The 72,089-nt window shown below is 44.8% G+C and overlaps 1 protein-coding gene across 3 annotated transcripts; it reads left to right on the plus strand.

Moving 5' to 3' along the window:
• Window positions 1-8,066: 8,066 nt before the first annotated feature.
• On the plus strand, window positions 8,067-55,830 carry runx3 (RUNX family transcription factor 3). 3 transcript variants are annotated; one of them, XM_015970379.3, is made up of 8 exons: window positions 8,067-8,357; window positions 8,681-8,779; window positions 30,900-31,141; window positions 31,703-31,859; window positions 32,997-33,101; window positions 43,809-43,955; window positions 49,619-49,693; window positions 53,163-55,830. In XM_015970379.3, the coding sequence occupies exons 2-8, from the start codon at window positions 8,725-8,727 to the stop codon at window positions 53,642-53,644; spliced, it is 1,263 nt and encodes a 420-aa protein (XP_015825865.1). In that variant the 5' UTR covers window positions 8,067-8,357; window positions 8,681-8,724; the 3' UTR covers window positions 53,645-55,830. The 3 variants fall into 3 exon arrangements, with proteins under 3 accessions (XP_015825865.1, XP_015825866.1, XP_015825867.1); XM_015970380.3 differs by having other exon boundaries at window positions 8,068-8,357; window positions 53,166-55,830; XM_015970381.3 differs by lacking the exons at window positions 8,067-8,357; window positions 8,681-8,779 and having other exon boundaries at window positions 29,940-31,141.
• Window positions 55,831-72,089: the final 16,259 nt, after the last annotated feature.

The raw sequence follows: 72,089 nt of genomic DNA on the forward strand, positions 1-72,089 counted from the left end.
TCTCTCTCTCTCTCTCTCTGAGACTTGTCTGATCATTTTCTCCTCTCTCCGACTACAGGAAATGGGTTTTTGATAAACATATTGATAAAATCCATGACATAAATAAATCTATATCTATCTATCTATCTATCTATCTATCTATCTATCTATCTATCTATCTATCTATCTATCTATCTCTATATATAGATACATATCTATAAATAGACGTACAGCTATATATAGATGTATATACACATTGCTTTATACAGCTATAATACTGTATTTATTTAGTGAACAAATTAGAAAATCAGAAATTTAAGCATTTAAAGAGATTGTTAGCTTCATGTGTTGGCACGTGACCCTGGGGTGTTTAAACCTTCAATTCCACACAGGCTTATTTTCAGTCACAGGCTTCAGATTGTGTCAAGCTCAAGTTTTCAAACTTAAATCAAATATTTCAAAACAAAATGTACAATTTGTTTAAATATTTTTTGTCAATTTATTCAATTTTGTTTCATTCAGTTAAGGTAAATGCAAAACAGAAAAGAGAAATCTTGTCCTTTTTTGCTTTTTCTTGATTTCACTTCCGTATTTTAGCATTATATAACCAATTTGTCATAAGCTGAACGAGAAGGACCCGTGATGACACCAAACACAGTAAAGCACCTTTAAAAGTCTTTATTAGACGTGGCGTTCCCCGAGGAGGGCCAGGCTGGAGACAGTCGGAGAGAAGGCGTGGGTCAAAAACCAGAATGAGGCAAAGCAGGTTAATGGAGCAGGCTAGAGAAGAGGTCAAAGGCAGGTGAGGATCGTGATGAGAGGCAGAGTCCTAGGCAGGGGTCAGGCGTGAAAACGAGGTCCGGAGGCAGTGATCAGGTAAGGTGAAAGGCTGGGAGATCTACTGGCAAAGAGCGCTCAATAATCTGGCAGGGAACTGGTGGCTGGCTGGTGGAACCAGGTGTGCAGGGTGAGGTGATTGCGTGGAGTAGGTGAAGGATATAAGGGTGCTGATGACAGGGTGCAAGTGAGGTGCAGGCTGAGGGCTAGATAGAGGAGGCAGCAGAGACAGATGAGGGTGTGAGCCTGGGAGTCATGACACAATCCTCTGGGACCACCGCTGAGACCACCGGGGGCAGCAGTAGCTCAACAGTTTGAGCGGGTTGTCCAGTAATCGGAAGGTCGCAGGTTCGATTCCGGCTCTGGACAGAGAATTCTGCTGTTGTGTCCTTGGGCAAGACACTTAACCCACCTTGGCTGCTGGTGGTGGTTGGAGGGACCGGTGGCGCCTGTGCTCGGCAGCCTCGCCTCTGTCAGCGCGCCCCAGGGCAGCTGTGGCTACATCGTAGCGCATCACCATCAGTGTGTGAATGTGTGTGTGAATGGGTGAATGTTACACTGTAGTGTAAAGCGCTTTGGAGTCCTTACTCTGAGAGGCGCTATACAAGTGCGGGTCATTTATCATTGATCATTTATCACAATTCTGTCAATTTCACATCTATCCTAATAAAAGAACAACTAAAACGTTTTTGCTTCCGCCCTTTTTTTCACTGTGGATGCTCACTGTATTCTATTTTCTTTTACCATGTATAAACAAGTTGCATGATTAAAGGGCTTATTGAGTGCAGCGACTAAAACACATGCCCACACGCACTCAGGCGCTCTGTAAACCACTGTGCATCTGCTCAAAGGGAACATCCTGCCTGAAGCAGACTTGCATGCTTGCAAGCTCGTCTGTCACATCCAAACCCCGTGTCTGAACCACAGGAAATACGTACGCTCACAAACAGACGCAAAACACAAGCGCGCATCGCACACACTCATCGGTAATAAAACGTAAGAGGAGCGTTTAAACGTGCAGAGTGGAACCCTGCTGCTGTACGGAAAATATACGTTCTCAGAATGATGCCTGAGTGGGACTGAGGAAAGTGTGTCACAAACGCAGATGCAGCTGGTGCAGCTCTGCAGGGTTAGGGTTCCACCTGTGGAAGCTGCAGAGATGGTGAGGAGAGCCGTCGGATTAGTGGCAGCGTTGGTCTGCTCTAATTTGGCGTGGCTGGGATTGAGAAATGAGTGAGCAAGTGATGAACATTGGGGCATTTGGGGTAACTGAGGTCTCTGGCTTATGGGCGCTTTTATGTGAGGTTGCAGCGTTTAACCCTCCAGCTGCTCCGCTGCAAAGATGTGGTGCTTCTGTGCACCTCAAAGCCCAACGTGAACTCACCACCTTGGTGAAGACAAGAAAACACACGAGCACAATGTGATAAGGCTCGTAAACAAAACGTAAAACTACAAGACGATTAGTGTTCTGATTGTTTAAATCACGCTCTTCCTGGTTGGATTTTCAAATTAAAAGCTAATAATGTGAAAAATGTTTGCCATCTTTTCTTTACTGTTTAAAAGGGGACAATTCATGAAAGACTCGTTTGGAGCTGCTATGTGGATCTCTACTGGCTCTATGAACACTCCAAAACAGAAAAAAATGCCCACATCCGTTTTCCATCAGTATTTGGTTTTAGGAGTTATGTGCCTAAAAAGTAAAACAGAACCTCCTCTAATGTGCTAATGCTAAAGGACAAGCCCCTCCTGGATAATGGAGCTTCTGAGCCAATTGCAGCCTGACCGGGTAGGGGTGGGCGTGGCCAGCTCCAGCATGTTTTGGGCCAGAGCCCATAAACGACTCATTGTGGAAGGTACTCAAAATATGAAGAATAAAACTGCTGAAATGGCTTCCTGTGAGAAGGATTTAGGGAGCAGAACTTCATAAACATTAAATAATGAACCCTAAACCAATCACTAATAAAAGTCATCTTAACATGTTTTACTTAAAAAAGAAGCTAAAATACATAAAGATACATTCAGCCTGTAAATAAATCAAATTTCAACAACTTATGTTTCTCTGCAGAATCATATTACAGTCTGTCTGAGTGTGTTTGTTGTACTGTTAGCAAAATTTTCACATGAACATCAGGATGGATTTTATTGATCAGCAACACAAAGATGGCTGCCGTTCAACTCTGCAGATATTGAGCCTACAAGCAGCTAAAACCATCAAACACAGCAAAAAAGGATTTAAGACAGTTAAAAAGTCTAAAAAGGAAATTATTTTTATCTGCAATACTTGAAATAAGGTAAATATTCTTAAATATGTAAAAAAATTATTCTGCCAATGGTTGTCAAACTAGAAATCTTAAAACTATCTAATTAATCTAACACTTTTTTTCTCTTTTAACAGATTGGCTCAGCGTGTCGTTGTTATCAAGACTGGACCAAAACGGCTTTAACTCCGTCTTTTCTCCACACTAGACCAAAGCTAGGCTTTTAACATGAAACCCAAACATCTGAGCATGCTCAGAAAGTGTAATTCATCTTATATTTTACTTTGATTTGACCTCATTTGGGTGCATAAAGAGTTTCTCACTGAAAAATAATCAACTCGGACAATTTACCACCCCAAGCATCATTTGTCTCTTTACCCGAGCATTTAAAAAATCATTACCGCGACTGACTGATTGTGACTGACATGACTAAATGTATTTATTTTTGCGCTGCGTTTTATTAAATACACAGAAGAAACTGTTTGACAAGCAGCAACGGTCCAATTAGTGTGCAGAGTCGGTGCCAGTGGCTGAGTGAGGGCTTAAATTTAACCTGAGAAAAAAAGCTGGATGCCGTCTTTGCGTTGGCTCGGTTTCTGAAAAACAGGAAGTTCTTTGGGTGAGGGAGGTTGGATGGGGAGTTTACTACCTGTAAACAGTCAGCTAAAAGAAGCAGAGCAGGTGAGTGAACTGCTAAACGACACCTTGGATGTTGAGTTCTCAGTCATGAGTCTGTTTTGGGGATTATGTTGGGTGTTACTCATCAGTTTCTGCGTTCTGAATGACAATTCACACACTCCAGCCTTCTGGTGTCCCAGTTATCTGTCAGGTTACTGTAAACATGACACACTGCAGAGGATCTCTGGTTTACGGCCTGTGTGTGTGTGTGTGTGTGTGTGTGTGTGTGCGGTGACAAGAGACCCACACACTCCTCCTCCTCTCAGTGTGGTTACCACAGTCTCCATGTCTGCTGGAGCCAATAAATAAATAATGGGCCTGGTGATCACTTCCAACGGTGATACTGCACGCTGAAACCGCTGCATCTGGGAGTGCCTCACTGACAATAAAAACAAAAACACACGTACACACTCAGACGCGGCGCACAGATGAATGCTGAGTTGGTAGCCGTGCATTCAGCTGCTGCTTTTGTCTCCAATAGTTAACTTCTCAAGGGTGACGAGGGTTTTCTAGCTGGGTCTAAAATAAAATCTGTTCTTATATGTTCAAGTTTTCCTTTGAGGGGACACATTAGGTAAAACTCGCCTTTTGCATCCTTTTCCTCCGCAATATAAACTCCTTCTCAACCTTCAAGTCTCAACTCAAAACTCACATGTCCTGCCTGGCTTACTCACTGTAACTGTCCTCCTTCCATCTACTCTTTTTAGTCTATTATCCATCGCACTGCTCCGACTCTACCTTTGGGAATTACTTTCAGCATTTATTTCTTGTTGTTTGTATTGCTTGCTTGTTATATTTTGTCCTGTACAGTGACCTTGAGAGCTTTGAAAGGCGCTTGAAATAGAATGTATTATTATTATTATTATTATTTTGTGCTTCGGGGAGTCTCTTCCCTTTCCGGTCGGCTCATGGGTCCCCGGCAGAAGGAAAAAAAAACAAATGCAAGTCAACGGGGCTAAAGACTATTTCCTAATCCGCTTTGGCCAGCTCCAGCTTGCTTTCTTAAAGTGACAGAGCCCTGAAACGACTCATTGTGGAAGGTACTGAAAATGTCAAGAATAAAACTGCTCAGGGGTGAGAGGGATTTAGCGCAAATAACATCATAAACATGTCTGGCGTCGATTATGGAACTATTATAAGAAACAAAGCTATAAGATGTCTCCTGTAAATCTGCAAATTGTCAAATCATTAAAAGCACCGACCATGAGAATCCTGCGCTGGAGCTGACTTTCATTTAACAGCTCTGTAATTAGCTGTATGAGGTGTGAGTGAGGAGTCAGGACATTGGCGCTGCCGGTCCAAAAGCGGGCCGTGCTGGAGGCGGGGCGGGCAGGACCCTGGTGTTTGATGCAATGACGGCCACTTCATTATAAAAACCTCCTCAAGTCCCACGCTGCATTCCACGTTTATGGGGAACATATGGGGAAGCCTGCAATTTTTAGACCACAAAATAAGCCCCTTTGCAGCTGGACGCACGACCGCACTGGGTCCTTTTTGCTCGACGGGCCACGCCCGAGAGGCGTAGGACCACTGACAGTGATTAAACCACCACAGTTTTCTCAGCAAAACAGGAGTTATATTAAGCTTAAATACAGGGGCTTGATAAACAAGGCCTGGGCAGGGGAAAAAAGAATTTAGTGAAAAGCAGCCACAATGATCTTCAGACGGTTTTCCCCCACGGTCATGGGCAGTGCAAAGCCCTGAGATACGTTTCAAAACATGAAGCAGATGTTTACCTAGACAAGAGGAAAAAAAAACGGCCTTGACTCCGACGCTTTCTTCAAATGTCGAGCTCGGTCTGCATCACAATGAAGCCAAGTCCCATTCTTGCACAATGCTGTGGGATGCTGTCCTATATTTGTTTAGCTTTCCTCTATTCTTTGTTGAAAATCCAGATGCAGCGTCTCTGTTTTCCACGCAGAGACAAAAATAAGGAAATTGGCAATAATCTGAAACAGTCCGCCCTTTTGGAAACAACAAGAGGAGAAGTGTATTTCTCACTTAAAGAAAATCAGAGGAGGAGCAGCTCTCCGGGGTTTCTCTCCAACATCTGATTTGATGCTAAAGTTGTTTACAGCCTTAGCTAGCACAAAGGTTAAAAACAGGGTGACTCTGGCCTCGCAGGGAGCAGGTTTCCTCCTCCTCGGCTCGGCTGAGCAGTGATCCGTCCCCAGGCTGGCAGGCCCGGGCCGAGGCCGTGTTCCAGAGGCAGCAGAGGTGTCAGAAGAGGAAGCCTCGCTGTGTGTGAGGTTAAGTCAGAGGCCTGTAGTGGCCGCGTGGACGGACTGATAAAAGCCCTGGGGCCGCGGCTGTGGCCTCAGCTTTCGGCCACACTCGCTGACACGCCATGTCATTTAGCCCGCGTTGCCGCCTAACTCAATGGCAACTGCTCATTTACAGGGCAGTGCGGGCTACCAGGATGTACGGCAAGCTCTCTCCTCGATTCATTCTCTAGCGCACACGCACACACACACACACACACACACACACACACACACACACACACACACACACACACACACACACACACACACACACACACACACACACACACACACACACACCATGTAAACAGAGCTTCTGTCCAGCAATTAGCGCGGGGCACATCCACATACAGTAGGAAACAAAAGCAGAAAGATCAGCTGAACACACGGATTTCCAGAGAAAGATGCTGGGTCACATGACTGACCGGACGGTGGTTTGGGTCTGTTGTCTCGTGGCCAGACGTGGTCAGCGCGTCACTGAGAGACAGGAGAAAGGACAGGGGAAGTGTGGATACCACAGCTTCGCAAATGCCATGGATTTACACACACACACACACACACACACACACACACACACACACACACACACACGATTCTTGGTTTCGTACGACAACATTAAAGTTTCTGGTGGCACGTTTTGTCTTCTTCTCATTCCTGAACTTTCTGTAAATGTTAAGAAATCATTTCCTGTTTTTAGCACCAATGGACGAGTGATGAGCTGACAATTAACCATTCATCTGCTTAAATTTGTTGGTTTTTGTACAAATAAACCCAAAATTTATTTTGTGTTTGTAAAAATCCATTTTTCTTTTGTACATTTGATTATTTAGCTAAAATTCAGCTGTTTCATTGTCCCGTATTTTATGCATCTTTGTGTTGCACGAGTGGTCTATCTCCATGAGTCCCACAGACTGAGCAGATGAGACGTTCTGCAAAGTGGAACTCCCCTGATCTCCAACAAGGGATGAGCGCCTGCTCACCACAATATTTTAATTGCACAGTTGAAATTATTACCAGAGACACTGCAGCCGTCACCTCCCAAGCATCCCTGAATTCTCGCAACCAAGATTTAAATGTTGCTCACGTAGCTGTTGTGCAACAAAACTGGGTTAAACTCATTTCCTGCGTCGCACCGAAGCTCGATTTAGATACTTTTCAATGCAAAAGGGGGTCGATTTGACACCCCAAATGTTGAAATAAAACAAACAAACTGTCGAAGAAGAAAAACAGAGAGGACTGGCGTCTCGTTTCAGGGTGACGTTGCAAACTGCATTGCACGTGGCCACATCAGTGAAGACGTTTTCCATTTTTAAATTCTGCATAGAAAACGAAAAAGTGTGAAAACCACAATCAGGTTAAATCGCTTTGCACTTTCATTTGGAGCGCCAGAAACTTAAAAACCTGCACCCGAGGGAGTTTAAACCCAACAGGACTGTTTGCATCACGAATCCTTCTAAAGTGAACGCGTCGGAGGCTGAAATCTGGAGATCAGAGACTCAAAGAGGGTTGATTTCTGTTTCTTAAACAAAAGAGTTTGATGTCAACCATTTAAAGACAATGGGCTGAGGCGAGTAACTGGCAGTGCAGCTTCTGATGAAACTAAGATCACGATACTATCAAGTGGTAAGTGAGGGTGGAGGTTTTGTGGGCCCAAAACCACCGGTTCTTACAAACACAGATGTGCAGTGAGTCAGACAAACAGAAAACCAGCACAGCTAACGGCAGCAGCAGCTTCACCAGTTAGAGACCAAGCTTCCTCCTCTCCACACCGGCGTCTCAATGTTCATCTAATATTTCTTGTAATTCTCTTTGCTCTTTGTTTCTGTCGGGGTTTGACGGTCTACCTCTCCCAAAGCTCTGGAGCCAGAGCAGGGCAGGGCTCAAAGGTTTCCAGAACTTTTGGTCGACTGACGAAGAGTGGGAGTGAGGACTGGAAGTCAGAGGAGAAGTGTGGAAAGTACAACCCGAAACAGAAAGCCAGAGAAAAGGCAAAGACGGCAGGAGGAGAAGGAAGGGAGGGAGGGCGGGAGGGAGGGAGAGAGAGGCCCGGTGACCTCATGTGACATGTGACGTGGGCTCCACCACTCACGGAGGCGAGTGCGTCTGTCTCTCTGAGTGGAGGATGGCGAGGAGGATGCAGAGAGACTGTGGCTTTTAGCTTTTTACTAGCGCTGAAACTCCAGTCAGGCCACCGAGGAAGAGGAGGAAAAGTGGCAGACCGCGCTATCAGGCCGGCGGGTTAACCTCGGACTATCAGCCTGCTGCTAGACAGACCACCACAAAACCTGCCTCCATCAACCCGGGGCTCCGTAAGGTGGGCCCCCCTTCATCTACGGCCCTGGTGAGTCCACCTCCACACCTGGAGACACGGCTTGTCCACCTGATTCTCTCTCAGCCACATTTACCGTTTCTTCTTCTTCTTTTCTGACCCTCTCCTCCTATGCCTCTGCTGCTGCTGCTAACACATGCAGCTGCTCTCTCTTGCAAGCTTGTGGCTTGGGATTCCTGTGGTAGTCACAAACCCAAGATTCTTGGTTGCAAACTGTCTCAGAGCTCCAGGAGTTTTCATCCTCTCAGACTTCTCCTTCCTTCTCTTGCTCGTCTCATTTCTGTGTTTGAATCTCGTTTTTATATTGTTTGTTTTTCCTTCGCCCACCCTTTAAGGTCGGTGGAGATTGACTGCAGCGCTCCATCCCACCTTTCCTGTCATGGCATCCAACAGCATCTTTGACTCCTTCAACTACAGCAGCAGTCTACTGAGAGGTGAGCACCAATCACCCCTTTTCATCCCACCACTTTGCAAGAAACTTGACAAAAAAAGCACTTAAAACACTCATTTGTGTCTTGTACTGTGCATTAATCTATCTGTCCACACCCCCCCCCCCCCCCCCACACACACACACACACACACACACAAACACGCGCGCGCACACACACACACACACACACACACACACACACACACACAACCGGATCTGGTTTGCACAGCAGCCCTCATCTAATAAGGCCCATAAAGGCATTTCTGCTTCTGTGTTTTCTGCAGCCTTGATAGAGTAGCGCCATAATGGGATTCTCACCACAGACGTTCATTATCAAGTGAAACTCTGAGCTGTGTCTGTGAGAAAAGAGGCTCCATGTGACCGGCTGCTTTACTGGAACACGGCAATACAATGAAAGAGCAAGAAGGAAAAAAAACAAAACATATTAGTGCTTTATTTCCAGGAGATACTTTTGGTCTTTGTGGTGAGGTGAGTGCTCTTGGCTGTCCTTAATGAAGAAACCATTTGTTGCCATGGTGATTCCAATCAGACAGCTTCTACTCACCAGCTTTACGACGTGTGTGAGGAAAGAAAATGAAAGACTTTCATCTGAATAAATGTCAAAATGGTTCCTGATATTACAAATCTGAGCTGGAGGATTCCACTAAACCACTAATAAAGCTGCTAATGAATGAATAAATAAATAAATAAATAAATAAATAAATACGGAGAAACGACAAATCCCCTCTCCCAATTAAGGCTGTGGTAATTAGAGGCAGCCACAGGAGACGGACTACTACTTCATAATTGTTAGCAGAGTTTATCTGAAAATCTGCGGAGCCTCACACACACCGTCTCTGCATCTGCGTCTCACATGAGAACAATCCTCTGATAAGCTCAGAGGAACCGCAGTGACAGGAGACGATGTTCCAGTGTTCTCACAGCGTACACACACACACACACACACACACACACACACCCTTTTGTAGTTCCCCCTTGACAAGAGCTCAAACTTCTGCGCTCCTTTATCTCCGCGCTGCGTGCAGAGCAGCGTTTTAAATGCGCGCCGTCTGCACTCGCAGAGGACCTGATTTTGATTTGACCGGAGCGGGAGACGAGCGGGTCAAAGAGGGGAACAAGTGTTTCAAACGGTAACCGAAACCAAATCCTTTCTGTCAGGAGGCCGAACATCAAATTAAATCCTCCCGTTCAGTCTGAGAACATCCAAATCAGGACTAGTAAGCTAAGTAGGCCGGCGGTTAGCTGTGTTGCTCATGCAAAGCCACGTCTTTGTTTTTAGATTCAAATCAAACTGAAATGAAGAAGAATGACTCAAGCTAATTATCCACCTTCCTCTGCTTTTCTCTAATGCACGTCGACTCATGGAAACACGGTTTCATCTCTTCAGAAGTCAGGAAACACATCAGCGAGCTTCATGTGTGCAAGTCCAGCCACTGAGACACGATTCTGATCTTTGACGTCCATCTTCAATGTCATTTGAGCTGAAAGAGGAGAGGCAGGCGGGTGAATAAAGAGCATCAACACAAACTTCACCCGTCTGTTGCTGTTATTTTTGTCATTTGCGTACATTTGGACTTTATCTCGCTGCACACACATTTAAGCGTCTGATGTGCAACATCAGATGCGCTTCGCGTGAGAAGCTAGACGACGCCTCACCTCAGAAACCTCAGTCCTCCGCTGAAGACACTCACACACACACACACACTTTGCACACATATAAAACACACAAGTCACAAAGGGAACAGACGGTGCCTTTTTTCACGCCGTTTAACTCAGTATAGAGCTGCAGAACGAGCTAATCGTCTGACAGTTAAAGTGCTGTGAGAGCCAGGAGGAGTCCTGGTAATCTGATGCAGACTCCCAGAGCTGCTGATGATAACCACAGTGAGGCTACACCTGCTAACCCTCAGCACGGTTTAATCAGAGAGGCCCTGATGCTTTTAAAGCGTGAAAATAAATAGATTTAGTCAGAAGCAGGCTCTAAAAACAGCTTTCCCTCTCGAGAAGCAGAGTTGTATAAAGTTTACGGCCTCCCGACCCTGACGTGTTGGCAGCGTCTGCATCAGATGGGCTTCTTGGGTTAGAAGCAGCTGTGATTGGGTCTGTGGGCTGGGTCGTGTCCTTGGCTCAGTCTTCCCCCTGCAAGCACTTTTACACCCATGGAAATGAACTTTTCTTTATTTCTAAGTGTTAAACTGTAGAAACCAGCTTCCTTTTGCGGCAGAGCAGGAAAAAGACGTTATTTATTAGAGCTGGATCCGTTTTTATACGTTTGGCTTCTGCATGAAGGAGGAGCGCGTGTGTGTGTGTGTGTGTGTGTGTGTGTGTGTGTGTGTGTGTGTGTGTGTGTGTGTGTGTGTGTGCATGTACACGTGTGTGTGACAAAAAGGCGCCATGCCTTGTTGCTGCTGGGGAGATTCTAGAAGGAAGTTTGATTTTTGCAGTTAGTGATTCGGTGAAGTTGTGACGGGCGTAAAAATGGATCTCACCGCCGATCGAGACTCTTTTCTGTCCTCGGATGAGTAAAAAAAGTCTTGAAGAGAAGCTCAAAGAAAACAGGCTCATAAAAGTGTCGACTGGGCTGTGTTTATTCATGAGGAAGCAGGATTGTAGTTTTTTTCTTCGTGCTCGACTCAAACTCCCGGTGAGTGTGAGGCCCAGGGAGTGGGAGGAATTCTGAAACCAGATATAGAAGTTTCAATATTTTATTAAAATGAAAGCAAATAATAGAAAACTTGTGACAGCCGCAGAACAGCAAAACTCTGTCTCCAGTTTAGCTGAATATAATATGTATTTCTAAAAGTCTGAAGGCGCGTGGACAGAGAGGAGCTTCTGGACTTGATTAGGGCTCCAAACGTATTTCTAGGTACTTGTTTACTTTTGGGGCCTTCTCGTCGCTTTCGCCGTCTGTCAACACGACTTTATGGGGGAACACTCTCAGGGGTTGCCCGCGTAATGGTTTCCAGGTAGAGTAAAGCTGAGGGGTGCGCTGATTATGTGGTCGACTGATCCTCAACCTGCCTCCACCCTCGCACACTTCTGGATCAGAGCGGGACGCTCTACCCTCCGTCGGTCAAGGTTAAAGTGTTGTTGTAAATACAATTTTCTGGTCGGCAAGCAACCACACCACTCCGGGGTCTTTGCTGCCAATCTGATAATAAAAAATTTGTTTTATTAAGGTTTCTCTGGCTTGGAAGTAAAAGAGAAGAGACTGAAAGGTTGAGAGGGTGTTCTCCTGGAGCAGGAGCTGCAGATGCATCGGAGGGTCAAAACTGCATGTTGAATTTAAAAAATGCACTGAAAAGTCATCCAGTGATCGAAATCTGCAGAAATATTCAGCAGGATTGACTAAAATCAATGTCTGCAGGCTAGAAAGTGAGGGTGGGGTGGTGGGCGCGTCAGGCATTCAAAATTTAAACCTATTTATGGACCGACTGATCCACAAACTTCATTTCCATAAGGTTCCTCTCTTTTTGAGAAAAAAGTAATTATTTATTTTGGGCTGCATGGTGGCGCAGTTGTTAGCACTGATGCCTCGCAGCAAGAAGGTTGCAGGTTCGAAACTCAGCTGCAGCCTTTCTGCGTGGAGTTGCATGTTCTCCCCAGTGGCGGCTCCAGAAATGTTTTTCTGCAGGTGCTATGAAGGAGCTAGTCTTTTTATTGAGGGTGCTATGAAGGAAGTGGTCATGCGTACCTATTGTTCTCTAAAACACCTTCAACACTAGCAGATACACATGCGTGCACAAAACCTCAACAACACCTGAAACAATCATTAATATACATCATAAACATATGAAAAATCGCTGACTTTTCCATGAAATCATAAACACACACAGCCTCACAGAAAACCATCTATAGTGTTGCAAGGTTAGCTAACGTTAGTGTTAGCATTTCCAGCGGCAAAACCCTCGACCGCTGCGGCGGTTGAGGGTTGACTCTCTTCATCCAGATCCGTAGGTTTTTGTGGGTCTGAGATCATTTCCAAAGATTCATTCGTTTCTGACTGAACCCGTGGAAATTTGGGCAACGAAAACGATCCATTTTACCACTAGTGCTACCTTTCTCTCGTTTGCAGGTGGAAAATGAGGTCAAAGGTTAACATCAATTTCCTGTTTTGGTTTAAGTTTTTACTCTCTATGTGATAATTTACTGATTATTTTTGTTTTGTATGTTAAATATTATCACATCCACATGTAAAATTAAAATTAAATTGTAAAAAATAAAATCTATATTTACTTGGGGGTGCAATGACTAAAGGTTGGTTTATGCTTGACGCGTCCGTGAGGTCCGCGCGGCAAAGTTGCGTCATTTTAACAACCACGCCCTTCCACCGCGCCTCCGCACGGCCCAAAATTTCTGCACCGAGCACCTAAGAAATTTTCTAACCACACGGACGGTCGGACGTGGAAAAACATGGCGGACCGGCAATAACTAGTTATGGCAGATGTTCGTAAATACAGACATTTTTATGATTCAGCTCTCAGAGATCACCGTGATCAACATGTTGTTAATAATTCTTGGAGAGAAATAGCTCGCACTGTTGGAAAAGACAAGGACACTGTTAAAAAAATGCTGGAATGCCATGTTGTAAACAACAGTAATTTCTACTTCTACTATGGTGTAGTGTTGGATGCATGCCGTAGAGCTCCATGCTGCCCCCTACATTTTGGGAGAATATTGGCTCGCCGCAGAGACAAGCCGTATGAACAATAAAAGCTGCGAGTTGTGAAACGCGTTCCATCCGTGAGCCGTATCACCAAGCGGAAAGTAAATGCGTCAAGCAGAAACCAAGCTTAATCCAGGGGTAGCTATAGCGCCCCCTAGCACCCCCCTGGCGCCACCACTGGTTCTCCCCATGCCTGCGTGGGTTTCCTCCGGGTACTCCGGTTTCCTCCACAGATCACAACACGCCCTGTAGGTTAGCAATTGTACGTCGCTTTGGATAAAAGCGTCTGCCAAATAAATAAACGTTAACACAGTGTGGCCTGGGAAGCCATGTTATATATATACTGTAATTTGACCACATGGTCTACAGATGACTTTAAACCGTAACACTATTGGACAGTGCTAGGACCAATCAGTGCAATGAAACATGACACATTGACAACGACGGAAATCAGCCAACAAGGCAGCCCTCCACAGATACAATGTTGAGAAGGTACAAGTCCTCTACCTGCTCATGTCACAAAGAAAAGTCTAAAGTTCATGCCAAGGCCGTTTCAAACACACGCCGTTCCCGAGCCGCCATCTTTGTAGTTTTCCTCCATCACAGCTCTGCCGTACATGCCCGTCCAACATTTATCTACAAACAGAGCACTGTGATTGGCCTAGCCTAAAATGTTTGGGCCAGTGGAAGAGCTGCTGAGGCTTTGATGGAGCGTGGCTGGCCCGACCTGGAGGACTAAGTCTTTTGCTACTGCTACGGTTCGATTCAAGTGAAAATCATGTAGACCCAAGATGTCTTGTGAAAAAGACCAAAAACACAAGAATCAGTGCGAGAATCAGAAATCCGTATCGGCTACAAAACCTGAATCGATGCTTTTGCATTCAACTCTGATCCAAACTGCTGACTCCATGATGCTCGTTCATGTTGAGGTAAAAAGGACGTGAGGTCAAATTCACAGGAAACAAACAAATAAATAAGAGGTAATGATGTTTACAGTTGCTTCTTCCTGAGGAAAATGCAGTTTAATCAGTTTTGAGTTTGGATTAAAAACAAGACATCAGTTTTGGTGCGATTTCTCCCGGATGGGGCTTTAACTTCTGAGTCATTAAGCTTAAACGGTTTCACTGACGAGCTGATAATGCCTCCTGGTTAAAAGGCTAACATCTGTTAGCTCTTTGGTCTGTAAATGAAAGAAAAGCCTCTCTTTTGTTTTTCTGAGTCTTCGTTTTGAACCGACGCCCTAAACCACGGCTCAGCCTCACAGCTTATTAACCGTTAAAGCCGGGGCCGTAGAGCAAACACGCGTTGTTTTAGGTTAAATCGCTGGATTAGAGCAACAATGTCATTTTTTTTTTATCATTTTTAGTGAACAGTTCAGTTATCATCACACTTTGACCAAATCGTGACAGAAAAATCAGAGGATGTTTAAGTTGGGATCGCTCCCTGCACCGAGGAAAAAGAAAGAAGTGGGCGTGCTCTTTAGTTTGTTACATCCTAACCCACGAAAGCCTTTAATGGGCTCTGGGCATGGGCCTGCTCCTTGGCACAGTAGATACGAATATCCCACACGTTCAGAAACCAATCAGCGGCTGCTTTTGTTTGTTTATTTTGTCTCCTAAATGAGACAGGAGGGTTTCTTCCTTTTCGTGTGTGAAAGTTTAGCAAAGATCTGAAGCCCAAAGGGCTCCTGCTGTCACCATCAGAAAGACTCGATCTTCATCATGAATAACTTTAATCCTCCTTATAGCTCATCCTTCTTCCCATAAAGGAAACCTTAATTATGGAGGAGGAAGAATGCAGATAATTATAGGATGCGAGGCGCTTCGGGTTCTGAGATGTTTTCTGATTCTTTATTTTTCTCTCATTTTCCCAGATTTTTTTCTCCACTTGTTTACATACAGCTAATTGTTGCTGCTGTCATAAAACATCTTTTTTTGCTGCTTCAAACACTTTTTGAACCATAGGGAACGGATTTTTTTGTGGATGCAGCATTTCCAAAATGGGATTCTTTCTTTGACTGTCCATCGGGGGAAACAAATAACTGCCAGAGCTGTTACTGCACCGATAATGGGCCACCTAATTGTACTTTCCTCTTCAGCAGATTTTAGCATGAAGTGACTGAAAGCTTTAGCTCAAAACTCTGGGAAACATTCAGCTGACTGCTTAGCGTCAGACAGAAAAGCGTGAATGTGACCTTTTGTTTCAGATTACGTGTTTGATTATACTTTGTGGCTAAAAGCAGCATCTTAAAAACACAGTTACAGGAAGTCAAAGCCCCCACACACACACCTCTGCATAAACAGTTTTTATTTAACTAATTTAATTCTAATTTACTTTCGCCTTGAATGCAAACGATGCATCGGTCCGTTTCACAATTATTCAACAACCTGCAACTGCACATGCAGGGAAAGATCCACAGTAGGGTTTTGCCCTGAGGTGAACCCCAGAGCGCGTGCACTTTGTGAGCAGCTGCTAACTTCTGTATTGGCTCAGTAGGAAACACCAGAGCAGGGATTCCCCCGCAGCCGTGCAGCAGAAGTGGCTCCTGCTGTCTGTCTGCAGCGAGGTCAGTCTGTCTACCGTTCTCACGGACACACGGATCACAAGCGCACACTAAACGTTCCTGTAAGCGCGTGTGAACGTATAGAGTCTACGCACCAGACGTCTGAGTGTGTCTGAATGCTGAGTCAGAGAGAAGTGCATGTCATGATGACGGCTGTGACGCTTTCCCCTCTAAATGCCACCTGAGCTCATTATAATAGCTGGTCACGACTAACAGATGGTCTTCTGATGCCGTAGTACAGAAGAATTACTCACATGAGACTGGTTTTGTTTTTTCATCAAACATTTGACACTTAATATTTATATTATAAATATATATTGATATTAATATATTATATTTAATAATATTTAACTGAAACTGTGTGAGGGTTGCCTCTGCTGGCAGGATGAAGTTTCGACTGTAAGTGAACATTTTGTCCTCAAAAGGGCCTAAATCTTTGAAAATCAGTTTCTTTGAGTGGATTTTTCTGAAAAATGCATTAATAATCATTATTACTGTAGAGAAGTCTCAAACAGCCTTGATTTGCAGAGATATAGTTTTTCTATAGTGGGATTGATAGGCTAATGGCTAGTCTGTGCAACACCACAGATATATGCATCACACGCTCCTCTTAGTGGACCTTTGAGGCGATTTACAAGCGTTCATATCAGCAGCAGTAAGAGAGGCACTTCGTGTTAAATCCAGGAATATTTTATTGTTCATGCAGGAATTCCTGTAAAATGAGAAAACGGATGCAGAGTTGAGGTTTAAAAAAAGTTCTGATGAATTTCTGTAAAATTTAGAATTAGGAACCAAAAAAAATACAAAAGCACCAATCTTGTTTGTGCTAAATTTATAAATTAAAATAATTGGGCTCGCCATCTGAAATGCACTCAGGCACTACAAGGTCATTTTGGCAGGAAGTTCCTATTGGTCTAATGACTTCCTTGTGCCGTCTCACCGTAGACAAACAATAAAAAGTAGTTAAATCAGTCGTTTTGCTGCTGGTGATAATTATAGCTAGCCTGGCAAGCCATCTTTTATATGTGAATGTGTAGTCAGGCCACGTCCCATAGAGAGAGCTTGGTCATGGGGTGGGATCTGCGGTTGTCTTTCAAACTGTCTCCGCATGCTATTGGACATCAAACATGATGTAATCACTGCTACAGATGTCAGTCAACAAGGCAGTCCGTCACACACATGTCGATGAAGACACAAATACACCCTTTTTCTAAATAAAAGACTGAAGAACCTCTGTCTGCTTTCGACTCAAAGCGCAAGTCTAAATAGTCCAAAGCTGATGACAAAGCAGTTTCAAACAAGCTGTCGCCATCTTTGTTTTTTCGCTCAGTCGCATTGTCCCACCCACCAAACTGATAAGAGTGCTGTGATTGGCCCAACAAATCAAGAGAGCTATGTGATTGGCCCACCAAACAGAGTGCTGTGTAGCGATGGGTACCGAATTCGGTACTTTTTAAGGTACCGACCGAATTCCATAGTACCGACTGAGCACCAATTCACGTCATTTGAAACGGTGCCTCGTTTCAGTACCCGTCCTTCATAAGGAGAACTCACCTAGACAGCTGCGCATGCGCAAGAGCGTTATGTCGTCGGTTGCTGCGAGCGAGTTGTAAACAGAGCAGCATGGTAGAAAGAACGCACGCTAAAGCTTGAGTCCACTTCACTAAATGTGATGGGTAACTGGGTGATGATGAAACCAGCGACAACGATCTAAGTGAGACATCCTCATCTTAATCTGCTCCGGTAGGCAAATTAAATGTTTAAGATAACGTTAGCTTGATATGTTAGCTTCCGTTTCGCTAATGGTGCGTTCGCTTTCTCCTCGGAACTCCGAATTTCCGACTAGAAGAACATGAACGCGCTCTAAAGTTTGGCTTCACTTTACTAAATGCGACGGGTGATTAGGTGAAGATGAAACCAGCGATGACGATCTAAGTGTGAGGCATTATCGTTTTAATCTGCTCCAGCAGCTAAATAAACTGTTTAAGATAACGTTAGCTTGATATGTTAGCTTCCATTGCCACCATTGTTATCAGCCAATGGTGCGCTCGCTTTCTCCTCAGAAATTCTAACTTCCCAGTGGGAAAAATCAAATGAAAAAGGACGGCAAAAGGAATGAAGTTACACAGTAAATTTAGTTCACAGTAAAGATGTTTGCTTCAGTTTAATTATCAGCTTATAAAACTACAAGGACAATGTTAAAATACATACAGTTGTATGTTATTTATCGTGATATTTATCAAATATGGTTATATATTGAGAAAAATATATATTTAATTATAAAAGAGAATTAAAATATTAAACACTCAAAAGTATCGAAATTTGGTACCGTTAAGTACCGGTATTGATTCCTAGGTACCGGGAATTAGTACCGAATCGATTCAGATGTCAAAGGTACAGATCCCTAATGCTGTGACCATTCAATGTGTTGTAGCAGTCTACCAGTTAATGTTACAGTTGGAAATTTTTAAGTTGGAGATGTTTTAAAAGCAACATATTATGCAAATTTCAGCTTTTGCATCCTTTTGTGCAGCCATGCGGGTCTCTACTGCCTCTGTAAAGTCTCCAAATCGGAAACAAACTCGTCCATCTGTTTCTTGTAAGCGTTTGTAGGAATTATGTGCCTAAATAAAAAAATCCTCGTTTGTGGCATTACAAATGAGTTAATTAGCATAGAACTACCTCTCACTTCTCCAAACTGGATGAGCAGCAGCTCTACTACAAGCAGCTCCCAGAGATCAGAGCGTCTTAGCTTATAACAGCCTGAAAAAAGGGTGGGTAGGCGTGGCCAAAAGCAGCTTGTTTTCTTAAAGTGATAGAGTGCTGAAACGGCTCATTCTGGAAGGTACTGAAAATGCCAAGAACAAAACTGCAGTGATCGCTTTATGTGAGAGGGATTTAGTGCAAAGAGCTTCATAAACACGTTTACTCCCGACCATAGAAATATGGTCACATAGATCCCCTTTAAAAAGCCAGCAAACTAGCCATTAGCTTATCAGTCCTGTAAGATGTAAACCCTATTTCTCTAATCTGAGGCCATTCGGAATGCTTTCCACATGGGGTATGTTTTTTTTTACTTTCTCGCATAAACACACCTCAAAATGGTCCCAAAAATCTTTGTATGACCTGACTGGGGATTATATGCTTGAACATCTTAAAAAAAGACCAATTAATCCACTTTTTGCTCCATAGTTTGACAGCTAGCTCTGCTAATGCTGCCAACCTGGCAGAACGTTTGTGTCAGCCTGACTTTGAACGCAACGTTTCCCCTTTAATCATGGTGGTGACATAAGAGGCAGACAGCGAGCCGCTCATTCAGGCTGCACAGAGTTTGATTGCCCTAATCACCAGGCAGCCAGACTGTAGGCTACTGATTGGGTTCACAAATGCTCCTTGTCATCGTTGTGTCATTAGCTCGTCGTTAGCTGTGGCCGCCTTGACGTGGAGCTGCCACTCGCCTGGCCTAAACACGGCAATCAGGGGATTAAAGTCTGAGCCTCGGTGGATGCCTGGGGCCGTGAGTCAAAGAGAAGAAAGTCTTGCATCACTGTGCACGCTCCACGCAGCTGCCGTGCTTACTGTACATAACAACGCCACTACAGATTAGCCATGCAGATGATGAGAGGAAACATTCGGTCACTTTGGACACACCAACGGTTTCCTGGATTACAATTAAGGCCGGGAATTTAACTGGATGTTTCAGCCTCCAAATTGGTTAATTTGATCCTAACTGGGAATCGAGCCCAAAAACGACACACGACGAAGGGACTTCCTGCTTCTACTGCAAAGAGACTGAGTGACACTTGGAGATGATTGAATAAATCAATTGGAATGATCAAAACCTCAGATTTAAAAGACAACATCAAGCATTTAAGTGCTTTCCACAGCTCCCTGGCTTGCAGACTGAGAGCCGCCACACCCTTCTTTCCTCATGATGAGGAGCCCAGAGAGCCGGTTGAACACTTTCCAAGAGTTGTCTCACGTCTACAGAGGAAAGTGGCATGGACACCAACACTGGGCGCCTGCCCTGATCTGGTTGACTTCTTCTGTGGCTCTAAGGAGGGTGACCCACTAAAGAGAGGGGATAAATGCTGATCTGATGTTCAAACGCTCTTTGAAGTCAATTTCTCAGGTGATTGAGACTGGCAGAACCTGAGATGACCTTATGGTGAAAAAACAGGAAACAGTGGACTCACACGATGCGAGTTAGGTGGAACGCCCCATCAGGATCTCCCTCGCTCGCGTCGTTGGTGTCCAACACCTCTGCCGTGTTCCTCCACGGCCCGAAGCAACAGGGACCAGTCTCAAAAAGTAAGAAACATGTGGCTTTTGTTGCAAAAGGGAATGAACAACAGCATTCCACACGCAGCCACATCAAAGATGTCCCCCGCCGTGGTGCTAAACCAGGGCAGGCCGTCCTGCTCGCCCCTCCTAAATCGTCTGCCACAAATTAACCAGATTTTAAAAGTGACACTTCCTCTTCATCAATTTTAATCAAATACAAGTTTTAAACATGTAGGGCTTCCATCAAGTGGGGACAGCCACACAACACGCACAAAGAGCCATTGTCTGCTGGTGAAAATGTGGTTTACAGGCTTGGCTGTAGTGGCGCGGCGGTTGCTGGAAGCCATGCGCACTTCCTAATATTCAGCTCACATGCGATTTCATTTTGAGGAGTCTGAGCTTTGTGAGAGGGACGCCTCACAACTTATTTTCTGAGTTGACAAGCTCCCTTTACCCCCTCCTCCTCGCTCCGGTGGCGCTACTATATTTGTGTAGGCTCTGGAGCGATGGAAGAGGAGACACAGGCTGCGTTGCCAGTCAAATGTGTTCGAGGCTGTCAGACTGAACGGCTTCCAGCTCTGCGATCTGTCTCCTCTCCGCGTCAGAGGGAGCTGTTTGATCTGACAGAGAGACTCCATTAGAGACGCAGAGAAGTTCAACTGCAGGGAGGTTGGATGGCTTCAGCCGTCAGAGCAGCGGCCCAGAGAGGAAAAGGTTTGCACAAGTCTGGTTGCAATCTTGGTGTCTGTGCTGTGCATCTAAAAATGTCTCAGAGCATTACTTGTCCTTTCAGTAGGTGTGTGGGGCTGCACGCCCCCCCCCCCCCCCCCCCCGACAGCGATTTGACACATTTTGTGGCATCGTTGGGTGATGGAGCGATGACGCAGCAGGTCACGATTTCAACGAGAGGCGGTGAGGTGTGAAACATGGCGCGGTGACCTCATTAACGCGCGCCTCAGTCCAACAAAGCTGCAGATAAATAGAGAGGGTGCTCGCTGCAGAACCACAAAGGCGGAGCTGCATCATAAGGTGGAGCTGCACCAGAGTCAGCCCCGCCCATTCACGCAAACTCAGCCTAGCCCACTGACTTCCGTTTTTGTTTTCAACTTTATCGCAAACTGACCTGACCCACATGAATTACGGCTGTTACTAGTTTACAGTCGTTAATGCTATGTTCTGTGCTCCAATTAAACAAGATAAATATAACTTGCTACATGACAAAGACTGAATATATCTCGAAATGAAAAGCCCTTTTTCAGCGAATATCTGCCCACAGCCGGTCTAACAGAAATGGTGTATAACAGCATTTCAAACTTTTGAATGGGCCTTGGTAGTCTAGTGGCGAGATCGTCTGAGTTAAGATTTGCTTTCCCCTCAGCTGATGCTGGTTCGATTCTCGGTGGGGTCGTCAGCAATCTATTTAGCCAGCTGAAACATTTAATTTGTTTATATTTTAGTTGTAATGTTTATTTTCAGCAAAATATTTATGTCTGTAAAAGTTCTTTGAATTTGGTCGTTCCTAAACAGCATTTTAGTTGAAACTCTGCTCACAAATGGACTCACACTGGCTAAATAAACAAATAAATAAATAAAAAAAAACACATTAGTCATTATATGTTAAACTGTGTACCAGTAAATTGTTGTAAACATAGTACTGGCAAGTGTAGCTAGAAATGAAGAAAAGAGGTTGTACACTACCTAAAACTTACAGTAATGGGAGGCGAACCTGCGCAAAACTGCATGTTAATCTGACTCCATAACCACTACACCACCACATCTGTTATAACTCATGCGGCGTTACATCTAATTGTGCTGCCCAGTGTGTCTCTGAGATGGGTTGTATGGTTTTTCGGCGGTGTCTCAGTAGAAGTCATTTCAGAAATAATTTGTCAGAAAATTCACAGAATATCCAGATTTGAGAACCAAGACCAGACCCGCTTTGGGGGAGGAGACCAAATTGAAGCTGAGATGGGAGGAAAATGCATGAATGAGGCTAAAAATGGCTTTGGCATGTTTCTTATGAGGAAATGACAATATAACATGATTAAAAGTTCCAAAAGTTAGATTTTCAATTATATGGAACCTTTACAAAAACTGTTCAATTAACTTCTCATCTCCATCCTCAATGTTGCATTTTTTAGCTATAACACCCTCTTTGGTTCCAGAATGCTATCAAGTCTGACAACTGGAAGGAATTGGACTGACTCTGATGGAATGGGCAGGGCTGATTCTGGAATGGGCGGGGCTGACTCTGGTGCAGCTCCACCTTCTGGTGCAGCTCCGCCTTTGTGGTTCTGCAGCGAGCACCACTTGGATAAATATGCATCAAGGGTTCAGCCACAGACCAGAGCTACATCCCCAACAGTTAATGAGGCCACAGCTCCGAAACGGGCGGGAGGAAATCTGAAATTACCACCAATCATCCAGGATGAGTTCCTCGTGAAATGACGGACGCTGAACTCAGACTATCACCTGCCTGCAGACAAGAGTTAGTGTGGCTTCTGTGAAAGATTCAGCTGCTGATGTGTGAGTGGCAGCTGGGCTTCGGCACCGGGCCGCCTGGCAGTTAAACCGTCACAGACAGGAACTGTGAAGGTTCTGCAGAAGGTGCGCGCAGCGGAACAGCTCGTGCAGGTGTTTGGTGTGAGAGCGCACCAGACACAAGATGAGCTTGTCACCCGTGGCCATCCTGAGTGTGTGTGCATGTGTGTGTGACAGCAGGGGGTGGTGGCGCTGTCACTTTGGCAACGCAGCTGCACATATTGCAGCGATTACCACAGCGGAAAAATGTTTTTCTGCAACATACAATTACTACAGATTACAGATTGCCGTCCTTGCATCAGAAGGTCTTGCCAGAAAAGGAGAAACACTGTGTGTGTGTGTGTGTGTGTGTGTGTGTGTGTGTGTGTGTGTGTGTGTGTGTGTGTGTGTGTGTGTGTGTGTGTGTGTGTGTGTGTGTGTGTGTGTGTGTGTGTGTACACGCAGACAGAAAAGCAGAGACAAAGAAAGATGAGAAATGATTATAGCTCACACTAAAAAACCACAACTGAGAAAAAACTGGGGGAGTTGACGTATTTATGGGACTCATTTAGATTTTAAACTTATTCTGACTTTCAGGGGTAAATAAAGGAAGAAGAAATGCAGTCCGTCCGTCAGTAAGAGAAGCAGCTCGTTGTGCAGTCCTTCGTCCATCACCGAGGACATTTACCACGTCCTGAGCCTGACTGCGGCACGCTGTATTAATGCTGGATTTATGGTTTTTTTTTTGTTTCGGGTTACAAATCAGCATTTTAAAAAATAAAATTTCCTTCAGGTCACACTAAACAATGTAGCCAAAAAGTGGTGCCCCGCAGCAAGGCAGGGCCTTATTTACAAACCCACCAGATCAAAACTCAACCCAAAGAGCTCCTATAATAGAACCGGCCCTTTTACCATTCAGTTCCACTTTTAGTGGGTTTCCAAAGAATAAACAGGCCTGAAAGCCACATCAGAGGCTCCTCACCGTCATCGTTGGGTGAGTGTACCCGACGGATGATGTGAGGGCGGAGCCCCCGTGACACTGAGGTTTACGCCCCCACCACCAACCCCCTGCCTGCCTCGGGTGCGGGGATGCCACTGGAGCGCTGATCGAACCCATCAGAGGATTTCATGCCCCTTTAAGCTTTAAGTGAACAGGAACGGAACGAGAAATCACAACTCGGTGTCGACAAGAGATGTCTGTTTGGGTCTGTGATCACATTTTAAAAACACATCAGATGTGATCGGCGGCTTTTTTCTAGGAACAGGAAAATTTTTTTGACAAAGCTCCTAAAGATGAATTTAATGCAGCATCTGCAGTAAAAAAAAAAGAATCTGCAAAAACCTCTAAAGGTCTTTTATCATGAAAGGTCCACTTTTGGGAGCTTTTGACCACGTTTTATTGTCATTTCCTCACTAAAAACACCCTCAAAGCAGCTTTTGGCTGAATGGGTCATGAATGCGTGAATCTGCAGTCTCCAGGTCTGCAGCTGCATCTTATTGTCCAAGTGTCTTATTTCTGGGTAGAAGTAACGGCTCATGAAAATAACATTGAAAAATGTGATCTTAATAGTGGCATCGGTAAGGTTTGATCATATACGTACATTGTGCCTATCGTTGCTCTGGAAGCTGTAAAATAGCCCCATACAGGAGAGAAGAGGACATAATAAGCAAAACTCACCTTTTGCATCCTCATGTGCTGCCGTGTGAGTCTCTACTGCCTCTAAAAACACTCCAACCATGAATAAAAGCATCCATCTGTTTCATGCCACTGTTTGGTTTCATGAATTATGTGCCTAAAATAAGTTGTTTATTCCCATTTGCGATGTCACAAACAGGAAAATTTACAAACATCCTCCAGGCTGGAGGAGCAGCAGCTCTACCCTAGCCTCTGCGTGATATTGGAGCTTCTCAGCTCCTAGCAACCAATCGGGGTGAGTGGGCGTGACCAGCTCCAGAACCATGAAACGGCTCATTCTGGGAGGTACTGAAAATATCAAGAATAAAACTGCTAAAATCGCTTTGTTTGAGAGGGATTTGGTGCAAATTATTTCATAAACATATTTTGGATCAACCATAGAACTATTAAACTATTAAAGACGGATTGGATTGGCGTCTGCAGTGATGCGGACGCTGAGCCGATCTGTCGTGGTGAAGAGGGAGCTGAGCCAGAAAGCCAGGCTCTCGATTTACCGGTCGATCTACGTCCCAATCCTCACCTATGGTCATGAGCTTTGGGTAATGACCGAAAGAACGAGATCGTGGGTACAAGCGGCCGAAATGAGTTTCCTCCGTAGGGTGGCCGGGCTCAGCCTTACAGATAGGGTGAGGAGCTCGGACATTCGGGAGGGACTCGGAGTAGAACCGCTGCTCCTCCGGATCGAAAGGAGTCAGTTGAGGTGGTTTGGGCATCTGGTCAGGATGCCTCCTGGACGCCTCCCTGGGGAGGTGTTTCGGGCATGTCCTGCCAGCAGGAGGCCCCCGGGTCGACCCAGGACACGTTGGAGAGGTTACATCTCCAATCTGGTCCGGGAACGCCTTGGGGTCCTGCCGGAGGAGCTGGTGGAGGTGGCTGGGGAGAGGACGGTCTGGAGCTCCCTAGTTGGGATGCTGCCCCCGCGACCCGGACCCGGATAAGCGGAGGAAGACGAAGACGAGACGATGACATTGAACTATTAAAACTTAAGAAATTAGTCAGAATTGGCCTTTTTTTAACAAAATGATTCAGCAAAAATCTTGAAACACTCGTTTGTTCTTGGTTCTGATCCGGCAGACTTTGTCATCTTTCTAGTAATTCTGATAAAAAAATCTCCAAACTTTCTGCAACTTAGTTTTTCTGGGCTTGTGGCTGCTTTTTCCTCAGAGAAAAGATTTTCACTTAGACCTTTTTTCCATTCAGGCACAAGAAAGCCTCCTTAGCATTTTGTGTGGTTGGCACAAACTTGAATTAAAACGGATTATCATGTTTAATTCCTACTTCTTTTGTCAAATGCGTGCAAAACTACCAAAGAAAACACAGTTTCATGCATAAGATGATTCTCAACCAATAGTTTCTGCCATCAGTCACAAAAAACCATCAGCAGCTCTTCCTGTTGACCTGTGAACATCTTGGTTTTTATTCCATGCCACTGTTTGCAATGGAAGCTCAAAGCATCATGTGTCTAACTGAGCCATTTCTTTATGATGCATTCAGATTTAATCAGTCAGAATTCACTAAATCTTCACTGCAGCATGCTGCAGTGCCTGATGCATCTTCCTGCAAGACCTAACCCATTCCTGATGGCATTTTACCAACTTTTTTAAAAATACGAGGTGAAACGATTCTTTATAACGTCCCAGAGAAACTGGGTGATTTGGTCTTTGCTTGTTGCAGATTTAAAAACAGACATATTCTTCACTTCTCGGTACAAAAGAAACATCTAAACAATCCAGAGTCATAATATTGGTGTGTTTAAAGCATCCCAGAGAACCTCGCTTCCATTCAGCAGACAGAAATAACCTGTTTGGAGTCGTCCCCCAGCAGCCATTATGATCCAGGAGAGTTTAATAAGCCCTCTGCTCTGGTCTGCACCTTTTCTAAAACGTAAATGGAGTATTAAAGATGCATGAGATGAACGTGCTCATTGTCTCCTTCGGTGACCTCTAAGCATCTCGGCTCATCGTAGTAATTAGGTGCTGGGTTTGGAAACGTCACCGCGCTCTCTTCGTTTTAGCCGGGGATAAAATAGACTCCCGATGCCTTCCAAGGATCTGACGCTCCTGTGAGTTATAGAGACGTAAAGGAAGAAGGGATCTACAGAAAACCATAAAGCCTGAGAGTTGGGAGCTAAAACAAAGCTTAAATACACAAATGAGCTCATTAAAACTAACACAGACGACCTCGGTGGAGAGAGCTGCGTACAGATTTGTGTGATCGAAATTGCTCAATCTGTTTCCTATTTTCTCGTCTGAACATCAAAATGGACAAAAATGACCGCCAGTTGTGATGTGCTGACACGTTGTGTAATCAAAATCTGAGAAGGAATCAGCCATCAGAGCAGCACAAGACCCAAAACCCAAACAGTCTGAACCCACTCACTGTTATTCCATAAACTAGTGTGTGTAAACACTCTGACGCTACAATGTGATTTGGCTTTGAGGGGACTGGCGCAAACGGCTTCGGTGACTTACGTCATGCTCGGGAGTCCAATCACAGACCCTCCTGTCACATTAAGCAGGGAAAAAAAGTCTATTTCACTCGTTTCAACAAAAAAAAGAGGGAAAAAGAGGAGGAGGAGAGGGTAAACAAGCTCAGCGTTCCACAGCAACCACAGAATTCATCATTCATACAAAAAAAAAAAGAACTTCAAGCCCCAAAGTAGAGCTAATTTAATCTGAGAGGAATAAAACTCCGTTTCATAGGAGTCGTCCATTCAGAACGCTCATATTTCCACTGAACTGGAACCCCCGGCTGAAACTCGAGCAGACACTTTTCGGAAGGAATGCATTGGGTGGGTTGAGGGCCGAAGCTCGCCCTGTAATTTGTGAATGTACCGAAATGAGCAACGGCCACAGTTTCTTCTAAAGATAGACGTCTTTGTCTTGTGTCATCACCGAACCCTCAAAGTATTTCTAATTGCCCCTGTAGCCCCCTTTTTTTATTTCAAATGATTTTTTCTTCTACCCAAATGGACAACCAGCCATCCAAAGGGCTTACGTGTACCGGATCTGAAGTTAGCTCAACAGATAGAGTTTTTATAGTGCATCTGAGACAGTTTCCAGATTGAAAGTGGCACCGAAAGCCGTGTGGGTGGCATTTAGAGGCAGGTATACATCGCAGACCCGGAGGCTTCCTCTGGTTTCTCTGCTAGCGTGGATCACTCTCATATAGGCCTTTACATTCTGACTCATTACCTCCAAAAGCTTCACACAAGCGGTTTAAAGCAAACTCACTGAGGAATCTGCACATCTTTACCTTCCTTTCCACTCAGGTTTGACTTGGGAGATGTCCGTTAGCCTCATTTTGATGCCAGGTGGAATATTGCTCATCCCAAGTCAGATAAGATACAAGTTTTCACCAAACAACCACCAGTAAGCAGAGATGAGATCTTTAGATTTGTGGGATCTGTTTTCTTCTCTGTCCCTGTGTAAAGGAGCGCAGAGGTGGGTTTCACATATCCTCAAGGAGTTGGGTCTTGATTTCAGGCTCAGCCCACTCGGATCATTAAAAATCGTTCAGGGGCACGGCGAGCTCTGAAACCGTAGAAACTGTGCGTTGAAATGCAGAGGTCTAAATGTGACAGGCGCCCGGAGCGCACATTATGGCTGAGTGGGGCATGAGCTGCAGCATGTGGTCACGTATTAATAATGAACCGGGGCAGGAGCACGACTAAAATATCACCAGCATTGTCACCATCCCAGCTGAGCTGCACTTGAAATAGATGCTGCATGAGAGCTGATCTGATGGGAGGCTGCTTTCATCTCATTTGGAGGGTTTCTGAAGGCAAATGAAGGAGTTGATTTACGGTTTTAGCTGATTTTAATTTGAAAAAAACCAATTCGATCACAAGTTGTTGCGCTTTCTGCTCTTACGTCTTTTTAAGCTATTATTTTATTGAGTAAATTAGGAAGTTTATCGCAGAAAACTATAAAAATGTCTCTCAATTGATCATCTGTGTTAAGTTTAAACATCAGGGTGTAAAAGGCTTGAATTTAGGTGAAAACATGATTTAATCATATTTGATCTGAGGAAGTCCTCAGAAATTGACCCACAAACCAGTTTTTTTTATTTTATTTTATTTTTGTAGTTAATATTATTATTTAACAGCCATTCATTGTGAGGCTCATTTGAGATCATACCTTAATGCTAAATTATTATTTTATTTAACTTTAGTTATGCTTAGCTGGACTTTTACGCTTTTTCATATAAGTGTGCATTATTTATTTTAGCGCAAATAAACAAGCAGATAATTACATAATGAGTCATTATATCAGCTGTTATGACAAGCCTTAAATGCGCCTAATTATTGTCCGAATTATGTGTTAATTTTTCATTTACTGTGTCTCAAATTCATTATTTGATCAATACTTTCAGTTTCACATTTCTTTATTTAATCAAATTATTAACTCACTGATCAACAGCCTCAGAAAGTGTAACAGTAAATTTACTAAAATGTGTGGGGGAAAACAGATTAAGTCAATTAAAATTGTCATTTTAACATTTGGATTCATCCCGATTTGATGCGCTTTCAGCGTTATATGATTAAAAACACTGTTTTCATTATTGTTTCATTCCAGGTATAAAAAGATGTAAGAGTAAAAATTAGAGTTTAGATTAAATATTGGTGGGAAAATCTCTTTTAGCAATAAAACACCTGAAAACCTGAAGTTATTTAACTTTCTGGTTTAAATAATTAAAATCTTCTGCAATCTCAGATCGTATGAATGAAAAAATGTTTCCCGAGTCTAAAAGTGTGAAACGTCTGGTGCCTCGGAGCTCCTGAGCCGACAGCGATTGAAAAGACAAACGCGCCAACTAGTGTCAAAAAGACGCATGACGCGCAGTCCGCAGGGTGCACCGTCATTTCAGCACCTTTTCCTAATGAAATCAGCCCCTGGCGCGTGCGCGCGCGCGCACGCGCACACACACACACACACACACACACACACACACACACACACACACACACACGATTAGTACAACTTGCTGAGTGTTTGATGTGGAGAAAATTAAAGCCATTCGCGTTCTTGTTTTGATTTTATAATTTAATCCCAGATAAATTAATTACAGTGATAATAATCAACCCAAAACCCCTAATTTCACTTTATGAATCATTTTTATTTTTATTATTATTATTCACTCAGATTAAAGTTATGGAGCCGCCAGACATATATGATTAAGTTAAACCACAAGAATTCAGAGTTTCTTTAAAATCAACTCGAATAAAAATAAGAATTTTTATCAGGCTTTCTATATGTCAATCAGCTTTTCCTCTCTGAGATTCCAGGATTAACGTGAAAAACCGTGAAACTACTTTACTAAAATGTTTTTCGCGCGCGACTGGTGCGTAAAAGTTACAGGTTTTGTTATTTAAACGCACTTAAAGACTGCTCATATAGCACCTTTATTAGAAAATACACATTTCTAATTATATCAGTGTTTCCTGGTGTATCTGCAGCATGAAACAACCCAAGACCAATGATAAGTATCAATAATTCAGCTCGTGTGTGACAACAGGGCAGATCCGCGCGCTCTGATTGGTTTCCTGAAGCCCAACCCTGCAGACTCATTGGTTCAAATCAACCACTGAAGTCTGAAATGACTCAAGTAAAGTCATATCGCTGCACTCTGCAGGCTGCTCGCGCTCACGGCTCCTTCTCACCCACAGCCCTGCGCTCTGAGGATAACTTTTAAAGGAACTGGAGCGACGGGATCCGTGCCCCTTTCATTTTTTTCCCCAGAATCCCGTTTTTGTTCTAGAGGGGAACCAGGATCAGCCTGCAAGAACTTGTTTTAAGGAGACCCGCTTTCAGATTCTTGAAAAAGTTGTCTTGCGTTGATTTTTCAAGCGTTGAGTGTGGTTTAATAGTAACATCTGAGGAGGCGTAGCTTATTTTGTGGGTTTTAGGGGAGAGATCATGTAAAGTTCTACGGGCAGCTGGATTAAAGTTATTTTTTGTTGCAGATTATTAATTTTAAATAGTTGTGTGAGGCAGGATCAGAAGTGAGGCTGAACCAGTTGTTGGTGTTGATATCTGGTTAAGTGTGCGGTAGATGAGCGCGCTGATATAATTCCGCTCTGCAGACTCTGGGGAGATTCCTTTTGCACGTTTTTATTCTTGCTGAAAAACAAATCCTGAGACGCTTCGAACTTCAACACCACGAGCAGATGAACTAAAAGACTCCCGAGTTTATTGTTCTTGCTGAAGAAGCGACTTTTCCGGTCTTTGTGCGCTTTCGTCTCCATCCTTTTACGCGCAACGGCGTCTGGAGGAGAAAAAAAAACAGTTTTCCTCCTAAAAGAGCTCGGTCCTTCTGATACCAAGCCAGGCAGGTGGCGCTGACCCAAGCTGTTGTGATGCATATTCCCGTAGAGCCGCCCACGACCAGACGGTTCACGCCGCCCTCAACGTCCTTCCCCTGCAACAAGCTTGGAGACGGTACCGGCTCCATGGCCACCCCGGGGCCTCTCCGGACAAGACCCGACACCAGGAATGTGGTGGACGTGCTGGCGGACCACGCAGGCGAGCTGGTTCGGACCGACAGCCCAAACTTCCTCTGCTCGGTGCTCCCGTCCCACTGGCGCTGCAACAAGACGCTCCCCGTGGCTTTCAAGGCAAGACTTCTCACAGTTTACGCCTAATTTATTCACTTTAGCGTCTTTTTCTGAAACTGTTAAATATGGAAGACATGTTTAAAACATAAAACTATTATTTTATTAGCTGATGTTCCTCTTAATTCTAAGTGTTTGTGTAAATAAGACGCAGCTGCAGAATTTGAGCTAACCAATTTTAAAATACAGATTATGAATTTAAAAGCTAACTTTACAAATAATAATAATAACAATAACAATAATAACGGAGTGTCTACAACATTGTATTGCTTTCATTTAATTTCTGTCTGAATTTGGATTCAACTTTCACAAGAACACAGAAAAAACGAGAGAAAAGTGAAACAAGCTGCTTAAACGCAAACTCGTTTATTTTTGGGGCATTTCTCCCTCGGATGTTGCAGAACTAAATTATTTGGCTAGGCGATGAAGATGGAGATTTCTTCTTGTTAATATGAAGAGCTCCGGATGCGGGTTTTACGTGCGGAGTGCGTGCGTGTGCGTTTGGTTTGGTGACCTGGAGCGACCGAACCAACCGCTTGTGTGGCTGTCTCTCCCCGCGCGCAGGTCGTGGCTCTTGGTGACGTGCCCGACGGGACTCTGGTCACGGTCATGGCCGGGAACGATGAGAACTACTCGGCCGAGCTGAGGAACGCCTCCGCCGTGATGAAGAACCAGGTGGCCCGCTTCAACGACCTTCGCTTCGTGGGCAGGAGTGGACGGGGTGAGCTAAACCACTGAAACACTCTCACACACACACACACACACACACACACACACACACACACACACACACACACACACACACACACACACACACACACACACACACACACACACACACACACACACACACACACACACACACACACACACACACACCTAGTTTTTTTGCTGTTTAACAACAAGTCACGCGCGCTGCCATTTATGTATTATTAGAATAGACAATATTTCCAGACACAGACAGGAAACTTGGAACCACGATGGCAACTTTTTAAATAAAGATATTTTTATCCGTTTTGGTTTCTGAGGATTTCTGTAAAGTTAAAGAAAATCTGCAAATGATCCAGTTTTTGGTAAAACGGCCCACGTGCGTCTTCCCACACATCTGGCCTGCGTCACCGTGCGCACATGGATTATCTTAATCCAGGGGGATAGAAATAATTAGGGGTGTAGAATTTTTAAAAAGGAGGGGGGATTGCATGTAAAAAACGCGTAATTTCTGTCCAGGGGGGATTTTGTGTAATAGTCCGTCTCTCGTTCGGGAAGCAGGCCGGTTTGTTGTGTTCGGTTCTGGATAAAAACTCACACAAACAGGCCTCTTCTCAGGATGTTGTGGTTTCGCGCGAGGCTCCTGACTGAAAACTTTTCTACTATATCAAATAAATCACCACGTCTCAATGTTGAACAAAAAAGCAAATTGTTCGACCATAAAAGCCCGCTTTGTTTTTGAAATCTTAAAATAGAAAATACGTCTTTTCTATTATCAGATCACTTTTTTATATAATTAATGACCTGAGTTCTGGTGCGTAAAACGTTTACAAATTAAATAAATAAATAAAAGCCTTATTTGATGTAACTGGATTTGCGCCTCTTTATTTTATGCGCAACGCAGCAGCTTTTCCTCCAGCGTGCGAGCAAGTTTCTGTCATTTGAAACAATAAACTCCTTTTTCATGTTGTAATCTGGAATATTCTCCCTATAATTAAATCATACCAGCTGTCCGGGTTAGAGAGTTTATTTTATTAAACTTACCAAAGCTGTTTTTTATTTAGCAAGCAGAAAATTGCTTTAAAAATGTTTACATGAATTATTTAACTCACTAAATTAAATTTCTCATGTTTCCACTGATGTTCTGCAGGAAAGAGCTTCACTCTGACCATCACCGTGTTCACCGGGCCCCCACAGGTGGCCACCTACCACCGAGCCATCAAAGTCACCGTGGACGGACCCCGGGAACCGCGCAGTGAGTACACCAAACGCGTTATTGTCATTTCTGGATGCATATTGTGGCATGCATCGCTGCAGAGCATATAGTGTGGGCTTCTGAAACATTTTGCACGAGTTAAATAAGAAAAGCAGATCTGCAGAATTTATGTTTGGATTTGGGGTTGGGATGAAACTGAGGAGATGAGAGGCTGAGATTCCCCTCCATCCTCCCCACCTGAGCTGGTCAAAAGGGCCTCACCTGCCTGGTCTACACTCTGGCTGGGCTCAGTGTGCTGGAGCTGAGAACTGCATTCTCCTGTGGTTCAAAGCACAGATTAATCGGTTGCTGGATGGCAGAACATGTACGTGCATTTATTGTGGGGCTCAAAGATAGATGGGATGTGTAGTTTTTTATGATCATTTCTGTGAAGGTGTTTGTGCTTGTTGTGGCTGCAAAGGTCTCTGCACATAGTGGATAGCTGTGGTTTGTGTGGAGGTGGACGCCAGGGACAGGGTGGATTTAACCCAGTCAAAACAGAGGGCAGCTATGGAGGAACAGGGAGAGCGGTGGCAAAGCGTCACATGAGAAGGGCTGGCACGCTGGAGCGAAGGGGCATCACCCCCCGGTGGAGCTGGGTGCTATTTGCAGAGGTAGAAAAGAGAAGAGTGACCGCAGAGGGAGAAAGGAATTACTAATAAACACTGTGTGTGTGTGTGTGTGTGTGTGTGTGTGTGTGTGTGTGTGTGTGTGTGTGTGTGTGTGTGTGTGTGTGTGTGTGTGTGTGGTTACAGTTTGATATAAAATAGGTTCCTAAAAGAGTGTGTGTGCGAGGTTTGAAATAACCCAAAGCAGTCTCCTGTCTGTCTGCACATTAGGACTCCAGCCGAGGCGTCAGAGTGGCCGTGATGCTTTCACACTTGAGCTGGATGCTATAAAGTGACACTGTTTAATTTGGGCTGGAGGGAATTTAGGGCTCCATTAAAAAAGGCCCTGCTCCACGTTGCAGAGAGAACAAACTTCTGCAAAAGCTCGTTGAAGAATGTATTTGCCTCCCTTCGAGGCTCTAATAACAGGCGAGGACAGGATGATATTTCAGCTCAGTTTGGAGCATTAAAAAAAATTACAGCTTTGAAAATAGAACTTGCACGAGAAGCTCTCGTGTTAAGAGAACATTTTAAAGAGTTATGTTCCAGCAGATGCATAAAAGAGGAACACTCTACCATTCAGGCACTAGAAGAGCCATAGAAACAATCAGACTCTTCTTGTGACCAGAAGGCATGTTGGACGGTGTTGCAGACACATAAATTATGTCATCGTGTCAGGGACAGTTACTTATACCCCTGACTGGTTTCTGATCGTCAACGCCAGGCCTGAGCTGCTCAAACAGCCTGGAGCTCCAGTGGATCAGCTCACCTGTCCACAGCCTGCAGGGGTCTACCTTTACAGGCTGTTTGTGTAGGGGCCTTTGCATTTGCATGGCTGCCAGCTGAGCCATGGCAGTGGAGCTGGCACCCTGAGGGAGGGGGGTTATTAATGTTTGCTGATCTAGTCGAGAGAACCTGACGGACAGGACTGCAACGGTGACTCGCCTGGGGCGGCGTAACTAAGAACATCCCTTCTGAAAACACCGGAGCGGTACAACTTGTCACACAGTTGTGTATTTTCACATTCTCTCACACACAGACATGTAAAGCAAACCAGTCACTTCTGCTCCTGAACAGAAAGCGTGTTCAGCGGAGTATTTTTGTCTTCCATTCTGCCGGTTTCCTCATCACACATCCGGCATTCGTCATCACCCCCCCACCCCCCCTCCCCCCAGATCTATCTGTCATATTTTATTATCACACTTCTGCTGAGCTCAAACTGGAAACTCGACGCCTCGAACTGCTGAAGCTCTATCTGTGATCGTCAAGAAGAGCCAAACAGGTGGCTGACGTGTCGAGTCTCTTTCTGATCGCCTCTCGGATCAGATGCACCGCAGGAGTTATTCTCACCAAACAACTTCTATGTTTTCTGAGTTCTGTTTCTATTCTCACACTTCGATGAACGTCGACGGTCGCCTGTTCACCGACACAGGGAGGAGCTTTTCTGAATGTTTAGTCACTGAGAACTCCTTGCTGTATGTGAGAGCCAGAAATATCCTGAACCTGTAAAAGAATGTGCACAGCTTGTTGGGATGGGTGGAAGCCGGCATTTGAATATTTGAGTGAAACACTCACATAAAGTTGTAAATTAAGGTTATTCACTTTACAACATCAATATGGAAAAAGTAGACGATGCAAATTCCAAAACAGGTTTGTAGTTCCTGTTATTTTCTCTAAAAGGAGAGAAAGTCGCGTTTTATCATCATTTCTGTGCTGCCTCATGGGTCTCAACTGCATTTATAAACCCTCCAAACGTGCAAATTCGTTTTCTGTCAGTGTTAAAATGAGCCGTTTCTAAAAGTCCCCCATTTGTGACATCACAAATGGGGAAATTGGAAAGGAACCCCCTCTTATGTGCAAGAGAGAGCCAATGCTGGAGGAGCAGCGGCCCTACTCTGAGCCCCTCCTGGATATCAGAGCTTCTCAGCCTATAGCAGCTTGAGCAGGGCATGGGTGGGCGTGGCCTGATCCTGCTTGTTTTCTTAAAGTGGCAGAGCCCTGAAATGGCTCATTCTGACGGGTATTGAAAATAACAAGAATAAAACTGCTGAAATTGCTTTGTGAGAGGTTTTTATGCAGAGAACTTCATATGACTATTATACCTAAAGATAAAATAATCATACCATGTCTCCTTTAAGTTTGGATCTGGCTGACGAGCAAATCAACCAACTTAATTGAAATCGGGCTCTAAACAGCAAAATCCTCTAGTGTAACTAAACTTCTGTAACTCGACGGTATTAAAGTATCCTGATTCTGGAATACGATACTCATGAATAGATCCTAACCACTAACATCACCACACGGTGTGTGTAATTCCTGCAAACAGAGATGAAGGGGATACACTTCACCACCCACAGGCCTGCACATCCACCCAAAAAATAATAATAATCACACGAGCACCCGGGTGTTTTGTGGCTCTGTTTGCTCCGCTGGGTGTGTTCGCTCCAAGAGGAGAATGATGGGCGTGGGGACAGCATCCAGTGGGTGGGGTGGGGGGGTTGATTTTATTTGCATTTGGCACACAGACTGTACAAAGTATGCAAATAGACAAACAATGCCATTTGCTGTGTTGTTTTTCCCTGTGATATTGCAGTCTCTCTGCAGAGGAAACACAATGGTAGCATGCGTGTTGATGCATTTGCGTGTGCGGGTGCTCGGCTCATGCACCTGCCAGGTGCTTTCGGCCCCCGCCGAGACACGCCCATGCTCCACAAATCACATGAAAGGCTGCCCCTCGGTGCGAATTGCTCTCTCAAAGGCAACTTTGATGTTTTGAAAGTGGAGACGGGCGTCTTTGAAAGAAAGGCCTACAGGTGTATGAGTGCCAAGGGAAGGGGAGGGGGTTCAGCAGCATGTGTGACTCTGGGTGCTTTCCTGACTACTAAAAGGCTCTCTTATTAGATCCACAACATGAAAAGACTGCGCTCACAGATCATCTGGATGATCAAACTCATGATCGCTGCGTTTATGATTTGGTTGAGAAGCTGGTTTGTCCCAAATGTCCCTTTTTGACAGACTGAGATAAATAAAGGGATGTTTTTATTGTCCTGTTAAAGAAAATGAGTCTCTCTGGCGTCTGCAAGGGTCACGTCAGACAAATCACGCAAAGGTTAGAAACACAGCAAACACCGGACCGCTGATAAATCCGCTGGAATGCTGCGGTGCATGCCCAACAGTGTTTGGCTTGTGTGTCGGGATGAAACAGTCCCCACATGCTGGGGTTCAAGGCTTGTGATTGGTGGCTGCAGACATGCAGGATCTTTATTATTTAATTTTGTTGTGATAATTATTCTGGATGGTGACAATCAGAGTGTGTGTGTGTAAGAGATGGAGTCTCTTTGACTACTTTTGCCACCTCAACCACATCTAGAAGATCCCCTCTATGGGTGACACACACACACACACACACACACACACACACACACACACACACACACACACACACACACACACACACACACACACACACACACACACACACACACACACACACACACACACACACACACACACACACACACACACACACACACACACACACACACACACACACACACACACACACACACACACACACACACACACACACACACACACACACACACACACACACACACACACACACACACACACACACACACACACACACACACACACACACACACACACACACACTTCTGCTAAAGAGGAAAAAGAACATCATTGTTTAACATTCTGCGAGGCTCCTCCTGAGACACGCTCCACGGCTTAGGGGCTGAAATAAATCCTAAAAACTAAAATTTCCACTCCATATTCGTCGACGCGAGAATAAAACAGCATGATGCGATTCATTCATGTGCAGAAAAACCTCGGATTGCGCCTTTATTTCACTCTGATGATGTGAGCTGCCTCTGCCTCCCTTCTGAACTCAGCCAGGCATCTTTCCTGCGTACTCGCCCACGACGGGAAGTAAAATGCCCACTCTGTGTGTGCTCCCTCTTCCTTATTTACCCTGACCCAAACAGGAGGGAGCCTTTACGGCGTTTCTGGTCTGATTCAATAAAAAAATCTGCATTTAGAAGAAATTAAATGGCCCGTGAATGGGGGTGTATTTTTCTATCCTGGTGAATTATGTCAATAAACCGTCTTCTGTGTCGGGACAGTGGCTACGGGGGTGGCTAGTGGTAATAAAGGCACCTGCTGGTTTTTGTACCACCGTCCTGTGGTCTGGGTGTTTGTTTCTCTAAGCCTTCATGGTTAGGAACAGGGAAGAAAGTTACTGGAATCCCTTTCCTTTGATTTTAAGTGCAGAGAAGGTTTCAATCCTCGTGTTTAACCTGGAATCATCACAGAGAAAGAGATCAGATTAGTGACCTGCTGCCGCTGTAGTGACGGTACACCAACACCTAACTCAGAGAAAGTCCCAAAAGTAAAATACTTGAGTAACTGAGTGGAAAATTCACACATTCTGCATTTCTCACATCGACACTGACTTACCTGGAATACTGAACATGGTTCAGTGGAAGCCCGAGCGTGATTTTAGGGGGGAAATGTGCTACCGTTGCACGTTATTCTGTGCAATCTAGTATGCACGGAGGTGTGAACACCAAGCCGTTTGACACATCTGCTGGCGTTGCGTTGATGTATGTGACAGCAGCAGCTCGCTTTCCTTTCTCACAGCCCTGCAAGGCCCCCACCTTTTGCCCCTGCAGCCCGCTGCTGCTCAGAGCAACCTGAAAACACACACACACACACACACACACACATACACACACCTCCTTTCACGATTAACGCTAAAATAACACACCAACAGCAGCTTACTGCTTTAACTTGAGCAGTCACCGATGCCCAAAAAAGCCTTTTCTGTGCTTGATGAGGCCAAAACAGCAGCAGCTCTGGGGGATCTGCAAAGTCTGCAGGCAAGCAGCCAAAAGGCCTGAAAAACAGTCGTACTTCTATCTCCCCCCAACATGCATCAGTTCCAGTAGAACACACACACAAAAGAGATGATTGCTCCCAGCTTGCTACGGGCCTTTCTGTGTTGGAAGGAGAATCCGGGCCTATTGGGCTTTATTCCCCCCCCCCCCATCCTAAATATTAGCTTGCCTGAACCTGCAGGCCTGTCCTTGTGTGTGCTCCTGTCACACACACACACACACACACACACACACACACACACACACACACACACACACACACACACACACACACACACACACACACACACACACACACACACACACACACACACACACACACACACACACACACACACACACACACACACACACACACACACACACACACACACACACACACACACACACACACACACACACACACACACACACACACACACACACACACACACACACACACCTCTTATCAGAAAAGGAAGGCTGCGCTCTTTGCTCAAACAGTCTCATGAAGCAACTTCCGCTGTGAGCAGCTTGTTTTCAGGCCTGCGAGGGGGATTTTCACACCGCTGATGTCCCCGGAGACGGGCTGCACATCTGCCTGAGGGACCAGACGACTCCCCCGGCTGCGGCCGACCATCGAGGGTGAACTCTAGATAAAAAACTTTGTTGACCTCCCTCAGAAAGACCAAATAATGCTTCTGCAGTGTTTCTCCCGCCTTGCAGTCGCCGCTGCCTTCAGGCTGCTCTTTGTGATAGAAGCTTCCTCTCACGTAAATGTTGTGTGCATTCCATCCGTGATAATAATATGGTGACAGAGGTTGATGCATTCATACTGAAAGTGTGCCGTGTAAATGGATTTAAAGCAGTGTGATGTCTGCGTGTGGTAAGGACGGACTCATTTAGGCCCCAGACGAGACAGCCACAATCACCAACCAAGGGTGAAACCCACATCCCTCAGGGTCAGCCTCAAAAACAAGAACTTTGATTCGCTTCACCGTAAATAGTCCACGGTGTGATTGGTGGCCTTGGAAGGGGTTGGGGCCAAACAGAGCGCCACAGAGATGAGTGTTTTTAATCGAGCCGGCGCCCGTAATAGAACAAAAGGGGAAGTACGAGAAAACGTGGCGGAAAAGAGGCGAGGGGGGAACGAGAGCGCAGCAAGAGGGGTTCAGGTCCGCCAGAGAGGAGGAAGAGGAAGACAGGTGTTCACGGCTTTGCTCAACAGATGTTGAAACGCCCTCTGTGTCTGTTGAGGGCAAACGGAAGTTTGCACTGGGGAAAGTAGGCCCCAGTGCAGCGTGTGTTCAACTGTCGCCCCACATCGTGCCGCAAAGACAGATAAGAGGGTGCAGAGCTCTTGCTTGCTTTTATACGTTTAACTTTCAGTACAATTCCACATCAAGCAGGGCTTTCCTGACCTGCAAAACAGACTAAGGTTCAATTATTAAACACTCGCTGGTACAGAAGTGAAAAATGTGAGCCGGCTGCCATTTTCTGAGCTTTTCTATTAGACTTGGCATGTTTCCTGAGCAGCATGAACAGTTTTTGTATGTAATCCTATACCACACATACCTCAGACTTCTCGGTCCAGACATAGCTTTTGGTGCAAAGTGTGATGCGTGCAGCCCACATGAATTTTCATGTTATCGGAGGTCCTATCAACTCCATTTATATAGTGAATACAAATATTTACACTTCAAATACATTCAGTACAGATTTGGTTTGGAGCCAAAGCACGACTTGCCCTTTGCTGCTCAGATAATGTCACACACACATGCACACACACACACGCGCACGCACGTACACACACACACACACAAAAAGGCATGCTTTCGGTGTTTCCTCAAAGGGGGTTTTCTGTAATTTAGTGGAAATGAGCAGAGAGGATGAGAACGGGTGACGGATCAGCCATCCTGTTGGGCTTTGTGGAGCGATGGATCCTCTCAGAGCATCAAGCTCATGAAAAATAAAACTTCACATCACTTTCACTTCACCTGCATTCATCAAAACAAAAGAAAAACAAAGCTACTTTGTTGGGTTTCTCTGCAGCAATCATACAAGAAACTATGAGGAAATAAAACACAACCACACACACACACACATACACACACACTCTCTTACATGCAGGAAAACAAAGCAGGGCTGAGAACGGCACACCCATTTCTTCATCTCAGTACATCGTTAATACCCGACATTTTATATCAAGCATTTTATTTATCCTTCATACACTTCCATAATGCTTTCAGTTGATGCGACCACTACCCTGAGAGGAGGCTAGTAAATCTACAAGCCTTGTTGTCCATTTTCAGCTCTGGATGCATATTGAGCGCTGCTGTTTAGGCCTCATATGTGCATTGGCTCCCATCTCCCAGCACTATTTTGTGGTTATGATATCATACAGAGAAAAAAAACTAGGACATTCTCTCCTAAGTGCACATAAAATATTCATCTAACCACCAAACCCCTCGGAAAAGGGGCTGGCGTGGTGCTTCTGCACCCCTCTGGCCCTCGGCCCTGCAGTCAAACGCTGGCGGTCGGGCCCAACGCCGCGCGGCTGCAGCCGGGGTAGACTGGCAGAAATGTTTGTTAACACAAAGTTTAACTGGATGAGGCGTTTATTTATTGGCAGAATATTTAAAGAAAGAAGACAAAAAGGCAAAAGGATGGAAGGATTAATGCAATAATAAATTAAACGTTTTTAAAAATAGAGAAAAAACAGGAAAAGGGTTTTAAGTTTCTCCCCCTTGTTGATTAGTGGTGTTAACAGCAGGTCCTGGGTTAATGGACTCCAGGTCTAGTTCTAATGATGCTTATATAGCACACACACACACACACACACACACACACACACACACACACACACACACACACACACACACACACACACACACACACACACACACACACACACACACACACACACACACACACACACACACACACACACACACACACACACACACACACACACACACACACACACACACACACACACACACACACACACACACACACACACACACACACACACACACACACACACACACACACACACACACACACACACACACACACACACACACACACACACACACACACACACACACACACACACACACACACACACACACACACACACACACACCCTTCTGGCAGCTACAAAGAGTGTGTCACTACACTGTGTGTCTCTGCTAGCTAATGGGCCACTGAATGTGTGTGTGTGTGTGTGTGTGTGTGTGTGTGTGTGTGTGTGTGTGTGTGTGTGTGTGTGTTTAATGATTACTTTCATCTCTAAAGAGCCAATTCATCCCAGACCACCGCTGGATTCAGAAAAAGCGGACTAATTCTCTCTCTCTCTCTGCGGCGTGCGCCTTTTCCTCTTTTTTTCCCGACCAGAGCAGTGGGATGTATCGTTTCCCTGACCTCAGCCGTTTGAGGTGGTGTAAATCTCTTAATAACTACACAAGGACACATATAGGGGCTATATTTATATATTCAGAGGGCTGCTACCCTTGGCCGGCCCTGCCTGCTTTGGCCTGGAGCAGACAGTAGCCGCAGTGTCTACGCGGGCGCCGTTTGAGTGTGTGTGTGAGGCAGAAAGCGCTCGGCCTTCGTTCCTTCCATTGCCGTTTAAATAAAGAGATATCACAGAGAATGTGTGTGTGGGGGTGTTGGACTGTCCAGGATGTATTCTTGAGTAACGGCATTGCTCAGAGTGAAAATCCAGAGGGTGGAAATCACAAAAACATTCTCTGTTTCCTCTTTTTGGTGTCATGGTGTTCAGGAAAACTAACAGAGGTGCATTTTAAAATCTAAACAGAGTTTTTATCACACACGGAAAACCCTAACCGTGAACAAACGGAAACGAGTGTGTCTGTGCACGCGTGTCACGGGGAGGCGGGGGGGGTAATTCTATATGGTTTATAGAGAAGATGGAAGAGAGGCGGTGGGCACAAACAAATGGACGGAGCGGTAAACAGGAGGAAACTTTACCCATGGGTCAGCATCACAGCCAAGATATATTGCCCATGGGTCAGTGGAGAGAAAGGACGGGCAAAATCCATATTGGTCCGTCTGCCTTGCCCCCTTTATATAGTGATAAAATATTCAAATCCAGCCATTACTTCACATTAGGCTGCTCTGTTGAGATGCCAGGGAGAAAACCACAGAATGTATACATGCTGGTCGACGCGCAGTTTTGGTGCATTGATAGTTACATTAAAATCTCTTCCTCCCATTAGAGGCATCCGCACTCACGTCTGAAGGTGTGTTCACATGTAAAGCATGTGCTTACACACATGTGTGTCTACATGAAAGACACAATCACTTTTTTTTTAACCATTACCCTGAACCGAACCGCAAAGCGATAAGAGCACTAAGTGTGTCGGTCCGTTTTCTCGATTTTCTCATAAACTCTTCGTGTTTTTCTCCTTGTGTTGTGTTTCAAGACTGATGACAATAAGGTCTGGTAGCTTAGTCTGGGTGTTTCCTTGTGAGTAAGAGCTGTGTCAGTCGGGGCTGAATCTGTGCTTTTGTGTGTGTGTGTGTGTGTGTGCGAGTGTGTGTGTGTGTGTGTGTGTGTGTGTGTGTGTGTGTGTGTGTGTGTGTGTGTGTGTGTGTGTGTAGGAGGGGGGCAGATATAGCCACTGCCTCCATTTATATAAAGAAAGAAAGATAGAAAGCAAGGCGACACGATAAGGATCTCTCGGCATCATCACGTCTCCGAGTCGCCCGATGAAGTAATTCACACTTCATTAGACTTCGGTTGCAGGGAAAACAACATTCCTCAAGCAATTATTTTCAACCACTTATGCTATCGTTATCTGCGGGGTGACGTGGCAGCAGGTGCAGCTTGGGCAACATTTAGTGTCTAGCCAATGTATTTCAAGGTCTGCTGACATTCTAATAATATTTTTGTGTTTGGAAGCTGAAAACACGGCAGCAATGGCTTCCTGATTACATACTTCTATCCCGTGTCAATGGGACTTTGGAACTAACTTTATCTCAACTTTCACCTTTTTGAGCTCCGAGCTTTTTGTTTATTTCACCAAGTCGTTTAGGACCGGTGGGACTTCATGAACACATTTTAAACTAAATGAATAAATACATTTGTTTTATTGAAGCCATGTTTCTGTGAGTAATAAAAAGTCATTATATTTGCATGTTCTTTACTTTTCATCTGCTTTTTTCTGATCTTTTAGGGCACCGAGTGAAGATGGAAGACCCCCAGAAGATGCAGTTCTCCGACAGGCTGTCAGAAATCGAGCGCTACCAGCGGACCATTCGGATAGGCCCGGTGAACAACAATCCACGCCAGCTTCACCAAACACACCTCGGCACCACACAAGGTGAAAAACCGCACTATACACCAACTCAGCAGCTTTGTTTGGCCCGAAGGAAAGTGTACCACAAATATGTCAATCATCTTAAGATTGTTTACTAATCTGAGAGCCATTATCTGCTGTAGGAGAAGAAAGTTCATGTCCGTTTTGTCCCTGGATAAACTGCGTTGGCGAGTGTTGGGCTCTGCACCTCGAAAGGGCAGAATCCCTTGCCAGGTGGCACGACGAGCGCCGCCAGCCGAGCTGTGGCCCCCGCTCACCTCACATTACAACCTCAGGAATCTCACAGCCGCCTGCTACCTTGGCAGTCACGTCACTCTCAGACGGGTCAAATGTGGGAGGAAAGGGGGGGGCAGTGACTGATTCTGAGGTGGTGTGATGGAGGGGGAAGGCCGTGTTTTTACTCGTGTGTGTGTGTGCTGTGAACAGCTGCGTGGGTGACGGCGAGGGTGAGGATGAGTATTCACTCCCCATCACGGTGTGTCAGAGCGTATTCAACAAGATATCTGGAAGTATGAACACACTCTCTCTCCTCCCGCCCACTCTGCAGTTTAGAAACGCGCTAATGGTCCTCATTACCTTTGCGAGAGCGTGTATCTGCATACAGGAGGGCTTGTTTGGGAGCGTCAGGCCATGCGTGGGCGCAGCCATCCTCTGTTTGGCCTTGTGCTTCGCTTAGCCAGCGCTGAGTCACCAGTTTGGGCCTATCTAACAGCTGACTGCTGGGAACACTGGGTCTTTCACTCTGCCCCCCCCCCCCCCCCCCCCAACCATGTCCTTACTTTCTGTTGATGCCGATTTTGCTCCCTTGCACGGTTCGTACCAAACTAAAAACACGTCGTCCATTTTAGAAACGATGAAGGTTCAACACAATACGTCCACTGTGATGATAATTTTCGTATGGCTCAGAGTTTGGCAGAAGCTGTAGAGGTTGTCTGCCAACAAAAAGCCCCCCTGCAGCCTTGAACATGAGGGGAACGCTTCGATCATCGGGGAAAAGTGTACAGACACGGTCCAGACAGCAGACGAGGAGCCTCGACCGGGATTAGGGCGGGAATTAGAGCATCAGAGGCTTTCCCGTCTTCAAAGAGCTGAAGCGTTGCAACACATGCACGCACGGAGAGCCGACACAACATGTTAACATCAGCTGGAAGTGTCAGAGACATTAAGAGGCCTTGAGCGTACAGCTGCTAGTGACTGCAGGCTGTCTATAAGGAGTGTGTGTGTGTATGTGTGTGTGTTTGAGGCAGAGGAGGGGAAGGGCTATAAAAACCACACACCTTAATCTGTAGTATTAGCGTTGTGACGGCGTACCGCAGGGCAGGAGTGGTAAAATAATTAAATAACAGAGCAGTTTGTGCGCAGCAGAGTCTGAGCAGCATCCAGACAACAAGACGGCAGAATTAGAAGCAAAGCTCAAACAAAAATAGACTTGTTGTAATAAATCCCACTCGGAGACACAGAGAGGTGTTTACATATCAACAGCACACACGTCTCGGCTTTTTAAAGCCTTGCCAGATGCTGCTGTGCTCTTGCAGATACTTTAAATCTCAGGGCCTGTTTGTTTGAGCTTTGCCGGTTGATAGATTGCCCATCAACACATTATAATTAAATGGATTCCTCGCCTTGCTCTTACAAAAGATGTTTTCCATCATCTGACATCCCCCTCAGATAATGTGAAAAAAAAAATGTCATGTCACCTCTAACCAAAACCCTCTTGCTTCATTTTGTTGTCTGAGCTGTGAAATAGCGTCTGCTCTGTTGTCAACAAGATGCGTCTTCAGACATCTGCACTACGACGAAATCTTAAATCACACAAAATTGCACCACGGACACGCTGACAATAAAAGGAAAACACACACACCGTCTTTCTCACACACACACACACATGTTTGAGCAGTGGCGTTGCAAGTTTTCTGTGAGCGCCCGAGACAGACGGGGTAATTAAGAGCTCATTACAGTGCATGCAGTGACAGGAATCCTGCACGCTGGCAGACGCTACATTCGCTGCTTGTTTTTGTTCAGCGGTGGCCACAGGTAAGCCTGCTAGTCATGTGGAATGATTCTCAGCTAGGGTGGAGGGTATGTGTGTGTGTGGTTCACTTAATGCAGTGAAGCAAATCTGACACTCAGACAATCAAGCACTAAATAGTTTTTCTGGTTTTGAAGACCTCAAGCGATATGTGTGTCTATACTACAGTGGGTGGCTTTTTTTTTTGTTTTGTTTTTACTCCTTAGAGTGTAGCTCGTTGTTTAACATCCGACTTTAACAGCATTTCAGTGTATCCACGGGTGTTTTTGAGTCTGAAGTCCAGCAGGAGACTGACTGAAGATGTGATTCACCTCAAAAGGGCGGGAAACAGGTTTCAGTTCTGCGTTTATCCAGCAAACAAAACTCAACAAGCTCCTGGCAAAACCTCTAACAGGCTGCAGAGAAGAAAGACCTGCTTTTAACTTTGAAGCCGTCCTAAAAGTTAAAACCACCACATTTAACTTGTTGTTGAAGAAAGGCAGCTTGGGGGTGTTTCTGCAGCATTAAAAACTCGGTGCCGTCTCCGACATGCTTTCCTATTTAAACTCATAATGTTGTAATGGCTGCTGAGAAATAGTTCAGACCGGGAAGAGTTGGTTACATCATAAGTTTAGAGACAAACCGCCTTAAATTTGCATGTCTCAACCTACTTTAGTGGTTCAGCAACAGAAAATTTGGTGGCTGTAATGCTAACCGCAGAACAAAACTAGCCAGAGCTACTCCTAACGTTAGCCCGAGCTACTGCTAACTACTCTAGTAGATCAGGCCAAGGCTAATATTAGCAGTAGCTTGGGATAGCATTAACAGCTGTGAATGCAAGCTACTGCTAACATTGGCCTGTTTTACCGTTATTGCTAGCTTGAGCTACTGCTAACGCTAGCCTGAGCTACTTCCAACACTGGCCTGATCTGTTGTTTATGCTGGACGAGAAGAAAACAGTAATAAAGGTTTTCGGAGCACACATGTAATGTTCCAGGATGTACTAGGAACATAAAAAAATGAAGGCCAGCTAGCCATGAAGCCAATTTAATATGCATATCCATGCAAAGTGGCTGGAGAAAACCAATCTTCCCACTGTAGGACATTACGGGATTGGCCGTTTATCTACGCTCCTGGGCCAAGTTTAATTTACTTTACTGAGGCTCAGATAACAGTTTTCAACTGTGATAAAAACTATTTCTGCGAGACTCTTAATGTGTTTTTGCAGCAAAGGAGGGAATAAAGCACCAATTTAATCATCCAAACAGAAAGCCCTGGCACCTTTAAGGTGGTATCAGAAGCAAGCATGGAGTGCTTTGAGGGTTAAAAGTGTGTGACGAAGATTTTACTTAATACAAATGCTTTCACCTCGGTTTTTTTTAACTCAACTGGCACACATCTGCTGCAGCTGTGCCTGGCAGTCCTGCTCGGTATCTTCATGTAGGACTTAAAGTCCAAGCGCCCCACCGCCTCGTCCACAGCAACCACACTGTTTACTCCACATAAACAGGCTGGCCAGACCCGCAGGTTTGAGGCGGCAGCTGAGAGGCGGACACTAATTCACACATCCAGAGTGACATGATCAGCCAATTAGAAGCTAAAGCAAGACAGGAAATTAGCGGCGTCGGGTAGTGGCAGCGTGGACGTTTGGAGGAGCTTCATTCTGATTCCTGCCAAACCGACGCAGGAAGCTCAGCGTTAAATACGACCAAAAGGAGGAGGAATCTGGAGCGGCTTTTAAAAGACGCTGTTTTACTTCTGCGCTATTTACATTATATGCCAGCGGCCACCACAGAGTTTATTTGTCATGGTGCCTGAAAGCTTCACTTGTGGTTAGTCTCCTTCCAAGATGCCAAGATGAATCATTTAAACTAAAAATGTTTCTGTTTTTAAACACAAAAAAAGGATCGTTTGAAGCCACCTCATTGGTGAAAAACAAAGAAAAAGAGAAGTGAGAGCAAGATTTCTCTTTTTTTTTTTTTTAAACAGACTCGACTGTTTGTGTAAGTTATAATTTCACATCAGAGTCCGGCTGAGTTTTACATTTCAGCAATTACAGAAACTACATGTGTGCCATGAACAGACTATTGAGTCTGGGAAGAGGGGAAGGGCGGGCGGACGACCATTGCTCAAAGAGAACATAGGATTTTTCAGCCCGTGTTTGTTTTTGCTCGCGTTATAAGTGAGGGCTCAAAAGACGTATCAAATGTCCCACATTGCTGGGCCAAGGCCGTGTTCCTGCCCTCTCCAACACGCTCTCTTTTCTCTCTCCTTCCCTCGCTGGCGTCTTTCTTTCGCTCTTCCTAGCTTTCTCCCACATTCTCTCCCTTTGCGACGCCTAAGGCCTGAGCGAGACAGGAAGCCAGCACAAGGACCGGCATTCACTGTGTCTCAATGACACGCTTCATTACGGCAGGCGCATTACATGTCTCAGAGGCGTTGCTAGATCCGGCCGGAGTCACGAGAATGGGACGCCATCTTGGCTCAAGCATCATCCCAGCCTTCTTTCATCTGCGATACACTTCAAAAGCAAAGCATGTGTCTTGTTTGTGTTTTCCTCCTACGCTGGAACCAGCTTCAGGTGACGCAGTCGCCACTTCTTCCCATTTCCAACCCATGCATTCCCCACGTCCTCAGCTCCACCCAGGAGGCCGGTCCTCCTATTAACAGAGGTAATCTGTGCCTCTGGTATTGATGTTGTCAGCTTGCCAATCAAAATATTTGAAGGAAATGTTTATTTTCTTGAGCGAATCGCACCAGCTGCTTGCAAGATTTTCTGAATAAGGCCATTTATGCGTAAGAATTTGCCATTGTGAGGCGCAGCGCGGGACCTCTCGGTGACTGAGTGCTGTTTTGGACATTTGCAAAGGAAGTGGAGGAGCTCCAGGGGAAGCAAAGATCTTACACAAGCCGAGTCCAGTGTGGCTCTACGTGAAACCCCCCTTCCTCTGCCTTTGGCATCTTTCTGAGTCCTAATTGCCACGGTGAGTGGCTGGGAGTTTACTATATTGCGGTATCTCAACAAGGGAAGTTGAGGGCAGGCTACACGGCTGATTGCTCCTGTCATTAGAAATAGAACACCATAAAAGCACACACCAACGGTTACAAGCAGGTTTTTGTCTTTCCAGTAAAAAAAAATAATCCACGTACGTTTGATAAAAACACATGTGCTCAAACTGCCCGTGTCCACAGAGCTCCGTGCTGGTTGTCTTGTAGCAAATGCACCGTCTCAGACTTTGAACAAACATCCAACTGTTAGCAGAGAGCCTGCTGCGGTGTGACTGTCGAGTGTGAAGCAGGGTCCCACGCGTTGGGCCAGTGGGTCTTTGACCTCCCTTCCCTTCCTGACAGTCCGGCTGGACGAGCTGCCGAGCGTCCTACGCTTCGCAGACCTCTCCTCCTCCAGAGTCTCGTCTGAAGGGACCAAAAATACCTCATACGCACCCGTCAAGCATGTTTTTCCAAGCCTGGTCTCACTGTGGTGAGAAACCCGCCCCTTCTCTTCCCAGTCATGGCTGCTCAGTCAGCAGAGGCTAACCTTATGACAGGAACACACACCTCCATGCCACCACATGTCATGACAGTTATTTTTTAAAGGTTCCAACAGCAAAAATCCTTCACGTTTGATTACACGGTCTGTTTCTGTGTTTTGTTGCAGCTCTGTGGCAGGAGCAGATCGAGACCCCTGCTCTGAAGACCTGCAAGGTGGAGGAGGATCTGAGACCGTGGGCAGGTGAGAAACGGCCACCTTTCTATTTGTGTCTCTACGGCTTTAAACGTTTTCTAAATCCGATTTAACGGAAATCATTTTTTTAAATCGTTTTCAGACCATTATACTAAAGCAGAGGGTGTCAGAATGACTCAGATCCTGCAGAAATGCTTTAATATCGTATTAAACAGTTCATTCATGCAACGCTGGAGTAATGCTGACAGAGTAGCTGGGAAGGCCGTGTGTGATTTAGCTCCAAAGGCCTGCACTATATCCCATTACATTCCTCAGACACCACCACCCTGCCCGGCTTTCCTTTTCCTCCATCCCTCCCTCCCACTCCCGTCTTTCTTTCATTTGTCTCTTGGCATTTTGGGTCTTTGTTGCCGTCTTTACAGCCCCCTCTCACTTTAATCCGTCCCACCACACCAGACGTGCTGAGTCATCCACTCACACTGTAAAGACACTCACTCAGACACAAAGCTTTGGTCTTTACTGCGTGACGTTTCTGAACGTTTTCGTTGGACGCAAAGTTTAAGCGCAGCCTTCGCCGTCGAGCACGCCATTAATAAAGTTGCAAAAGCTGTGATGGTTTGAAAAAAAGCAAATCTCTCACATGAATGGAGCTGTAATCATTTCCATAAGCGCAGGGTGAGCGTGGAAGCTCACGATGGAGAATCAGATCTCAGGGATAAAAGATTTACTTAACAAATAAACGTAGCAATCATGTCACCTTGCTTGTTGATGCATTAGGAAAATATCTGGATTTTTTCTAAAATAACAAATTTCCTCCACCGCGGCGTGTCACAAGTTGAGAACATGCAAAACCGTCGTGATGGAGCGCTAACGCGGACGAGGCACGGCGGCTGCTGTCCGTGCTCTCAAAGGGCAGAGGTGATTAACATTTGCATTGGACTTGACGCTCTGGCTCCCACGGCTCGGTGCTTAAATAAACACCTGGAAATCGTTTGGGTCTCCTATTCTTTGCTGTGCGCAGCGGCAGCTCTGACCAAACGTTGTGTTTTACCATCTGCTCGTCATCACGCTGTTGTCATCTCTTCAGCATCCGTTGTTCGAACCACCCAAACCAGTTGGTATTTTTCCTGCTCCTCGTTTCTACTTCAGGATTTTGTTTCAAGTCTCTTTTTTTTGCCACATTTAGCAGCTTTCTCTCACCCTTTGCTTCCCTCCACCTATTTGCCTGAGACACCATTCCCTCAACTCTGGCCGTCACAGTTTGCATCAAGCTTGAGTAAACATTTCACAGGTGAGCGCCTGGATTTGCATCTTCCCATCGGCGGCCACCGCATTCGGACACGTGTGTGTACACGTACGTACTGTGGTGCACAATCGCCCCAAACCTGGCCCTATGTAACAACCAAAATCAGTTTCTCCTGTAAACAAATGAGACAAACCTCCAGCCATGTCTGGGTTGCACGCTTGACTGTGGACTAGTGGACCTCTCGGAGCAAAATTCCTCCCTGGATTGAATAAATAAAGTCCATGGTGGTTTGCTGCTGAGCCAGAAGAGGAAAGAAGGAGCGCTTAAACACAATGTTCTCAATAAAAGCTCCGATTCCCACCTACCGACTTCATAGACGGGGAACATCACAGACAGCGGGCCGTGCCAGCGAGCCCTCTGGGTTTCATCTCTTCTCCTGTCCCTGCAATTTACTCAACACGTTTCAGATGAGTCTAATGGAGATCATGTGTGGTTTTGAGCCGCTGTTACAGCCAACTGCAGCTAGGCTGGGTCAGGAAGACCCTCTCGGCCAAAGACACGGCGCTGTTACCACAGCCACAACAGCAACGTCCGGGTGGGGGTACAGTGAAGGTATGCGTCTTGGTTAAAGCGGGGAGAAAAAGCAGACCTGTTCTCAGTTGCACAACAGTTTGTTCAGCCTTCTCCTCCAGAGGGAGCCACTATACTACAGAGACCCTAAAGGTGGTAGCAGACACCTCCTGGCTCTGGGCCAAGAGCCTGAGCCTGAACAAGCCCATTAGGGTGTTGTGATAAGTGCCCGGTCCAGTTTCCCCTGACAGAGCGCAGGAGTCCGTCCCCGCCGCAGTTTAGCCGACACGTTTCCACCAACTCCAATCACCGGGAGACCATGAGCAGGGTGGGCTGCAGCAGCAGCCAGAGCCATCACGTCCCCCCTCTGCCTGCTCCACCCTGAAGCCCTAAATTTAGACCAGGCAGGGCGGGGTGGGGGGTGTAGGGACAAACACACGTAGAGAGGGAGCAAAGGCTTCCTGGGAGTCCGGTAGGGAATAGGAGTCCGACTCCACTTCACCCGAATCAACAGCAGCTGATGGCTTGAATTTTCCTTGCGTGAAATCAGATATGGAGCCGAACTGCTGTTCCTGGTAGACTCTGGAAAAAGACCCCCCCCCCCCCCCCCCCGCACACACACACACACCACTAACAACCTCCCTCCTCTCCAAAAGAAAAGGAAATCCAACTGCAGAAAAGTGCTGTTAAGAAAAGAAACTTTGCAGAGGCCGTGGAAATTGCAATGATTGTTTTTTAGTCGTGGCTGAAAATGGACCCAGTTCTTCAGACGTGGGGAAAAGCGATTTCAACAACACTGTGGCACGCAACTTCGGCATTCTCGCCCCCCTCAGGGCTGTGGCATGCAAGCGCCTGTCACTTCATAAATACAAGCTCTCTTCTCCTCGCCATCCAAATCCTTACTTTACGCTACGAGTCATGTGCGCCTTTAGGACCCGAAGGGAGCCACATCCGAGCAAAGAGACATGCATAAACTGAGGTGTGTGAGGGTAGAACGCAGGTGAAGGAGAATGTTTGATGACATTTAGGATGTCTGCGGTCTGTCTCATCTTGACAACCAGCCATGTCCCTTTCTTTTAAGTGTTATGTGCAAAATGATTTAGGATGATTGAGGGGAAGGACAAACTAAGAAAGGACAGCTTTCCACCTCCACAAACAGAAAATTACACCAACAGCTTCCTCAAGCCCTGCAGAAAGGTTGATCTTTTGCAGCCACACTGAATAAATGGAAGCTTTTAGGTTCCTTCTTTCACCAACTACCTGTGATTGCAGCTGTCTGCTTACGTCACCCAACTATGATCCATGATGTTGCACAACCGGCCGTCACTGTTTACGCACACGCCCCTCCTTTTTTTGTTACTCTGAGGAAGACAGAGAAGTTGTATGCTGATTTCGTTTTTTGGGGGACTGGTAGGAGGAATGTGTGTGTGTGTGTGTGTGTGTGTGTGTGTTGGGGGGGGGGGGGGGGGGTCTTGTGCATGGGGCTGTGGAATGATGTGCTGTCAAAGCTTGATGAGGTCACCGAGCCAACAAAATGTCTCGATTCATTACTGTGGAGCAAACGTTCCTGTGAAACAGCACATCGGAGGAAATCTGAGAGCAGAATTGGAATGTTGAGAAAATTTGGGTGAATTTTTCCTGATTTTGTTGCTGCAGCAGCATCTGCCACCTCTAACCCAGTGTTTATGTCTGTGTGTCCAGCAGGAACTACAGAACTCTTCCCTCAGCGGACCTCCTTTCCAACTCTGTCACCACTGACCGACCCCCGCTTCTCAGACCCCCGCATGCACTACCCCGGGGCTTTCCCTTACTCTGCCAACACCTCCAGCACCGGCATCAGCGGCCTGAGCATGTCCACTTCTTCTAGATACCACACCTACCTGCCCCCGCCCTATTCAAACAACCAATCCCAAAACTTCCAGTCCAACTCTTACCTTTATTACGGCACTGGATCTGGATCCTACCAGTTCTCCATGGTGGCGCCGGGAAACACAGGAGGCGAGCGCTCCCCGACCCGCCTGCTGTCCTGCTCGGGGGCTGGAGGCGTTGGAGGGAACAGCCTGATGAATCCTGGCCTGAACGCCCAGAGCGAGGGGGTGGAGGCCGACGGCAGCCACAGCAACTCCCCAACGGCCATGAGCGCATCGGGTCGCTTAGATGAGTCCGTCTGGAGGCCATACTGACTGGCAGACAGCTAAATGAGAGAGGAGGGGGCAGAAAAGTGAAGAGAACAATGAACAAAGAGGCTGAAAACTGAAAGAAACCCAAAAAAGCTCAAAAAGATGCATGTTTGTCCTTTTTCCCGCCAACGATTGCTTTAAAGACACCATTTGCTTAATCGCCAAGATTTTTATGCAGTTTTCTTTGAACAAACTCCTGCTCTGCGCTGAAACCTGGCCTCCCAAAGCCACCGCGAGTCAAGCAGAGATTGTAAATAGGGGCAGGAGGCCGTCGCGGCCTTTCAGGATCCGTCTGTGGACAGACACTCACGAAAGAACAACAGAGGAGGAGGTTCAAACAATCAGGACAACCGATGAACTGAGAAACCACAGCAGACATTAAACAAAACAGCCCAACGAGAGCTGGCAGGTGGAAGTCAAACTGGTCGTCTGGGACTCCTCACAGCTGCACTGCTGTAGCGCTCGCTCACTCGCTCGCTCCGTCCCTTTAAGCGTTCACTGTTGATGACATGCTGCATCAGCTACATCCAGGGCCGTTTCCTGTGCTCCGAGAACATTATCGTCTATTTATTATCCAAACAGAGACATTAGCCTTTGGTGCTTTAGAGGATGCCTCAATACAACTGCTGCATTACGTAGAAATAAATCATTTTATTAGTCACAGGTTTAAAAATTAACCATCTTCTGCTGTTTCTTTAATCAACGGGACAATAGCTGGTATTTTAGGAATGTCCAAAACAAAAAGGAAGGTTTATCTGTTGGAGTCCTGTTGTTTTCCTCTCTTTACTTTTATCTCTTTTCTAAAGAAAAATCCAAGCCTGATGTTTTGTTACTGGATAACGTGGTTTAACTTTGATATTTATTTGAGCCAAATTTTGGGGAAATGTAGGCATACACCCCAAATCCTTAAGCATTTCTCTTTACTTTTCCTTTTTTTTTTTACATGAATATATAAACTGTCTATATACCATGTTTTGTTGTATGAATTTGGAATTTGTGTAATATATTGCTACTAAATTATGAAAAACAAACCTTTAATGTAATTATTTTTGCCTTCCAATGTAGCTTTGATGCACTAAAACTTTTTTTATTCCAAAAAAATGCCCAAAAGATTCTGTCAGTGAGACGCTGTGGTGCCTAAATCTTTTAAGCAATTCCCAAATTGCCTTCTTGCGCCAAAAATAAGCCATTTGTTCATTTTTTTGCACTATTTTATGACTTGCATTTCCATTTGTTAGGTTACTGCTTGGTTGTGTGAAAGTGCGGGATGAAATGTGACATATTCCTGCACAAACGCTTTCAAGTGTTGTTTTGCTGGATCCCTGGCAAAGTTACACACACACATGCATATTCCAAAAGGTGTGTCTGCACATTCCCACTATCCTAGAGGGATGAGGCGAGGTCCAGTGGGGTCTCTTTTTACCAACACCGAGGGCAGTTGTGCAAAAAAACAAAAAGAAAATAACTGTTTTGTGCTGCACGAACCCTTTTGTTGCGATTAGTCACCGAGTGCTTTGAAGCCTTTGTGGCCGTGATTCTGCCTCTCTTGGTTCAGCCAGAACGTCTGCATTAACGTTTCTGATGGACGGCTGTTAACTTGCTAAAATTCAGGTTTGATTCAAAAGTGACAACTGATCCAAAGAAGCTAATGTTTGCAGCTCAGGTAAACTAAACGTATGCAAGATGTTTTATAAACCGTATTCCTGTCCGCGTCTCATTCCTTCTCCCCTTTCTTTGAGAGGAAAAAGCATGTTTAGATTCCTTACTTCCTCTGAAGCCTGGTTAAAAACCTGAATCTATTCAAATGAAAATCATGCAGCTAGAAAACCCAAAGATGTTTTTAAAAAACTGCCTTGTGTGTTCATCAGGTGTCAAATTACTCATGCCTGGATGTAATTTAATGTTGTTGCAAAAGTAAGCCAAACTGTACAAGTAAACTGTATTTTGTATATTTCCTTAAAGAGCACAATTTACATGAATTTTGTTTCTTTTCAAAAGAAATCCCTTTTTTCACCCTGTAAAGTCATTTTGCTCTCTTCAGCTCTCTGTATGCTCAAAGCATGTACATCTGATATGTTAATTTAAGAATTGCATCTATGTATGTGTTGCATCATCGCTTCTATACGAGTGCTTGTAAAGTTTGCAGATAGTGTAGTTTTTAGTCATTTTAATTAAAAAAATGTGTCTCATCTTTGTCTTCAAAACTTTGTTTTATTTGATGAAACTTTTGCTTTTATTCTACTCTTCCTGGTGCCGTAAAACCATTTTTACTATACTGAAGCTGAAATAATTGGCTAAAAGATGTTGTTGACAAACAAAAATGTCATTTATTGAAACCATTTAATCCAAAAGCTGCTCCCATGCCTTAATCAGAGAATAAGCACTGCTATCAAGGACTTTAAAAAACTTTCTCTGTTGTTTTATTTATTATATCAGACCAGATTAACAGAAAAATCGGCTGCATGTAACTAAACATAAATAAATTAAGACAAATAATTGCAAACATACAAATTCAACTATTATTTTATTAATTGATGCTCATTTTACCAAATATAAATCCCTTTTATAATTTTCATAAAAAAAACTGGTGATTCTCATTTCTAGAAATTAAATAAATTAGCAGCATATACTAAAAGTAAGCACTCATATCAGTTTTAAAACTGAAATTATTAGCAATATTTTAGACTATCTGATTTATTACTGTTTTACATCAGTTACAGGGGTGGCTCGAAACCAGTGGTTCCCAACCTGGGGTCAGTGAGTGCCCCCAAGAGGGCCCCCACCATCTTATCTGTGCTGAGGTTGTGAGGTCACCGAAATTATATTTGTAAAATCCAAACAACACACCCAATAGTTAAATAAAAATGTTGCATGTCTAAATAAAGTTTTGAATTAATCACATTTTAATGTGTATGCTTGTGAAGTTAAAGCTCCTACATCTTGCATAATTCAACATTTGAAGTTTTTAACTCATTCACTGCCAGCCGTTTCCTGATCACTAACGGCCTTCGCTGCCAGCGTTTCTCACCGTTTTTACTGTTTTTTTAAGAGTCACAGAACGTTGCGTGCTAGCATGATGTCGATGCCAAAACAACCAAAACAAAGAGGAGACTCACCTCTTACATCAGGAAGAAGCCGCGTGTTTTGAGCGTTATCCGTTCTTTCATACTCCGTTGTCGAATTGTGATCGGCAGATGCTTTTCTGGTTCGCGCCTCACTTTTTTCACAGGAACGGCCCAAAACGATCTCCAAACACATGGATGTGTTGCTTCCTGATCATGTGATCTGTGACGTATGCGGATGAAGATCGGCTTCAGGGCTGAGATGTTTGTTCTCTCAGCGCGGGGGCTCGTTCCGATGCTCACACAGTAAAAAAAAATGCAAATGACGACTTTAGTTGTCATTGGCAGTGAATGAGTTAACTATGCCATATTTTAGGTATCGCATATGCATTTCCTGTTTCGGTTGCTTCTTCTCTTCAACTGTGCTTAGCGATCACAAATGTCTGGATGGGGCCAGTTGTGCTTAATCTTTTTCTTGCTCCTCCTCTTCCAGGAAGTCTCGAGTCCAGGTCCTTCCTCCACTGGACTGTAAACACTAATACTCAGTCCGCCCGTGTAGCTAGCAGGGAGTTTAATCTCCACAGTTGTGAAGAACCATGTCTTTCTAATGCAACCTGCACTTTAAATAACACCTAGAACCCAAAACAAAGTTTAATCTTCAGAAAATGTTGACTTTTATCTTCAGGAGTTCTCAAAAACTCTTTTCACTTTCAGATAAATTAATTCACGTGCTCTGGTTCAAAATTTTACATTCAACTAAATTATCACAGGAAATTCAGTACTTATTACTGCTGATGCTCTGTCCTCCACAGGGGGGTCACAAGGGGGTCCAAGCAGGGTGGCACTGGCCCACTCTAGACCCCTCCTAGACCCACCCGTGGGCAGCTATGATGAGAAAACAATGAAATTAATCATGGACACAAGATACTTCTAAAGGATCAGATTTGAATAAAAATTGTTTGCAAATAACTAAAATTAAACCATTATCCAACTCCCTTGCAAAAATTCAAACTTCTGCCATTCATTTTTTGGAATTTGAGGGTTTTTTTGGTGAACCGTTTTGGCTTTTATTCTTATTAGGTACGAACAATTGTGAGTATTTCTTTTAAATAGAACTTTGTGCGTGCTCCTTTTCAGTCACATGCTCTTTAATACATCTTGATATTTTATTTGACGATATTTAAAAGTTTTATCTCCGAACAAAATCCAATCAGATCTTGATTTTTTGCAGTTGACATTTAGACAGAACTGCCAGCTCATGTTTACTAGGTTATATTAAAACAAGTTAAAAATGGTCCTCAGCTGAACAACTCGTGCCGTTTTTGTTTTTGATTTTTAATCACAAGACAAATTTATTAGATTCATCCTCATGCTTTTACATGTTCTCCATTTCTAAAATGCATCAGGACTCAGTTCTGCCCGGCAGGTCACATTAGGTTAGCAATAAAGGGAGACGTCAGCAATAAAAGAAAGTGTTAAACACAGATGATTCATCCCATGAATCTGTTGAGAAATTAACCGGAGGAATGAAAGTCTCGTAACATTTACAGGACCTAATTTCATAGCAGAACATTCTGATCTAACATTTTCTGTCATATTAACCTCGTAAGGAAAACACCACAAATGTCACGTCTCCATCCCCAAACCACAGCAGCTCGTTGGCATTTAGCTCCTAATAACTCCTAATAATGACCTCCTCCTCTGAAATTAGTGAGACTCTCCCTGGCAGTTTCTCAGCTCCCGGCTGTCAACGCCATGGCGCCCGGAACGCCGCCCTGGCAGCGTCCGTGTTCGCACACGTCTGCAAGTTGTCACTTGTTAAAAACAATATGGGAGAAGTTTGGAATGTCGGCTGGCTTTTCCAGAAGCTATGAAGTTGTTAATTCATGCCAAGAGGATGGCATCTGTTTGGACCATTTGAAGCCGAACCACAAGATTAAACACTTGAGATGCTACCTTGTGGGGTGGTCTGGTTTCAGATGTGGCCACAGTTCCTCACTCCCAAAACTATGACACCTGTTGGTGTGTCGTAAAAAGCCCTCTGGGTGCTTTGATTCTCATCAGTTTTTCACTCTTTTACTCGCAGTTTGTATCCTTTTTGTCATTTTATCCTTTTTCCTCATCTCTTTATTTCCTCCCTCCTTTCTTTGGCCTAGCGTGTCTGCGTCAGGGCTTCTATGGGGGCAGCAATGGAAGAACAACAAAGCTCCAGGATGCACACTGCACTCAGATAAATTCATACTCAAAACACACACACACACACACACACACACACACACACACACACACACACACACACACACACACACACACACACACACACACACACACACACACACACACACACACACACACACACACACACACACACACACACACACACACACACACACACACACACACACACACACACACACACACACACACACACACACACACACACACACACACACACACACACACACACACACACACACACACACACACACACACACACACACACACACACACACACACACACACACACACACACACACACACACACACACACACACACACACACACACACACACACACACACACACACACACACACACACACACACACACACACACACACACACACACACACAGCTCCTATCCGCCGCTACGCAGGAAGCACAAAGAGAAGATGATAAGCTTTCAATTAGGCTGGGCTCATGGGAATTCTCCAGCTGTCTTCACACACTCTTTGAGATCCGACTCTTGTCCACATGTGGGGAACAGAGGAGCGCTCATCCGGGGTCGGGCCCTCCCACTTCATATATTCTCCTAATGCCAGCAGTGTCCATCATTCGAGGTGCATGAATGTTTTTTCCTTCCTCCCTGCAGCTGTTTGACTCTTTTAGCATCACTGCTCCCAGAATAACCAGTAAACAGTTTTTGCATCCCTGCTGCTGTCTCATTTGCACAGTTTGTCTCGTGTTAACAGTTATTCATTCGTGCGCTCTCTCCAGTTTTAATTGTACTGAATCCGAAGTACTTTCTCTTTCTGAATCTTAGTTTCTCTGCTCCAGCACACCTGATTCTACTGTTGAATTGCCTGATCAGCCGGTCGTTAAGCTCTTTAGAAGCACATTAATCACCTGCTGGTTAACATCAGGTGAGTTGGAGCGAATGAATGAATGAATGAATGAATGAATGAATGAATGAATTATGGCCCTCAAGGACCAAAATTAGATATTGTCCTGTGCTGTTCTGGTGGCAGTCACAGAAAAATTTAAGGTAACGCTTCCCTTTACAGTTCCCTAATTACTAAATACTTGCATGGTAATTACATAGTAAGTTAGAGTGTATTATTGTGTAATTAAAGTGTATAATTGGAATAAAATGTAATTATTGTGTAAAGCAGTATTTACTGGGAATGATTCACAAAGATAAAAACTAGAGTTGAACCTAAGTTACATGGTAATAACTGTTTAAGAAATAAAAAAAAACAATACATTTTAACTTACTATGTATGTAATTACCATTTAAGTACTTAGTAATTGGGGGACTGTAAAAGGAAGCATTACCAAATTTAAATGACAAACATTTTAATATTGTATCAATTATTTACTATATTTCTAATGTCTTTATTAAAGAGATTGTGTGAACATGGATGTAATATATTAAGGGGTGGGTGAGTCATCTCTGGGGTGGCCAACAACTTTCTAGAGATGGCTATGCTCCCCTGCCCGGCCACCCCTTGGAGGCACCACTGTTCAGGAATCTCTGGTAGAAAGATCAATTCTGTAACCTGGGTGGAAGCTAGTATGGAAGTTTGTAGTGAAAGAAGTGCAAGAATTACAGCTGCATAATATTAAAAATAAATTACCTACAAATAAAATTTGGGTTAAAAACCAGGCTGGGCTGCAACTGTTGGCAGCAAACTGCAACGTCTGAAGCCTTTCACAGGGGTTCTCGGTTTCCCGGTCATTGTGCCTCGCTCTCGTGTCTCTGGAATTTTCAACTTTGTAAGAAAACACGCAGAGACTCATCGTGGGCATCTAGAACACACTTCATGACACACGAGAAATTGTGCAAATTGTGCAAATTCAGATTATATTAAGACAGATTGTGGCAATAAATTTTGCACGATTGTTGCACAAATTTTTGCTTTTACTTTGCAGCCCGACCATTTATAAAGCTGCTCTTGCAAACAAATCAATTGTAATTTTGGTGAAATTCCAGCAGCCCTAGTGACATAGCAGCTCAAGTGAGTTGATGGGATCCAAGCAGCTGTCTATATACTGTGCAGCCAACGCTGAAGGTCAAAACTGTGCCTGGTCTTCAGAAGTCAGTGAGGATAACAACAATTAACATGTTTATGTCCGTTTGACCTTAAAAAGGCCCCTACAAGACAAAAGTTGTATTAAACAAAGAAAAAAGGTCATGGAGTGTTACGGAGATGGATGTTATGTTATGTTATTGCACTCGTTTCTCATGCACACATGATCTTGAGTGTGGTACCTGCATGAGAAATCCATTAAGACCCCTTCCAGCATCCACTGACCTCCTCCAGACCCCGTGAGAAGGAGCAGGCCAGAACCGGCAACTGGTACATGAACAGAAGTCTATTTTCTAACTAAACTGGTTGTGGGAACAGAGGCCACCGCCAAAAAATCAGGGTTCCCACAGATTGACCAAGAAACACAGGAAACCTGAGAGAGCTGTGATGCAGCACTTTTCACACAAAATTACCAGTGCTGCTCTGCTGGTTTGTGCAGGGAGGCTTTCCCAGTTTAGAGGGATCCCAGTGAAGGTAGTTTCTCATCCTCACTGGGTCTACAGAGACCGCTCTGTGTTGGGATACACCAGCCAGCTCCCAGTTCCCACAGTGGAGCACCTCTCCGTGGGGTTCAGTCGGTTCCTGCTCCAGCTCAGAAGAGCTGGACCACAGTTTTATTGATTCAGAGAGCAGCTGCTATAAAATAAAGGTCACCGATGTGGGACGTGATCAGCTGTGAAGCCACTTTTTGACATTTTTATGGAATAAAAACTCGCAAATAAAGAATCTTAATCTAAGGGCCGGATTTATTACGTCATCACATAAATATAAGTAACTAGATATTTTCAGTCGATCACAGCGTTAAACGTGATGCAGACATGACAGCAAAAATCATCTCTTTTCACTTTAGATGTTTGTCCTGATGCATGAACACTTCATGGACAGATTTAGCCAAACCAGCAGGAGGAATTGGAGAGATTTACTGAGCTTTTCTTTCTCCAACTGTTTAAAAATGAAGACATGGGGATGTGGGGCTGAAAGTCTCACTCAAACATCCATGTTCTGGTGAATATTTATATTGCTGTGGAAGCGTCTGAAATACCAAACGAGGTGTCAGAGTGCAACTAAAAAAAGAGAAATTGACACGTGCCATTTACTAACCAGAGAGAGAAAACTAGATCACGTTATAGGATATCAGGACATGAGTGTTTTCCTGCTGTAATATATACTTTTTTTTTCTTAGGGATGTTCGACATCAGCTTTTTAATCGATATCCAATATGTTTATAAACCGGTAGTCCAACTCTTCATTTCTGGTGCAGATATAAAATGGTTGCAATATATACAGCCAGGGCCATAAATATTGGGACATTGACACAGTGCTAACATTTTTGGCTCTATACACCACCACAATGGACATCAAATGAAACGAACAAGATGTGCTTTAACTGCAGACTGTCAGCTTTTATTTGAGGGTATTTACATCCAAATCAGGTGAATGGTGTAGGAATTACAACAGTTTGTATATGTGCCTCCCACTTGTTAAGGGACCAAAAGTAATGGGACAATTGGCTTCTCAGCTGTTTCATGGCCAGGTGTGTGTTATTCCCTCATTATCCCAATCACAATGAGCAGATAAAAGGTCCAGAGTTCATTTCAAGTCTATTTACATTTGGAATCTGTTGCTGTCAACTGTCAAGATGAGATCCAAAGAGCTGTCACCATCAGTGAAGCAAGCCATCATTAGGCTGAAACCTTTCAGAGAGATAGCAAAAACATTAGGCGTGGCCAAAAAAACAGTTTGGAACATTCTCAAAAAGCAGGAACGCACCGGTGAGCTCAGCAACACCAAAAGACCCGGAAGACCACGGAAAACAACTGTGGTGGATGACCGAAGAATCCGTTCCCTGGTGAAGAAAACTCCCTTCACAACAGTTGGCCAGATCAAGAACGCTCTCCAGGAGGTAGGTGTGTCTGTGTCAAAGTCAACAATCAAGAGAAGACTCCACCAGTGTGAATACAGAGGGTTCACCACAAGATGTAAACCATTGGTGAGTCCCCAAAACAGGAAGGCCAGATTAGAGTTTGCCAAACAGCATCTAAAAAAGCCTTCACAGCTCTGGAACATCCTGCGGACAGATGAGACCAAGATCAACTAGTACCAGAGTGATGGGAGGAGAAGAGTATGGAGACTGAAAGGAACTGTTCATGATCCGAAGCATGCCACCTCATCAGTGAAGCATGGTGCTGGAAGTGTCATGGTGTGGGCGTGTATGGCTGCCAGTGGAACTGGTTCTCTTGTATTTATTGATGACGTGACCGCTGACAAAAGCAGCATGATGAATTCTGAAGTGTTTCGGGCAATTTTATCTGCTCATATTCAGCCAAATGCCTCAGAACTCATTGGACGGCGCTTCACAGTGCAGACGGACAATGACCCAAAGCATACTGCAAAAGCAACCAAAGAGTTTTTGAAGGGAAAGAAGTGGACTGTTTTGCAATGGCCAATTCAGTCACCTGACCTGAATCCGATTGAGCGTGCATTTCACTTGCTGAAGACAAAACTGAAGGGAAAAAGCCCCAGGAACAAGCAGGAACTGAAGACTGTTGCAGTAGAGGCCTGGCAGAGCATCACCAGGGATGAAACCCAACGTCTGGTGATGTCTACGTGTTCCAGACTTCAGGCTGTAATTGACTGCAAAGGATTTGCAACCAAGCATTGAAATGTATGAGTTTGATTTATGGTTCTTATTCTGTCCCATTACTTTTGGTCCCTTAACAAGTGGGAGGCACATATGCAAACTGCTGTAATTCCTACACCGTTCACTTGATTCTGATGTAAATACCTTCAAATAAAAGCTGACAGTCTGCAGTTAAAGCACGTTGTTTGTTTCATTTGATATCCATTGTGGTGGTGTATAGAGCCAAAAATGTTAGCATTGTGTCAATGTCCCAATATTTATGGCCCTGACTGTGTGTGTAATATATATATATATATATATATATATATATATATATATATATATATATATAGGGTCCCCCCGCATGCACAAAAAAAAAGATAATTAGTTTTAGGTAACCAACATCACATATCGCCTAGCATGCATACGTTGGCATCATTGGGTGAAAAATACAACAAATACTTATATTTAAGTAAGGCCAGTTGTGCCAAACTAATAAAACATCTCAGACTAAACATTTTATCCATCATATTTTGACATTTTGAGAAAGAGGAGAAGTAGCTGAAAAGTTTGAAGTATAATATGTGCGTGGTTTATGAAAGTTGCATCAATAAAAGCATAAAAAACTGATCCCGATTATCAGTGGCGCCCCCACAAAAGTTTCATTAGGGGCCTGGGAGAATTATGGGGTGGCACACTGAATTCCCTGTGGTAACTCTGGGAAAGTTTAGCCTACAGCTGTGAATTTCTCCTTTATTCCAATAAGAAATTAGCCAATGCATCAAATACATTTACTCAAAAATGTCAAACAATAAAGAAGACACATTTTTGTTATCGTTTTAGAAATTTAACACCAAGTTTTCTTTTTGCTGTTTCAATAAAAATATTCACAAAAACTAGTCAATTTTTTAAATGGTGAAATATAAGAAATAACAATCTTTATAATGATATTAAACTAACTATTTATTGGCTTTAACAAGTTTGTATTCATTAAAGAAAATGAATGTATGGTTTGTGTGAACATGAATGTAATATTTGGGGGGGGGGGGGGGGGGGTCGCAATGAGGTGGTCAGCATTTTTTCCAGGGGTGGCCACGGCCACCTTCAGTCGCCTCTCAGGGGCACCACTGCCGATAATTTCCGATTTTACATTTTAACTCCAATATCGCCTGATAATATTTATTCTGGATGCAAGAGTGAATTTACTAACTGAACTGTAACAAACTCACTTCAGGCAGCACTCAAAGATTCTCATGATTATTAAGATATGAGGAGAATTTCAAGCAGCCCTGTGACTAATCTGTGGTTGAGTTCACCTTCTTTACCCACTTAGTCATAGCAAATCCTCATAAATGAGTCAAAACCAGAAAAGAGACCTTTAAATCCTGCAGACTGCTGCATGGTGGACCTGCGGCCCAGACCATGGTTAGAGGCTGTTCTGGCTCCGACCACAGCTGCTAAATTTCAATTCAAATGTGCTAATGGCATCGATCTAGATTCCTCTCATTGCATAAAAACCACAGTTATCTGTGTGTAACCAATCTGGCCTTAACTTGATTAGTTTGTTGAAGAGGAAAAATGACTGTTTCATACGAAAGGATTATAGATTTCACTGCAGTAATCAAGTGATTTGCTTTGGAAGGCCTAAGTTTTAACTTTACACCAGAATGTAGTTTTACTGGGAGACGATCGCTGCTTCCCAGAACTAAAAGGCTGCTTGTTTCCCACAAAGATTCATGAGAATTGACAAATCTTTTTTTAATCTGCTTTTTTTCTTCCTCACAGAGTAAATTCAGAATAACGATCTGCACACGCAAACTCCGTTTCCTCTATAAAACAGGAAATTAACAAACACACACACACACACACACACACACACACACACGCTGCCAGACACTCCCCCCTTCATGGTGGGGTACTGGGTGGGTGGAGGGGGAAACGGGCATCCCTGTGGACCAGGTCTCTGTTAACTCGAGCAGGGGAACTCGCTAAATCGTCGGTTCACATACACACTTTCTATCTTTCCATCTCCCTTACAGTTTTTCATCCGTGTGCGTAAGAATGCCGAGTTAAATGAGGATGATTGCTCAAGTCTGTTTGGGATCACGAGGGATTGGTCACTAAAAAGCATATCGTCCCATTTTATTTTTCCCACTGTCGCTTCTGGAAAGCGGCAGCAAGCGTTTTGAAGCATGGAGTTCTTTCTGGGACTGATACCGAGCTAAATGACTAATATTTTCTCTGGTGAAAGCTCCTGTGGAAAGCAGAAACCCCTAAAGAACAGACTTTTTACCGTTTCCCTACACAAAACCAATCTTTCATCACTTCCTTTAACAACATTTCTGCCGCCGTTTTAAGACTTTGATCGTCCTCGTTGACGCCATCAATAATTTGAGCTACTGTAAATCTGAGACAAGATGACTGAAAGCCTCCAGAGTGTGTGTGTGTGTGTGTGTGTGTGTGGTGGTGTTAGACACCCCCGCGTCTGTCCACGGCTGCCCTGTAGGCCTTTGCTACTCGGTTCCCATGGTTCCACAGTTCCACATTAGCGACTCGAGTCTTCCCCAGGGGACACCTCCCACATGCTGGTTTGTTTTCATCTGTAATGGGAGGCATCAGCTTACGTACTCCACACAGCATGTGCATGTGAAGTAAACAGCTTTTCTTGTTTTTATTTCTCGTTTCCTAAATGTGCACCTGTGAAAAACAAAATCTTATCGCGATGACGCGTTTGAGTTTGAATAAAAACGATGCATCGGTCTGCAGAAACCCGACACCGTTGTTCCCGCTCCTTTCTTGCTTTTTCCCCCGAAGGCGAAGAGGAAGATGAAGGAGGAAAATTATCTTTCATGTATCTGAACACATCTGATAGGGAGTTCAGATTTGGGAATAATTGTGGAGAAGTAACAGCCAAATGGGCCGATGAACAAAGACGGATTGTGGGGTGATGGAAAATGAAGAATTTACATTTGAGATCTGGTAATGAGGGGGTTTTCCTGAGAGATGACAGCGAGGAGGAGGATCAGAGAGAAACGGTGAGAGTACATCAAATCAGGAGGTGGCAATTACACAACTGATCCCAGACAAGTGTTTTTGGCTGTAAAGACGCCTCCGAGCTGGCTGAGGATCCCCCCTGAAGCCTACAGGTGTTTGTGCTTTATGAAACACTCTGTTCTACATCTCGACAGGAGCTGCAGGAGTCGGGAAGGCTTGGGGCGGCGCAACGTCTTGGCTGATTCATCCACGCTAGGAGTTGAGGCCTTCTGGCAGGCAGCTCGCAGCAAGGCACAGCAGATCTCAACGTAAACGTAATCGCTTCTTAAAAATCCATCCATCACCCAAATGCACCAGGAAGCCAACTCCATCCATCTCTTTCACAGAAACGGACACAAACACAGATTCGTACAGACAAAGACGGGAGAATGGAGCAGTTTCAAGCACATGTTTGGCTGGTGAAGTGGATGGCTTCTATATGTTTTATTAAGCTAAAATCTCACATAATAAATCCTCATTTTTCCTCGAGTGTTCGGATCCAGTCAAACCTGCAGCTTTCTTTTTGTGGGTTTCTAAAAAAAATGCCCCCACTTTTCCGGCCCTGCTCCAATTTTCTTTAAATACGTTTAATTGGTTTGATTTCCTACCTCCGGCTTGGTTATAAGGAAAAGGGGGGGCAACGAGCCGTAGCGGGAGCACGAGAAAGCCAAAATAAAGGGAACCCGGCATGGGTGGCTGCTACTCGACCAGCACCACCATGCCCCCTCCGTTTACAGGCTGTTTATGAGCAGATCCTGGAAAGGCGTTAGGAGAAACGGTCATAAATCTGCTCCGTAAAAAGCCACACAACTCTCTGAAATTTCCAACACCTGAAGGTGTCTCCTCCTAGGCCCACACATCCATCACAGCCTCGCCAACAAATCATGCAGGATTATCGCAAAAGCATTCCAGCCTCCAAATTAAAACCAGTCTCTCACAAGAAAAAGTCTGCGATTCCTCTGGTGGGCAGGCAGACGGAGGAGTGTGGCAGTCATCATGCAGGCGTGAGTAATCAAAGAGGAAATAAGACGTCGTGTCTGGCAGAGGCCGAGCGGGCTTCTACTGATCTGCAGCCAGCTCGTTGTTCCATCCTTTTATTGTTTCCTTGCTTGGTTGGCAGACCAGAGAACAGCCATCCAACTGCCTTATCCTAAAGAGATGCTCTGAGGAGCGTGGCTCGTGAAGAGACGGTCCGGAGAAGTCCGTGCCAGACAACTAAGGGTAGACTCTGCTAAAACCTTGAGTCATCCATCATGTCTTACTTCCAAGGAGTCAAAAGATTTTGTAATCTTTTCAAATGGTCTTGATTAAAAGCTCTCCGTGCTTTCTGAAGTTTCAAAGGTTTTTTTTTTTTTTGGGCTGCTCATTTCAGGAGATTTTTTTAGTCACTTAGCCACTCAAGTCTGGCCTGTGCATGATTCAAGCTGTCAAAGCCTCCTAAATGCAAAGAATTCATCAGAATCTTAACAAACTCGACGGAAACAAGGTTTCGGGTTAGTCCACACATCTAGACCAGCCGTAGAAAAAAAGATTTTGCTCAGCAGGTCGGTCTAGTCACACTCCACTGTAGCCTCAGGTCTACCATTGGTCCAAACGGTTTTGTGTTAAGCCAATCACAGCGCTCTACATTTATTGCGACAGAGAATAAAACAACAAAGATGGCGTCGGGTCAGGAGCGGTGCTCATTTGAAATGGCTTTAGCATCAACTTTGGACAATTTAGACCTGATCTTAACATCAGCAGATAGAGGTACTTAAGTCACTTCCTTTAAAAATAAACTGCCCTGCTGACTGACATCCATTGAGGCGAGTACGGTGTTCACTGCTCTGATTGGTCTTTAACCCTCCCACTGTCCTAATGGGTGTGACCCCGCGAGGAAAGTTGATCATTGAGCAGGATTGATGGTTTATTCCTTGAGGTCCATGTGGCAGGGGTGAGGTAGTGCCCACTCCTCACCCCTGCCACGTGGACCTCACGGGATAAACCATCGATCCTGCTCAATGGTCAACTTTCCTCGCGGGGTCACACCCATTAGGACAGTGGGAGGGTTAACCAAATCTCTAAACATCCTGAAGATGTTTTTCTATCAAGACTGCCTTCAAAATATTCCAAAAGTGAGGGATCATTTCAAAGTTTTGCACTAAACTGTTGACGAGAAGAACGCGAGGGCGGTTACCCCGGGTTTCCACAGGAGCCGTCAGCAGCACGTCTTGCTCGCGTAAGCTGCTGCTTGGCCCTTCCCACGAGACGCGAAGCAGCAGTGGAGCAGCTGTCACCGACCGAGCACGAAGTCACACGAGTGACTTCGTCAGTAAACACAACAACAAGCAGGAGAAAACTACAACATGGTTTGTGTTTTATGTTCTGTCCGTTTTATAATCGCCAATACGGACCTGAAAAACAAAGGAGACTGCTAGCTAGGTGATAACTTCTCACGGGGACGCACAGTTAGTAACCTTTTTTAAAAGTAAAGCAACCGGAAGGCAGTACGTTCTTTATTCTGAAAATCTCGGCAGCTTCTCTCCATTTCCGCGTCCGATTTCCTGTCTTTCCTTCCCCACAAATGTCGAACTTGACCCGTTTCAGAGGCATCGCGCGTAGAAAATAGAACCGGCGCGTAAAGGCCGCGACATGCTGCTCCTGAGAAGCGGCCGACTCGCGCTGCTGACGGCTCCAGTGGAAAAGGTTCTGTTGACCACAGTGGTTCCTATCAGCAGCTATGACGTGCTGCTGCAGTAACGTGCTGCTGACGGCTCCTGTGGAAAGCCGGGGTTAGTAAGTAGCACAACATTCTTATTGAGAGCCGAGTATCATTTTACACTTCATCCACCAACTGAGACTGAAGCCTAAAGATTTCAAGCTGCCCAACAACCATTGGAGGTACCAGTTAGAGGCTCCTATCAGGGAGATACACCTTTTGATGACAGGATGGGCCACATGCATGTAGGTGAAACTGGATCTGCATGCTGAAAAGTCTCAGCCTAACTTAGAGGAGGTGTTGATTTTTACTGTAACCAGCAGCAACGTGGAGAGGATGTGTTATGGTGAACCCGGTGCCAAACACAGCCTGTTGAAGGCAGACAGTGGGTGAGTTTGTCTTCTTTATGATGGCTGGAAAAAACAACAGACACGCTTCCAACCAAAGCAGGATTCTGGGGTGTGTGGTGCAGCCGCAGAAGAAATGGACCCAGGAGGCTTCCGTAGCTCGAGCACTGGTGCAGAGAGAACACAGTGGCTTTTCCAAAAATGGCACACACACACGCACAACGAGCAGCCTTCCCGGCAAGCGACAGTCATCTTTGTGGAAAAACGTGGTAACGCGTGCATAAAGCCTGGGACTTTGAGAGATTGCAGGGACACAGTGGCATTAGAGACACACAGACCATGTAATATCCAGACCGTTTGCTGGGCCTGATGGGTCAGCGGAGCTGCACCAACTCCAAACTCTGGAAAGAGAAACAAAATAATGTGGTGTCTGGACATGTGCATGGATTTTATTGTATTTGGGAATGTCACAAAGCCAATGTGTGTAGCATCAAAGCCAAACTGGTTATTAAACTGGAAATGGTCTCACCCGAAACGACTTTCTCCTAGAGGATAACCAGTGATGCCTTCCATGTTAGCTCAGTAATTAGGAGAAACTTTACAAATCCTGGCAACCCTTAGGGCCTCCTTTGTTCTGATGTTCATTAAACCAACTTTATCGAACACACCAACAGAACAACTGATTCTAGGTCAGTGAAACTGAGTCACGATTGGGTCATGTTAACCGTAAGAATGAGTAACTGATCAGGAATCAGTTTAAATGACTCGTCTGCTCTTTGCTCTCCCCATAGCCAATAATCATCCAAATACATAAAAGATTTATTCAAAAATCCTGCCTGAAAACAGCTTTTAGAGAGTTTGGATCGAAACGTTATAAAACAATGTTTTAGTGGTAACATTACAAACAAATGATACATTACCTAATGAAGATGGATCCATGAACAACCTCAGTTTTGGGAAACAAAAACACAGATCTGACCTGACTAACAATGTTTAGTTAGAGATGGGCTAAATGTTCGTTGTTGCAAAACAACTTCTAATTAAAACATAGATTAGCGGTTCAGCTAGTAGCTCTTTTACCTGGAATGTTTCAAATTTGGACCGAAAGAACGAGATCGCGGATACAAGCGGCCGAAATGAGTTTCCTCCGTAGGGTGGCCGGGCTCAGCCTTAGAGATAGGGTGAGGAGCTCGGACATTCGGGAGGGACTCGGAGTAGAACCGCTGCTCCTCCGGATCGAAAGGAGTCAGTTGAGGTGGTTTGGGCATCTGGTCAGGATGCCTCCTGGACGCCTCCCTGGGGAGGTGTTTCGGGCATGTCCTGCCGGCAGGAGGCCCCCGGGTCGACCCAGGACACGTTGGAGAGGTTACATCTCCAATCTGGTCCGGGAACGCCTTGGGGTCCTGCCGGAGGAGCTGGTGGAGGTGGCCGGGGAGAGGACGGTCTGGAGCTCCCTAGTTGGGATGCTGCCCCCGCGACCCGGACCCGGATAAGCGGAGGAAGACGATTTTAAATTTGTTTCTTATATTGGAGCTTCTGACTAACTTTAACGGCCAGGACGGTCCATTTGTATCATGTGTTTCCATTTCACCTGGCCAGCCTGAAGGGACCATTTCAGGGACCAAACCAGTACCTGAACTGGACTATGTACTCACCAATGACCCAGTAGAGTCACTGGATGGGACTTGTGGGTAGCTCATGCTGATTGGTTGTAACCCAGTAGGAAATGACACATGCCAAACAAGCAGCATTTGTAAAGTTGGTCGAGTTGCTGGTGAAGCGGGCTGGAAATCAAACAATTTCCCTCTGGGATTAATAAAGTATTTTTGAATTGAAATGAAAGAAAAGAAATCTAGCAAAATAATCTCATTTTAGATTCATAAGCTAGTTTTAAGAACTTTAACCAAGCAACTTTGCTTACCCTGTTGGCAGATTTTCTTTTACTCAAAACCTTCAATTATACCATACTACTTTATTTTAAGTAATGCTACTTTTATATATTTTTTAGGCCAAATATGATAAAATTTCTAAAAGTGAACACACACACACACACACACACACACACACACACACACACACTTTCTTAAGAATCTGTCAGATGATATTAAAGAGATACTTTGCAACTAAAAAAAATTTCTTGAGCCAGTATGAGCTAAAATTACCCTTTTACAGGGCTGATGAAATGTCAGTCAGACCTCCACCACCCCCTGTGGCCAGAACACCACATTTACAACTTCAGAGTGCCAGTCCGGCACCTGTTAGAAAAAAATAGAGCTTACATGGCACTGCAGTCTGCTTCTAGCATGTTTCAGATAGCGAACACAGCTGATTTGTTTGATTTAGTGAAGAACCACTTCTGTAGAAACTACTAAACACTGAG

Source organism: Nothobranchius furzeri, chromosome 18 (assembly GCF_043380555.1).
Source record: "Nothobranchius furzeri strain GRZ-AD chromosome 18, NfurGRZ-RIMD1, whole genome shotgun sequence".
Lineage (NCBI taxonomy): Eukaryota > Metazoa > Chordata > Actinopteri > Cyprinodontiformes > Nothobranchiidae > Nothobranchius > Nothobranchius furzeri.

Excerpts from the sequence above, each read along its gene's own strand:
- runx3 (XM_015970379.3), top strand. The coding sequence starts at position 8,725 with ATGGCATCCAACAGCATCTTTGACTCCTTCAACTACAGCAGCAGTCTA. Across the intron at positions 31,860-32,996 it reads CGTGGGCAGGAGTGGACGGG|GAAAGAGCTTCACTCTGACC; the intron begins GTGAGCTAAACC and ends GATGTTCTGCAG. Across the intron at positions 33,102-43,808 it reads CGGACCCCGGGAACCGCGCA|GGCACCGAGTGAAGATGGAA; the intron begins GTGAGTACACCA and ends CTGATCTTTTAG.